The following is a 72,089-nucleotide window of genomic DNA, read 5'->3' on the forward strand; positions in this document are numbered from 1 at the left end:
CCAATCTTATGAAAAAGGAGTCAAGATTCATTTAATGTTTTCCACTGGCTTTAAGTCTTTGTAGTAGTAATTGGGATAGAAGAGTGCAATTGATGCCAAATCATAAAAATCCTAGGAAGCAGGATGAGAGATGATTCTTCTGTTTTTAGGGCTTGTACCTTTGGGTCCACACTCTCTCTCCATTATGGCTCTGGGAGCTTCAGGCACAGAAGCCTCTGCTTTAATTCTGACTGACTTAATCCCTGGCAGCCCTTTCTGGGTGATGGCTTGAAGTCACCCATATCCCTCAACAATTTAGCCCTCTGGGCTCCTGGGTGGCTCAGTGTGTTAAAGCCTCTGCCTTCAGCTCAGGTCATGATCTCAATGTCCTGGGATGGAGCCCCGCATTGGGCTCTCTGCTTAGCAGGGAGCGGGCTTCCCCATCCTCTCTCTCTGCCTGCCTCTCTGTCTACTTGTGATCTCTGTCTGTCAAATAAATAAATAAAATCTTTAAAAACTTTTGGCCCTCAATTTCTGGGGGTTGTTTATATTTATTTTATTTTATTTTCTTAGGTTCTGTGGTCTTTTAAAAGGTTGTGCATTTGGGGGTCCTTGAAAATACCAGCTAGTTGCCTTACTTCTGTGGTGGTAATAGTTCGGAGCTAGTATTAAACACCCTTATTAACCAGTCAGCCTATTTTCCCCCACTGTTTTATAAATATTTTTAAAATATTTTGAATCTTGAGATGTATAAAATTTTGAGTTTCAGTTTCTAATTCTCTATTATCCTCCCACTGGTCTGACCTCACAAATTGTTACTGCAATGTTCTGCCGTGGACATCTCCTGTGGCCAGACTCATAGGCAGACTCCTTCTTCCAGGATCTCTCTAAAGACCTTGTTGGGATTGGGGTCAGCCTCCACTAGCATAATGGTGTCAGGATCATTGGGGCTGGCAAGAGTATGCCTTGGTATGTCAGTGTGCAGCAACACTGACATAGCAAGCAGTGCACTGGGTACTTCTATGGGAGATTTATATTTAGTGAGGGGCTCACTAACTTTCTCTGGTGCTTTAAGTGATCAGACGCCAGGTTCTCTTATGCAGAGCCATTAGATCATGTATCACTGTATGCCAGGGGTGGGACCCAAATATCCCATAAATTCAGGGATAAAGTGTGAGAGCATCATGATATTCAGCAGCAGAGAGTCCACATGCCTTGACTGAATTTGGTTTTCAGAAACCATGACTCCCCAAGTGAGGGTGCCCCAGTCTTACTGGCTAGGACTCAGAGTCCTGGTGCCTCCCAAAAAACAGCAGTCAGGGATAGAGAGTCTCCTTCCCCAACTTCCATGGCAACTTTCCCACACCTTTATGTAGAACCCCAACTTGGACAGGGGTTGACACTCATTTATACAGACCCTTAACTAACACCATGGGACTCTGAAAGTCTTAGTCAGTTCACCTAATAGTTGGCAGCTGGGTCCTTGCATAGAGTTGGAAACACACTGGAAGTCTAACACCCACTGTGGAAATTCAACCTCCTTTGGGTGTTAACAATTAGAAGACATGTCTGCAGAACCTCATACCAGCCCCCAAAGAACAACACTCTAAGGTTCAGGAGGACTCTGGTTGCTTTGTTCAGAGCTTGCACCTTGGGATAGAAAGCTGTGGCAGCACTCTGCATAGAAAGTGTGCAGCAGCGCAAAACAGTGTAACTGAATGGCAGCAGGCAGTGGACCCCTCCCAGACAGAATTACCCACCCGTGAGAGCCAGTCTGTAAACCATTTGTAGCTAAACTGGTATTTCCCATGGTTGACTGCCAGTGTGACTCAATCCATCATGTTCCTGACATAATTTGTGATTTTGTTAAATTAATATTAATTAAGTAAAGCCCCCACATATATGATGGTGAGCTGTAGTTCAACAAAGGACCACAGGGGATAAAATAGAAGTGTATTACTTACAAGTCCCAGAGGAAGTCCACAGCATACACCCTGGGGCCACACTAGAAGACAGGGCAGGATGGAGACAGGGAAAAATGCAGACAGAGGGAGGCAGAACCTGGGGCTCATGTTTTTATTAGGGTTTGTGAGTAAAGAAATTTGGGGTTCCTAGGCTACGGATAAATTTTTCATTTCAAAAATAGTGGGGTCTTGGTAAACTTCATAGAGGTCTCATCTAAGGGGTACACAAAGAGAAGACCTTGAGAGATGGGGAATAATTCTTATCACAAAACCTTTGGAGAAGTTATATCAGGACATTTGTTTGTGACTCTGCAGGCTATTATCCCAGGAGATGCCAATGTCAGTCTGAGGAGAGGCCAGGAGAAGGCAGTATCATTCTGAGGCCTTTGCAGGCATGTGGTCAGACCAAACCAATGCCAAGACAACAAAATCACAGGGTAGATTAGCTTAACTCCTTTTTTTTTTTTAATAAATTTTTTTTAAAGATTTTATTTATTCATTTATTTGACAGAGATCACAAGTAGGCAGAGAGGCAGGCAGAGAGAGAGAGGGGGAAGCAGGCTCCTCGCCGAGCAGAGAGCCCGGGACTCGATCCCAGGACCCTGAGATCATGACCTGAGCCGAAGGCAGCCACTTAAGCCACTGAGCCACCCAGGTGCCCCAGATTAGCTTAATTCTTAATGACCATTGTCATTAGCTCATTTAATCTCATGTGATTAATCCTTGGTCTGATTGATCTTGAGTTAGCAATATTATGAAAATATCCATAAGAATTCTGGAAATTCTTACCCAGTTCAGTGGTTTGGTTTCTCAATTATTAGAAACCTGTACTCCAGAGGACTTGTTAAGAGTCTTCCACCAACTTCATTGAAGAAGGAGCACTTTGGACTGTAGTTGATTGTGAAAGCTTTCAGGAAAGCATCTGAGTGGGAAAAAAAAAAGCCTATGAATGACAAAAAATATTACAATGGCCCTGATTACACGTCAGACAACAGTTCATTAAGTGGCAAACACACATTTAAAAAATAACTATGGGGGGTGGCGCCTGGGTGGCTCAGTGGGTTAAAGCTTCTGCCTTCAGCTCAGCTTCTGCCTTAAGCATCCTGGGCTGTGTGCTCAGCAGGGAGCCTGTTTCCTCCTCTCTCTCTCTCTCTCTCTCTCTCTCTGCCTGCCTCTCTGCCTACTTGTGATATCTGTCTGTGAAATAAATAAAAATAAAATCTTTAAAAAATAATTATGGGGAAGCTAAATGTTGGTGTAGTAGTACCCTGGCCTTGCCTTGTCCCTGAAACACAGCTAGATAAATATCAAATCATTCTGAATACCCAAGAAATCAACCTGAGGACTGATAGAACAGACTGCACAACTAAAAGGAGAGAAGAGGCCAGATCAAAAAGGTTAGGAAGTACAGAGTTGTGGTATGAGGGACAAATAGATCACTGTTGCTGCAGGAAGGAGGGAGCTCTGGTTGTGGGTAAAGGCTAGAGAGAGTGGAGCACACAGGGATATGCACAAGTAGAACACTTCCCTAAAGCTATTTGGGAGGGACTGATTTTCATGAGTTTTTGCAACCAGTGTGGCTCAAAGATTGGAGTTTTAGAGGTTGGCAGGCTTGGTTGGGATAGAGATCTGAGAATGATGCCCTACCCTTGGAGAGAAGGCACACAAGAAATCCTGGCAGACCCATCTGAGGGTCCTTCATGGGATCCCTCATGGCACATGGGGAAAGAATATTTGCTTTTCTTGCAGGGAACCTATGAGAGGTGGCATTCTCAGAGTCATCTCTCTGGGAACAAAAGAGTTGAGGGTGCCATTTCCCTTACCCACTCTTTCAGCGCAGGCACAGAGACATCTGCTGAGGGTGGTTGAATCAGACACTGGCTGTTTAACTTGTCTTTCTCCAAATTCCATCACCTTGTACTCTGGCGCAACTGCCTTTCTTGGTCAAATCTGCAATAGCTCCAGCATGGTGAGAGTCTCTCCCAGAAAACCAGTGCACGTCCTTGTCACACCAGGTCCCTTAAGTTTAGAGTTTTAAAAGTCAGCATGCTTGGCTGGATAGAGGCCAAAGTGCACTATGGTGGTGCTCCAGGCAGGCAAAACAAACAAACAAACAAACAAAAAACAAAACAAAACAAAACAGAAAACCCTGGAGACTGAGTGGAAAGAACAATCTGAAAACTAACCAAGAGGCACAAGGGGAAACTGTTCACTCTTCCAGGAGTGCTTCCCCGAGAGTAGCAAGCTCCTGAAGTCCCCTCTGCATGGACAAAGGATATGGCTGATACCATTTCCCTCCTCCACATTATAGCATTAACCAACACCAGTAAACAGCATAGTGCCAACACTGCCTGCCTAACCTACTTGCACCAAGTTCCACCCCCAGTTTTTCTTGGACAAATGTGCCTCTCTACAGACACACTGGGCTTCATCCCGATAAGACCAGCAGAAATCCCTGCACGCAGCATGTCAACTGACCATAGAGTTCAGCAAGGATTCAGTTCTAATGGAAATAGCATCAGTTTTCATGTAACAAGCAAACCATCCATGTCAATACAACTGGTGGGTATTCGTCCTTTTTTGATGGTTGAGTAATATTCTATGGTATATATAAACCAGGTCTTCTTTATCTACTCATCTGTTGAAGAACATCTCGGCTCCTTCCACAGTTTGGCTATTGCTACATCAAAAACAGTGAGCCCAAAGGGCACTTTCAGCTCCAGTCACCATAAACAGCAAGCCAAGCCAGTAGGGAGACCTCCCTCTGTCTGACCACCCTGAGAAGGACTAGGAGATGTGGGCTGTCTAAGATCCTAGGGAATGTATAGAAAGACTTGTGCCCAGCTCTCAGGGTGGCATGGGCCATGAAGGGATCCTTGGGAGGCACCCAGCATGACCTGGGAGCTTTGGAAGAGGGTAAACACATGAGCCCATGATCACAGGCAGTTGTGGAGTCCCAAGGTGCAGAGACACTCACAGGTCCCCACGTTACTCCTCGAGGAGAGATGCAGAGGGTGGAAGCTGTGGGATTCAGTGGTTTGGCACAGAAAGAGCCCATGCCCATGACTGAGTAACAACTGTCAGGGCATCGTGACTCTCAAAGGGACCCTGGGGCAGCATTCAGTCAAACCTGGGAGCTGTGGAAGAGGGTGCATGACGAGCTACATCAAAAACTAATGATGATTATATGTTGGCTAATTGAACATAACAATAAAAAATAAATTAAAAAATAAGTCAATGCACAAGTATACAATGACATATGCACAAGGATAAGTAAATATCATTCATACCAATGAAATGAAAAATTATCTAAAATTTTTACATAGATAATTAGCTAAATAAAAAATGGATGGGCACCTGGGTGGCTCAGTGGGTTAAGCCTCTGCCTTTGGCTTAGGGTCTTGGGATCGAGCCCTTCTTTGGGCTCTCTGCTCAGCAGGGAAAACCTGCTTCCCTCTCTCTCTCTGCCTGCCTCTCTGCCAACTTGTAATCTCTCTCTCTGTCAAATAAATAAATATTTTAAAAATGGAGCCAAAACAACAACAACAACAACCACAAGGAGACCAGAGCACACCTAGTTAAAAATCACAACTATGGCCAAGGTCCAGAGACTGCCCAGTGAGGTCAAGGAGAGCCTCTGCAGATGACTGACATAAGGGATACAACACCCAAAACAAAGCAGGAGAGTGCACACAACACACACCACAGAAACCCTGAAGCATTGGGTCCTGAACAGAATATGAACTCTTCATGAAGCCATTACTCTCAGGAGCAGGAAACAAAAGTTTTTCTAACACAGAGAAGAAGACAGAGACCTAGACAAAATGCCAATACAGAGGAATTCATCTCTGAAAGGTCATGGTCAGAGATCTAATCAAAACAGATTTAAGTGGAGATGGAGAGGAGAAGGGAGTTGAGGGAAATTGGAAGCAGGGGTGAACCATGAGAGACTATGGACTCTGAAAAACAATCTGAGGGTTTTGAAGGGGCGGGGAGTGGGAGGTTGGGGGAACCAGGTGGTGGGTATTAGAGAGGGCACAGATTGCATGGAGCACTGGGTGTGGTGCAAAAACAATCAATACTCTTATGCTGAAAAGAAATAAAAAATTAAAAAAAAACAGATTTAAGTGAACCCATATGGCAATTGACTTTCTCTTCTTAACAGTTAAAATATATTTAAGTAATATGCCTGACAGAGAATACAAAACAACAATCCCAAGAATACTAACTGGGCTTGAGAAATGCATGGAAGACATCAGGGAGATCCTTACCACAGAGATAAAAGCATTAAGTAACAATTAGGCAATACAATAACTGAGATTCAAAACAGACTGGATGCAATGACTACAAGGATGGAAGACATGGAGGAATGAAAAGTGATATAAAAGAGAGAATAATGGAAAATGATGAAGCTGAACAAAAGAAAGATGGATTATGAGAGTAGATTTAGGAAACTCAGTGACTCAAACATAACATTTGGATCATAGGGCTCCCAGAGGAAAAAGTAAGAGAAAAGAGGGAAGAAGGTTTATTTGATGAAATTAGAGCTGAAAACTTTCCTAATCTGGGGAAGGAAACAGACAACCATATCCAGGAGGCACATAGAAGTCCCTCAAAATCAACAGAAACAGGCCGACACCAAGACATATGGAGCACTGGGCATTATACACAACTCACAAATTGTTGAATGCTACAACAAAAAATTATGATATACTATATGCTGGCTAAGTGGACATAATAATTTAAAAAGAATTTGCAAAATATAGTGATAAAAAAATCCTAAAAGCAGCAAGACAAAAGAAGTCCTTAACTTACAGGGAAGATCCATAAGGTTCACTGCACATTTCTTCACAAAAACATAACAAGCTAGAAGGGAATGGCACGATATATTTAAGATGCTGAATGGGGAAAATTTGCACTCATGACTACTTCATCCAGCAAGGCTGTCATTCAGAATAGAAGGAGAGATAAAGAGCTTCCAGGACAAACAGAAACTAAAGGAGTTCATGACCACTAAATCAGCCCTGGAAGAAATATCAGAGGGGTCTCTTTGGGAAGGAAAGACCGAAAGTGGCAAACTCTAGAAAGGAAGAGAGAAAATCTGCAGAAACAACAACAACAAAAACCAAGTAATAAAATGGCCACACACTCACACACACACACTCTCACACACACACACACACACACACACATAACAAAAGCTAAGTAATAAAATGGCTACACACAAACACACACATATATTTACACTGAGAGTAATTATGTATATGTAATTACTCTGAATGTAAACGGACTAAATGTAATAAAAAGTTATAGGAGGTCAAAATGGAAATAAGCAAACAAACAAATGACAAACAAGACCTATCTATATTCTTCCTAGGAAAGACTAATTTAAGACTTAAAGACACTTGCAGATTGAAAGTGAGACAGTGGAGAAACGATTATCATGAAAATGAACATCAAAAGAAAGCTGGAGTAGTAGAACTTGTATCAAAAATATAGACATTATTTTACTTAGATATTTTATTTATTTATTTGAGAACGAAAGAGAGAGAGAACAGGGGGAGGAGCAAGGGAGAGGGACAAGCAGACCTTATCTAAGTGCAGAGCCCAACGCGGGGCCTGTTGTCATGACCCTGAGATCATGACCTGAGAAAAACCGTGAGTTGGACCTTTCAATGACTGAGCCACCCAGGAAACCCAGAAAAAGACTAGATTTTAAACCAAAGACTGTAACAAGAGATTATAAAGGAAACATATCATAATAAAGGGGGCAATCCAACAAGAAGATTTAGCAATTATAATTATGCCCCAACTAAAAAAAAAAAAAAAACAAAAAAAAACATAAAAGAACTGATTGGTAATAATACAATAATATTAGGGGACTTTAACTCCTCACCTATAGCAATGGACAGATCATTGAAGCAGAAAATCAACAAGAAAACATGGCTCTGAATGCCACACTGGACCAGATGGACTTCATGGATATATTCAGAACATTTCTTCTTAAAGCACCAGAGTACATATTCTTTTCAATGCACATGGAATATTCTCCAGAATAGATCACATACTAGTTCATAGATTAGGACTCAAAAAATATGAAAAGGTTAAGATCATACCGTGCATATTTTCTGACCACAACACCATGAAACTTGAAGTCAAACACAACAATAAATTTGGAAAAGACCACACATACATGAAGATAAAATAAGTTTCTAATAAAGAATGATTGGGTTAAACGAGAAATTAAAAAATAAATTTAAAAAACCACCATGGAAACAAATGAAAATGAAAGCACAATAGTCCAAAACCTTTGGGATGCAGCAAAGGCAGTCTTAAGAAGGAAGAATATTGCAATATATGCTTACATAAAGAAGCAGGAAAAACCTCAAATACACTACCTAACCTTACATCTAAGGAGCTAGAGAAGGGCCAGCAAGTAAAGCCTAAAGCCAGCTGAAGGGAAATAAATAAAAAGATTCAAGCAGAATTAAAAGATATAGAAACTAAGAAAACTTGGGGCGCCTGGGTGGCTTAGTGGGTTAAGCCGCTGCCTTCGGCTCAGGTCATGATCCCAGGGTCCTGGGATCAAGCCCTGCATTCGGCTCTCTGCTCAGCAGGGAGCCTGCTTCCTCCCCTCTCTCTGCCTGCCTCTCTGCCTGCTTGTCATCTCTCTCTGTCAAATAAATAAATAAAAAATCTTTAAAAAAAAGAAAAAAAGAAAACTGTAGAATAGATCAATGAAACCAGGAGATACTTCTTTGAAAATATGAATAAAATTGGTAAACCCCTATCCAGTTTGGTAAAAAAATAAAATAAAATAAAATAAAAATAACCAACACCACAGAAATATGAAGAATTACGAGAATAGTGTGAAAAACCATATGCCAACAAATTGAGCAATCTGGAAGAAATGGATGAATTCCAAGAAACATAGACACTATCAAATCTGGAGTAGGAAAAAATAGAAAGTTTGGACAGACCCACAACTAGCAAAGAAATTGAATCAGAAATCAAAAATCTCCCATCAAACAAAAGTCCAGGGTCAGATGGCTTCCAAGTGAATTTTGCTAGACATTTAAGAAGAATTAATACCTATTCTTCTCAGACAACTCCAAAAAATTAGAAATCGAAGGACAACTTCCAAACTCCTTCCATGAGGCCAACATTACCCTGGTTCCAAAACCAGAAAGTGACCCCACTAAAAAGAACTACAGGACAATATCGCAGGTGAATATGGATGCAAAAATTCTCAACAAGAAACTAATAACTTGAATTTAACAGTACATAAAGGAATTATTCACCATGATCACGTGGGATTCATTCCTGGACCGTAAGGGTGGTTCAATATTTGCAAATGAATCAACATGATTCACCACAGTAATAAAAGAAAGTAGGAGAACCATATTATCCTCTCAGGAGAAGGAGAAAAAGCATTTGACAACATACATATACCATTCTTGATAAAAACCCTCAACAAAGTAGGGATAGAGAGAACATACCTCAACATAATAAAGGCCATATATAAAATACCCCCAGCTAATATAATCTTCAATGGGGGGGCTTTTCTTCTATGGTCAGGAATAAAACAGTAATGTCCATTTTCACCACTGTTATTCAACATAATATTGGAAGTCCTAGCCCTAGAAATCAGACAACAAAAAGAAACAGAAGGCATCCATAGTGGCAAGGAAGAAGTCAAACTTTCACTGTTTGGAGACAACATGATACTCTGTAGAAAACCAAAAGACTCTACCAAACAATCACTAGAACTAATACATGGGAATTCAGCAAATTTGCAGGATATAAAATTAAGGTACAGAAATCTGAAAAAAATGTACAGAAATATGTTCCATTTCTACACACCAGTAATGAAGCGACAGAAGAAGGAAATCAGAGAATTGATCACATTTACAATTATGCAAAAAGCTATATGATACCTAGAAATAAACCTAGCCATAGAGATAAAAGATCTGTTGTCTGAAAACTATGGAGCACTTTTCAAAGAAATTAAAAAAGACATAAAGAAATGGGGAGAAAAAGGAGGGGCACCCAGGTGACTCAGTCATTAAGCAACTTTCTTCAGCTCAGGTCATGATCCCAGGGTCCTGGGATCGAGCCCCGCATCAGGTGACCTGCCCAGTGGGGAGTCTGCTTCTCCCTCTCTCTCTGCTGCCATACTGCCTACTTGTGATCTCTGTCTAATAAATAAAATCTTTTAAAAAAAGAAAGAAATGGAAAAAAAATCTCATGCTCATTGATTGGAAGAACAAACATTGTTAAAATGTCTATGCTAATGGTAAGATTTCATTTCTTTTGATGGCTGCATAGTGTATATATATACACACTACATCTTCTTTATCCATTCATCTGTTGATGGACATCTAGGTTCTTTCCATAGTTTGGCTATTGAGAACATGGCTGCCATAAACATCCAGGTGCATGTGCCCCTTCAGATCACTACGTTTGTATCTTTAGGGTAAATACCCAGTAGTGCAATTGCTGGGTCATAGGGTATCTCTATTTTCAACTTTTTGAGGAACCTCCATGCTGTTTTCCAGTGTGGTTGCATCAGCTTGCATTTCCACCAACAGTGTAGGAGGGTTCCCCTTTCTCTGCATCCTTGCTAGCATCTGTCATGTCCTGACTTGTTAATTTTAGCCATTCTGACTGGTGTGAGGTGGTATCTCATTGTGGTTTTGATTTGTATTTCCCTGATGCCGAGTATTGCCATTTGCAATGATGTGGATGGAACTAGAAGGTATTATGCTTAGCGAAATAAGTCAATCAGAGAAAGTCAACTATCGTATGATCTCCCTGATATGAGGAAGTGGAGATGCAACGTGGGGGGTTTGAAGGGTAGGAAAAGAATAAATGAAACAAGATGGGATGGGGGGGTGGGGAGAGACAAACCATAAGAGACTCTTAATCTCACAGAACAAAAAGATTGCTGGGGGGAGGGGGGGAGGGAGAGGGTGGTGCGGTTATGGACATTGGGAGTGTGTGTGCTGTGGTGAGTGCTGTGAAGTGTATAAACCTGGTGATTCACAGACCTGTACCCCTGGGGTTAAAAATACATTATATGTTTATAAAAATTTTTTAAAAATTTAAAAAATGTCTATGCTACCCAAAACAATCTACACATTTAATGCAATCCCTATCAAAATAACTACCAACGTTTTCCACAGAGCTATAAGAAAATATCCTAAAATTTGTATGGAACCATGAAATAACCAATAGCCAATGCAATCCTGAAAAGGAAAAGCAACACTGGATGCATAAAAATTCTGACTTGAAGCTCTATTAAAAACCTGTAATCATCAAGACATCATGGTACTGACACAAAAAACAGATGTATAGATCAATGTAACAGAATAGAAAACCCAGAAGTGGACCTACAAATCTATAGTACCCTAATCATCAACAAAGAAGGAAAGAATATCCAATGATAAAAAGACAGCCTCTTCAACAGTGTTGGGAAAACTAGACAGCAACATGCAAAAGAATAAAACTGGACTGCTTTCTTACACCATACACAAAAAATAAATTCAAAATGGAAGAAAGACTTATGTGAGAGACAGGAACCCATCAGATTCCTAGAGGATGACACAGGTATAAACCTCTTTGACCTTGGCCAACTCCTTACTAGACACATCTCCTTACGCAAGGGAAACTATGAGCAAAATGAGCATATTGGGACAATATGCAAAGGCAAAATGAGGTATTGGGACTTCAAGATTAAAAGCTTCTGCACAGCAAATGAAACAATCCACAAAATTAAAAGGAAATATATGGAATGGGAAAAGATATTTTCAAATTATATATCTTATAACAGATTAGTATCCAAAATCTATAAAGAACTTATCACACTCAACACCCCAAAAATAAATAATCCAGTTAAATTGGGCAGAAGACATGAACAAAAATTTTTCTAAAGAAGATGTACAGATGGCTCAAAGACACATGAAAAGATGCTCAACATCACTCATCATCGGGGCAATACAAATCAAAACTATGGTAAGATAACTCCTCACACCTGTCAGAAAGGTTAAAGTTAAAAAAGAAAACAAGAGTTATTCATGAGGCTGTGGAGAAAGGGCAATCCCTTTATAATGTTGGTGGGAATGCAAACTGGTGCAGCCACTCTGGAAAACTATATAGAGTTTACTCAAAAAGTTAAAAATAAAACTCCCCTATGACCCAGCAATTGCTGGGTATTTATCCAAAGGATACAAAAATATACATTCAAAGTGGCACATTCACCCCAGTGTTTATAGGCAGCATTATCAACAGTTGCCAAAATATGGAAAGAGCCCAACTGTCCATTGACTGAAGAATGGATAAAGATGTGTGATAGATATATACATATATACATATGTGTGTGTGTGTATATATATATATATATATATATATAAATGGAATTTTACACATAATATTTTATACAATGGACTATTACGCCACCATCAAAGAATGAAGTCTTGCCATTTGTAATGACCTTGATGGAGCTAGAGTGTATTATGCTAAGCCCAATAAGTCAGTCAGAGAAAGACAAATACCACATGATTTCACTCATATGTGGAATTTAAGAAACAAAACAGGTGAACATAAGGGATTAAAAAGAAGAGATAGGGAAGCAAACCATAAGATTCTTAATGATAGAAAACAAACTGAGGGTTGGTGGAGGAAGGTTGGGCCAACGGCCATGAGTATTAAGGAGGGCGCTTGTGATGAGTGCTGGGAGTTATATATAGGTGATGAATCACTAAATTCTACACCTGAAATCAATTTCACCACATATGTTAACTAACTAGAATTTAGGCAAAAACTTGAAAGAGAAAAAAAACTGTCAATGTTTACTGTACTTTGTTATGACCCCTGCATTCCAGACACATTATATAACCAACATAAGTACATCTACATCAAATGAAAATATATTAGATGTGTTCATGAATTTTTTTGTAATCATAAAAAATGAAAAAATACAAACATCCATCAACTGTAGTTTGAATTATTTTAAAATGTGATGTATCTGTACAATGGAATGCTGCTATACAATAATAAAGAGTAACAGAAACTCTCGCTCTCTTTCTCTGCTGTGTGGGGACACAGCAAAACTATTGCTGTCCATAAACGTGCCTCACCAGAAACTGAATCAGCTGCATATTGATCTTGGACTCCCCAGCCTCTGGAACTGTGAGAAAATAAATGCCTGGTGCTTAAGCAACTAGTCTAGCATATTTTATTAGGTCAGAATGAGAAGAATCATACATATTTTGGTCTTGAGAAGGATGCTGCTATAACAACTAAAATTATGGAAGTGGCTTTGTAAATGGGTAGAGGCTGGAAACATTTTGAGATAGATGCTAGAAATAGATGCCAAAGGCAATTCTGGTGAGATCTCAGATGAGGAACATGGTATCGGAAACTGAAAGAAAGGAAATCCTTGTTTTATAAAGCAGTTAATGATTTGACTTAACTGTGTTACAGTGTTTTTTGGAAGATAGGACTTACAAGCAATGAAATTGGATTTTTTTTAGCTGAGAATATTTGCAAGCACAGTTTTGAAACAGTGGCTCAGTTCCTCCTGAATGCTTACTAAAAAAAAAAAATGCAAAATGTGAGAGATTATTTGAAGAGGGAATTATTAGATAGAGACCAGAACTTGAAGATTTGGAAAGTTTTCAACTTATTCAAGTTGCAAAAAGTGAGAAAACTTGCTCTGAAGAGAATGTAAAGAGGGTAGCAGAACAACCTTTTGACAAAGATATAATGAGTGCAACTCATTTACATAATCTGACATCTCAGCAGAAGTCAAGAATAGAGATGGGATTACATAAATAGAGACACTGCCAGCATGAACATAAGGAAAGAGAAAAAGCAGGATGGAATGGAGGAAGGCTGTTCAGCTTCTTGAATTATACAAGGGAGGACCATAGAGCTATTTGCTTGTAAATGTGCTTTATCCTTAAAGCAAAGGGAGGAGTGATCCTTAAGGCAGTTTAGAGATTAGGGATACTGTCTCAGTTTCATCAGGTCCAATGGCTGGCATAGCCCCTGGGCTGGGTCCCCAACTGGCAAAATCCTATGGACAGGACCCTTGCAGAGACCTGAAGGGGTGGGACCTCAGCAGAGCAGGAGAGGTGATGCTGTCACCCCAGTGGCACGTGGGCAATTGTGGAAATGGAGTCAGTCCAAAATCTAAAGGAGTAGACTGTTAGGATGGAAACCAGAGGAAGAGTTACATTTCAAACCCAAAACCAGTTTGCCAGCAAAATTTCTTCTTGCTTGTTGGACATCTGCATCAACCAAAGTGGATTATCCTAGAGCCTTAAGATCTAATGTAATTTATCCAGAGGACACAAAAGTGCTGATTTGAAGGGGCACACACACCCCAAGGCTTACAGCAACACTATCAACAGTAATCAAATTATGGGAAAAGCCTAAATGTCCATTGACTGATGAGATATGTGTGTGTGTGTGTGTGTGTGTGTGTGTGTGTGTGTGTGTGTGTGTGTGAGACTGTTACTCAGCCATCAAAAAGAATGAAATCTTTCCAATGGCAAAGACATAAATAGAACTAGAGTGTATTATGCTAAGCAAAATAAATCAGTCAGAGAAAGACATATGATTTTACTCAAAGGTGTAATTTAAGAAACAAAATATGTGAACATAGGGGAAGGAAAGGAAACAATGCGATAAGATACAAACAGAAAGGGAGGAAGATATAAGAGACTCTATAGCTAAGAGAAAAAACAGGGAGGCTGGAGAGAGATGGGCGGGGAAATGGGCTAAACGGGTCATAGGTATTAAAGAGGGCACTTGCTGAAATGAGCTACACTATATGTTAAATAACTTGAATTTAAATAAAATAAAAAACAATAACATAAAGATCTAATGAATTTTCTTTTCTTTTTTTTTTAAGATTTTATTTATTTATCAGAGAGAGAGAGAGGGAGAGAGCGAGCACAGGCAGACAGAATGGCAGGCAGAGGCAGAGGGAGAAGCAGGCTCCCTGCCGAGCAAGGAGCCCAATGTGGGACTCGATCCCAGGACACTGGGATCATGACCTGAGCTGAAGGCAGCTGCTTAACCAACTGAGCCACCCAGGCATCCCCTAATGAATTTTCATTATTACATTCTGGACATGCTTGGGACCCACAATCTCCTTCTTTCTGATTTCTCCCTTTTCAAATACGAATTTTTTTAAAGATTTTATTTATTTATTTATTTATTTATTTGACAGAGATCGCAAGTAGGCAGAGAGGCAGACAGAGAGAGGAGGGGAAGAAGATTCCCTGCTGATCAGAAAGCCTGATGCCAGGCTCCATGCCAGGACCCGGGGATCATGACCTGAGCCAAAGGTAGAGGCTTTAACCCACTGAGCCACCCAGGTGCCCCTCAAATAGAAATGTTTAATTTATGCCTGTCCTGATTTTGTATTTTGGAGGCACATAACATTTTTGGTTTCATAGGTTCATAGCTAGAGTGGAAACTTACCTCAGTGTCTCACCCATACCTGATTTAGATTGTATTCATATGAGACTGGACTTTGTTGATGCTAGAATGAGGTCTTTGGAGCTGTTGGGATGAGATGAAAATGTTATGTATGCAATAAGAATCTGACTTTGGGGCACTAGGGATAGAATGCTACAGACCGGATTGTTTCTCCCCAAATTTCATATGCTAAAGCCTTAACCTCCAGTGTGATTGCATTTGGTGATAGGACCTATCAGGAGGCAATTAAGATTAAATGAAGACATAGGGTGAGGCCCTGGTCCAATAGGAGGAGACACCAGAGAACTCTTCCTTATTTCTTTCAGTCATGTAAAGACAAAACAAGAAAACAATTATTTGTAAACCAGGACAAGAGCCTTACTAGAAACTCAGTCTGCTAGCACCTTGATCGTGGACTACTCAGTTTTCAGAACTATGGGAAATAAATCTGTTATTTAAGCTATCCAGTGTATAGTATTTTATTATGGCAGTCTAAGCAGGCTAATGCACATAATACACCTAATTGCACATCTCCACCTTGTGTGTGCTGATACACCAACAACACTACAATAATACCACCCCTGCATATGAAAATCTCATACAGCATACATGCTTGTGTTTAAAGTTAAAAAATGAGATATCTGTTATTTCTTGGGTACATGTCAGTTCTCTTCTAAAAACCTTAGTGTTTGGGACATCTGGGTGGCTCAGTCAGTTAAGTGGTTGCCTTCAGCTCAGGTCATGATCCCGGGGTCCTGAGATAGAGTCCTGCGCTGGTCTCCTTGTTTGGCAGGGAGCCTCCTTCTCTCCCCCTCTGCTTGCCACTCTGCCTGCTTCTGCTCTCTCTGTCAAATAAATAAATAAATAAAATCTTTTAAAAAAGGAAAACCTTCGTGTTTTAAATTTCCAGTCTAAATTTCTCTTGAGGTAACATTTTATATATGTTATGAGATAGATATGTTTCTATTTTGTGGTTAAGTTAGTTACCAGATTGACTTAACTTCATTTATTGAAAAACTATCTTCAATATTCTGAAGTGTCACAGTTGTTATGAATCAAATACCCTTGAGTGGGGGTCTTTTACTGAACTCTTTATTCAATTTTTATGATTGCACCAATAGTCACTGTGTTAATTACAGTAGCCTTAAAATTCATTTTGATATCTGGTAAAAGGAATTCTTCCAACTTTGCCTCTCTTCTGCAAGTTTATCTGATTATATTTGGTTATTGGCATTTGCATATGCATTTCAGATTCACCCTTGCAAGTTGTACACACACACACACGAGAAAGAATTTTGATAAGTTTCTAACTAGTCCATAGATCAAATTTCTAAATATTAAACTTCCTAAAATATTGAGTCTCCCACTCTTTTATCATGGAATATCTCTCTGTTTAGGACTTCCTAAATTTCTCTCAAACATAGTTTGATTTCTATGTACATATATTTTGATTTATTCATAGAATATTTCAAATATTCAAATTCTCTTTTAATTTGATGAATTATTAAATTTATTTACTACCATTCAATATAGAAATGTAAAAATACACTTGATTTTTGTATACTGACATGTATCCAATGGCTTTAGTACCTTCATTAATTTGAATAGTTCAATTGCATTTTAAATTTTCTACCATCCTGTTAACAACTCATTTCCAACTAAAATAAATTTTATTTCTGTACTTGCCTCATTATATTAGCTAGGACCTGAGAAAATATATAAATAATATAAATATAAATAAATATAAATGATGGTTGGTGGCATTTTAGACTTATTCTTGGTTTTAAAGGGGAAAATTTGTACACTTAAATACTAAATATGACATTTATCTAAGGTTTTTTAAGAGATTCCCTTTGTCACTCAAAGAAATTACTTTCTATTTTTAGTGTCCTAAGAATTTTATCATAAACATATATTGTTTTAACAGATAAATATGGACTTGGGGGTATCTTATGTTATTTTTCTTCTTTAATGTACTAATGCAGATATTTGAAATAATTGTTTTAAATCATTCTTCAAAACCTCTTTATTACAAGTGTTCTTAAATATTTCTGTGCATTACAGAATAGATATAACATTCATTCACTGATATAATACTGTTTTAAATGCAGCTTGCAGGCAATATTCTTCAAAACATATTTACTGCAAGTGTTCTCAAACAGTTCTCTACATGATGGGGCGCCTGGGCGGCTCAGTGGTTAAGCCTCTGCCTTTGGCTCAGGTCATGATCTTGGGGTTCTGGGATTGAGACCCGCATCAGGCTCTCTGCTCGGCAGGGAGCCTGCTCCCCCACCTTGCCCCCACCAGCTGCCTCTCTGCCTACTTGTGATCTCTGTCTGTCAAATAAATAAAATCTTAAAAAACAAAACAAAACAAACAGACTTGGCTCTAAACGCAGCATGGCAATTGTGTTGTTAGAAGTATCTTAATTACAACAGCTCTTAACACTAACCTACATGCATTTCAGAATGAGTGTAAGTTCTATGCACTAATATCACTGTACTCAACGCAGCTCGCATGCAGCATCTTAGAAAAATCTTTATTACAGTTGTTCTTAAGTTTTCTCCATGCTTTACAGAATGGCTGTGCATTTTTTTCACTGATATAACACTATATTAAATGCAGCTTGCAGTTAGAGTTCTGAGCAACATCTGTGTGTGTATGCCAATCAGCTCTTTTTTTTTTAAACTGAAACACACTTAACATATTGACCATTGTATTAGTTTCCAGTGAATAATATCCTGCTTTGATATTTATGTTGCAAAATGATCACAACAAGTCTATTAAGGTCCATTAACACACACACACACACATACACAATCCATCAGCACACACATTTACAATATTTTTTCTTGTTATGAGAACTTTTAAGATCTAGTCTCTTACCAACTTTCAAATATACAATACAGTATTGCAGCGTTACTAACTATGGTCACCACCTTGTACATTATATCCCCAGGACTTATTTACTTTGTAACTGGAAGCTTGTATCTTTTGACCACCTTCATCCACTTTGCACACTGCCCACCCCCTGCCTCTAGCAACCACCAACCTTCTCTCTATATCTATGAACTTTCGAAAACTGACTTTCAAATATAGATCTCAAATCATGAGAATTAACCTTATATATTATCCTTTTATAGATCACTGGACTTCATTTTTAATTTTCTATTAATTTGAATCAAAGTTTATGAGCAACAGGGGTCTGTAATGTTTCTTCTTACATATTTAGTGGGATTTATTGTGAATATATCCGGCCTAGAGTTTTGTAAGAGGGCTTTTAATTACATGACTTTACTTTTAGAAGCTGTGTTTTCTAGGAAGTTTACTATTTCAACTATATTTTCATATTTAATGACCTAAAGTTGTTCATAGTATCTTTTTATAATCTCCTTAAAGTACATATGAATGGTAAGAATATCATTGTTTTTCGTTCTTGATATTAGTTAGTTGAGTAATCCCCCCTTTTTTCTGTTTTTGTTTTCAGTGAAGCACACCAGAGGTTTATCCACATTACCTTTTTTGTTTTTTTAGATTTTATTTATTTATTTGACAGAAAGAGAACAGAATCAGGGGAGCAGGGGGAGCAGCAGGCAGAGGGAGAGGGAGAAGCAGGCTTCCTGATGAGCAGGGAGCCTGATGTGGGGCTCCATCCCAAGACACTGGGATCATAACCTAAGCCAAAGACAGAGGCTTAACTGAGCCACCCAGGTGTCCCCACGCTAATAATCTCATTAAAGAATCAACTTTTGGTTACTCTTGTTATATGTTTGTTTTATTAATTTCTATTCTAGTTTTTGTTATTTTCTTCATCTATTTTTTTTTTTTTTGGTTAAATTTGTTGTCATTTTATTGCAATTATCCGAAGAGAGTGATTATATCAGAAATAACCAGACTGTCTCATTTTCTAGAATTTCTTCTATGGAGCATTGATTTCCATGAAGCAAAAATAAATTTTTACATAGGCACTTTTGTTAGTAATCAAATCATAGCATGTTCTGATTTACTTTGTGATTTTTTTCCTTGGATTTTGTGTTATTTGGAAATATAGTTATTAATATCTCAATATAGAAATGATTTTCTAGTTATATTTTATTATTTATTTCTGGCTCAAATTTATTTTGGAGTCAGGAAATATATTCTGAATGATTTCAATCCTTTGAAATTATTGAGGCATACTCTAGACCCAATATGTTGTTAATTGTCATAAATGCCTGTTGTGTAATTTTCCCATATTAAATTTGATGGATATAGTGTGTTTATAAACATCTATTTGGTCAGTATATTAACCGCATATCAAAATCTCTAAAACCTTGCATATTTTTCACTTTTCAGCTTATTCAATCAATGACATCCCTGCTCTCTAGTGGCCAGAAATAATGTGCTTTCTTATGTGGTATGTGGTAGACAAATAACATTGTCTGGTCAGTTAGGTACAATTGTTCACAATTCTCTTTAAAACTGCTTATATGTTTTGGAGGAAGAATGAAGCAGGTTAAGAAACATAGAAAATAGCGAGTATTTTTTTTTATTTTTATGTTTTTAAAAATAAAAAAACACTCCTCCAAGGAGCCAAAAGTTAGATGAATCCCCTTCTTTTATCCTTATGGCCATGGTTTGTATGTCTGAGTGTACAACGCACAGTGACTATGTCTTCTTCCAAAAATGGATGGAGGCAATAGGACTCCAACATTACTCTGTGATATTCCCCCATCTTTTTTTGTTGCCTTTTAAAAATTATTTTGGAACTTCTGGAAATGAAGCTTCTCCTCTCCTTATTGATACACTTAAGGGTATAAATTTTAACCTCTAAGCATAGCTTTCAGGGCATCCTAAATATTTTAATGTGCCATAATCTCACTGTTGTTCAAGTGAAGGTATTTTCTATTTTCTTTGTGATTTCTTTCATAATTTGTGGATCATTTAGGTTACGTAATTGTTCTGTCTTGGGTTTGGTCCCTCACCATATTATGGTCCCTTACCATATTAGCTGTTTCCTAAGTACCTCAAGAACTTACTTCATGTATTTGTCCCGTTTCTATCATTTTTGTAGATGGAAAGATTAGCCTTATATAAACTACTTAATCTGGATAGAAACTGAAGTTTAAGTATATTTTAGACCTGTAAAATAGATCAATATAAAAATAGCAAAATTCTGCTAATGTATACACATACCTGAATTCTTGGTGCTTGTGGAAAGCACCCAAAAATTTCTTGAAATTTTCAGTGTTTTATTATGATATAGATAATTCAGTATAATATTATCATTAGAGCAATTTTATGATATTATAATTTATGAGGGGACAAAAATACTGCACAAAGTTACCTAAAACTGAACTTCCAAATTTTTTTTCTTAAATTTCATCTAGCTTTAAAGCTTGACTTTTTTTTTCACCTTATTGAAGTATAATTGACATATAATACACAGCACATAATTAATGTATACAATTTGGTGAGTTTGAATTCTGAACTAAGTTGGCAAAAACTGCCTCTGTCAATTTCAAAATAAGTATGCCTTTCATACTGATAGGCAAGAAATATTCATTCACTACCTCTCCTGTGTTCAGAACCTCCAAGGATCCTATAGCCATATGACCACTGTATCCAGATAGCAGAAAACATATTGATGTGGTTAGATACTTTAATTGCAGAATACTCCAAATGTTTTTAAATTTAAAATCTGTTAGTTAACATATAGTGTTATTAGTTTCCGAAGTAGAGTTCAGTGGTTCATCAGTTGCATGTAACACCCGGTCCTTAATGCCCACCACCCAGTTACCCCATCTACCCCCCACCTTCCCTTCTGCAACCCCCAGTTTGTTTCCTAGAGTTAAGAATCTCTTATGGTTTGTCTCCGTCTCTGATTTCTTTAATTTTTTAAAAACAGAAGATATGGAGATCTCAAAGTCTGTCCCTTATAATAAGTATTGCTCCAATCATTTTATAAGAATTATCTCCTTGAGTACAACAAATCTGTGAGCTAATCACTCATATTATTATGTCTGTTATTATTTCTATCATTTGTCAAATGAGGTAATAAAGGGTAATTAATTTGCCCAAGATGAATCCCTCAGAAAGTTGTGTATTCCAGATTTGAACTCTTGATCCCTGATTCCAGACCCTTGTTTTAATTGCCATCTCCACAGTAGTACTGAACATTGGACCTGAAGCAGTTGTGCTTGCTGAAGGAAATTTCTTTGAGACAATCATGTGTCTTTTAAACACAGATGTATCAAGTACGTGGGGCTGAGCCCAGCAGATCTGAGCTACTTGGAATAGAAGTCTGTGGGGCCTCCTGAATTTTTTTGATCTGTCCCTGCATTCTTTCTATCTACCTCTGGGGCTTTTGTTAGGCTGCTTGGACTGTGCCTCAGCCCTGCAGTGCTATAAGCCACCTCCCCCCATGTCATTCTGTGTCCCAAGTGCTTAGCGGGGCCTGTTCAAGTGGAACCATTGTTTTCATTCATTCCACTTGGACATTCAAATCCTGACCTGCCAGGAGCTCCTGCACTGCCCTGAAGACTGCTGTGTGCACAAGCTGAGCTGGTCTCAGGTCCCAACTGCATGGGTTTCTGAGAAAAGAGTTCTTAGCTGAACCAAATGACTGGAGACATGATGAGATGTGTATCTCAGGGAATGTGTGAAAACAGCAGGGCTTAAAAAAAAAGATTAAAAGAAAAAAAAAGGGCAAAATAGGACAAAACAGGACTATGGCAGAGAAAATTCTCTGAGAATAGATATGGGACTGAGATGGGAAGTATTTGCTTATTCTTTCTACATGCGTGGCCCCATTTTGAGTTATTCGATCTCATATATTTAAAATCATGCAGTACAATTTTAGTTTCTAATAGCACATGTAGAATACTTGCACTATAAAACTAGAAGATATTGTTCACTATGAGATGGTAGGACATAAACGGAATTGGGAGCCACACAGGTGGGGGCCTGAAAACAAATGTTGCCCTATGACAGCTGTATAAGCTTAGACAGGTTAGAAAATCTCTGTTCCTCCTGTGTGAGGGAGGAGATGGAACAGTCAAATATTACTTAGAACTTCACTGTACAATATAGTTGCTATTATCCCTATGCAGGCATTTAAACTAAATTTAAAATTAAATTCGGTCCCTCAGTCAATCTAGCCACATTTCAAGTGCTCAAGAGCTACATGGGGCTTGGGGAACCTGCATGGCTTTGTCAGTTGAGCAGCTAACTTTTGATTTAGCTCAGGTCATGATCTCAGGGTCATGAGATTGAGCCCCGTGGTGAAGCCTGCTTAAGATTCTTTTTCATCCTGTCTTTCTCTGCCCCTCCCCCACTTGTGCTGTGCTCCCTGTCTTTAAAAGAAAGAAAGGAAGAAGAAAGAAAGAAAGAAAGAAAGAAAGAAAGAGAAAAAAGAGTCATGTGGGGCCAATAGTTATCAAACTAGAATACTGAACAGTACATGCATGAAATCATCACAGAACATTCTAATGGACAGTGCTGGTCTATAAAAAGTGGATCAAATATAAATTAAACACAGTGCTGGGAATATATTACCATTTAACAAAATAATAATTCAAGGTTTGTATGTTTGTGAATCTGTAAAAAGCCTGATATATACAATGCCCTCCTTAATACCCACCACCAGGCTTGTATTGCATGGAGCACCCGGTGTGGTGCATAAACAATGAATCTTGGAATACTGAAAAAATAAAATTAAAATTTTTTTTAAAAGCCGATACATAAACCCATTCTTTATGCTCTAAGTTGTTTTCCTGTGAAAATCTTTGGGGCTGCCAAAGAAATATCCACCAACCAATGCATTTATGAGAGGAAAGAGAATGCAAGTTAGACTTTGGAAGAACTGGCATCCCCAGTACGAAACTCAGTAATTATACAAAGAAAAAAATCAAAATCACAAAGACTTTCTACAGTCATGGTGGAAAACAGCAATATTCTCATAATTACCAAATTAGAAAAAACTGTTCCTTCTGAAAATATTGAGTTTAGCTCCTATGCCATGAGCAAAGTATCCCAATTTCTTTAAATCTTCCTAAATAAAACATGATTTTAATTTCTACAACTTTATTTAGTTTGACTTCTGGGGCAGATAAATTTTTATGTTGTTATAAATGTTATGAATTTTAAATGTTTAAGTGTTATTTAACTTAAATGGAAATACAAGTTTGGTATATTGCATTTCTATCCAATGTCCTGCTAAATGTGCTTATTAAACCTAATGGTTTATCAGTAATTATTTTTCTCAACTTTTTGCTGTCTCCTACTAATAATTCTTTCACAATTATAACATCTTTTATTTACTTGCTTGCCTTATGGCACTGGCTAGAACTGACAACAATATAGAACTTTTTGCTTATTTATTTTACATGGAAAGCTTTAAAATCTTTCATTTAGGGAATAATTTTTAATTACAGATTTAATTTATGTAACAGGTCAGTATTTGTTTCTTTTTTCTGCTCCTATTTTTAATAATAGATGTGGCTTTAGAAATAAGACCATTTTGTATAAATTTTCACTTAATGACTAAACCTTGTTTCTGATATCCTCTCATGATTTTTCATGTTTGTTATTAATGTAGAGATACCACTCTTTTAAATTTATGATATTAGTTGAGGCTTCTTCATTTTTTCTTAAAATAAATTTAACCAGCAATTTAGGTCTCAATAATCCATTTAAAGTATTATACTTGATTCATTACCCTTACTTCACAGGTTTTTTTTTTCTTTTTCTTTTATTAGTTGCTTCAATCTGATTTCTGTGCTACTATACAGATTTTTCTTCCATTTTAAAATTTACACCATAAATTCCAAGAAACTCATTCTGGCAAACAAAATCCAGTAATATATAAAATGATAAAACATTATAACATAGAAAGATTTGTTCTAGGGAGGAAGGAATGGTAAATTAAATATTTGAAAACCTGTCAATGCAAGTAATCACATTAAGAAGAGAAAGAGGAAAAATAAGATTATTTCTCAATGCAGAAAACACACAATAAAATTCAGTACACACCCATCATAAGTACTCTTAGCAAATGAGGCATTATTATTTCATTTTTAAACTCATCTACTGAAATACATTTGCACAATGACAAAGAGCTACCAGAGAAAATTAAACAGCACCACTTGTGAGCAGAATGACAGAGAACACATTATGAAAGGCAGGGCTGCCACAATACCAGACAAACCTCCCTGAAAGACTGGGGAACAAAGGGCCACCATGAGTTAAGCGGGCAAGAGAAAATAAAAGCCAGGGTCACACAGAGGGCAGCAGCTTATTAAGCTGTGTCAGGATTCTATGAAGTCTGCAGCTTCTGCACAGTGGGAAGGGAGAACTGAAAATCACTGCAAACTAAGACATCTGAGAGCACGACAGCGGCCTCAGCTCAGAAGCACTGCCTGTAAAGCCTTGCCGGCAATGAGCATTTCCACAGTAAGCTCGTCAGAACGTCCTGAGTAAAGACCGAAAGAAATCACGTCTTGTCAACAAAAAGCTTTCCACGGTGACAGTCACAGGGCTAGAGGGGGAAAAAAAATCACAAACACACAAAGACCCATGTAGACATAAAACGGAGTGAACAGAAAAAAAAAAAAAAATACGAAATTCATGAATGAGCTGATCCAGCATAAACAGTGACGGGCGGGGAAGATTATGGTTTTTAAAATGGACACATATGAAAAAGCAGTAAAGAACAATGTGTCTGAGTGAACGCTGGAAGAGATTGAATTAAAACCTCCGAGAGGTGTGATTGCGTCCTCCAGAGAAGCCCGCGAGGGACGGGCTTGGGGATCGGCCAGCTGGCGTGCGGCGGAGCAGGGGCAGAGGCCTGGGAAGGGGCGGGGCGGCCCCGGCTGCCGAGAACAATGGAGGTTACGGAACCATCGCGCACACTGTACAGACCGTACAGAATGGATAGAGGACTGACGTTGCCCTCACAGGAAGTGTCCGCCGCGCCTGCCCAGAGAGGAAGTAGGAACCCATAGTCACAGGAAGAGAGCCGGGGAGAGGAAAAGAGATGCACACTTCCTAGACAAGAGACCCCGGTGCCGGCTCCGGCTCTCTGGGCCTCAAGCCTAAAGGAAGAGACACCGGAGAAGTTCCGGTACCCTTTGGGGGAGAAGAAGCTGCCATGGAAGAGCCTGCAGCTCCCTCTGAAGCCTCTGAGGCACCTGGGGCATCTGCGGGTGCCGAGGCAGCAGGGGAGGGTGCCTCTGGGCCTTCCCTCCGCACGCGCCCGGTCTTCCGGCAATTTTCAGCTGCAGGTCCGGCCCCCCTCCGCACGTCACGTCTGAGGCCTGCCCAGGCTGCAGGGGGAGGGGCTGGGCTCAGTCTCCTGCGGGGCCGGAGTGGTGGCAGCTGGACGAAGCAAGTCACCTGCAGGTATTATCTGCATGGGCTTTGCAAGGAGGGGGAGAACTGTCGTTACTCTCATGACCTCTCGGGCCGGCAGGTGGCCCGGGAGGGCCCTGGTCCTGCAGACCCAGGCCCTAGCACGGCTGCGCAAGCTGAGACCCTGCCTCAGGAAGTGGCGGAAGCCCCTCCCGCTGCATCCTCTTGCTCCTTGCCTGTGATTGGCTTGGCTGCTGAAGGGGGTTCCTTTGAAGCTGGGAGAGACAATGCAGGCCTTAAAGCTGCTGGAGGAGCAGGTGCGGAAGGCTGGGAGAATGCCATTGAGTTTGTTCCTGGGCAACCCTACCGGGGCCGCATGTTCCCTATTGTTCCCAGCGCTCCTCCACAGAGCTCAGTGACTGAGAGGGAACAGATTGCAGTGGGCAGGGGGCCGCCGCTTTGCCGGGATGCTGCAATGGGGCAGTGCTTTCGTGGGGAGAGCTGCATGTATCTCCATGGAGAGATATGCGATATGTGTGGGCGTCAGGTCTTGCACCCTCTGGATCCTGTGCAGAGGGAAGGCCATATAAAGGCTTGCATTGAAGCACACGAGGAGGATATGGAACTCTCGTTTGCAGTGCAGCGAAGTATGGACAAAGTGTGTGGCATCTGCATGGAGGTTGTCTATGAGAAAGCCAACCCCAGTGATTGCCGCTTTGGCATCCTCTCCAACTGCAACCACACCTACTGTCTTAAGTGTATCCGCAGGTGGAGGACTGACAAACAGTTTGGCAACAGGATCGTCAAGTCCTGTCCACAGTGCAGGGTCACCTCCAACTTTGTCATTCCCAGTGAGTTCTGGGTGGAGGAGGAGGAAGAGAAGCAGAAACTTATTCAGCAGTACAAGGAGGCAATGAGCAACAAGACTTGCAGGTATTTTGCTGAAAGCAGGGGTTTCTGCCCATTTGGAGAGAACTGTTTTTACAAGCACGCAGACCCTGAGGGCCCGGAAGAGGATCCTCAGAGGCAGGGTGCTGGGGAATCCGGTGCTCACTGCAGTCAACTTTTGGAGCCTACTCAGGTGGGAGAGGGTGAGATGCCCTTTAAAAGCGGTAAAAAAGAGCTTGTCATGCTTCGGCTGGCCGATCTGTTGTTTAAGTGTTTTCTTTCACTGGCAGATGATGAGCTTTCTCTCTCAGAGGACCAGTGGGACTTGCTTCATTATGAGCTGGAAAATTTTTTTCAGTTTGAATCTGTGGCATTATGCTGTGGCATGTGGTCTGGTGTGCTAAGGCTCTGCCATCCGCTGTTGCTTGTTTTCTGTTTGTAGTCACATCTGTCATTCACAGAGGCTATAGAAGCCATTTTTATAAAGCATCCATCTCTGTTTTCTTGTCCATCCCCATTTCAAGGTTATGGTGCTTTACTGTGGTGAACTGTAACAAAAAGTCCTTAAAGTTATTGTTTGATGCAATGAATATTACTGTAGTTTATGGTTTATTTTGTCATCTCTGTTTTCAACAGGATTGACTCAGTTCTAGTCTAGTGTTTACAGAATTTCCACACTCATTTTGAAGTCCCTCAAGAATAAATGTGACAGGGTGAAGGGAGAAGTCTTAACTGAACAAGGAGCTTTTTTGCTACTACAGCCTTAAGAAATGGACCCTCGCAGGGCCTTTGTGGTACAACTGCTCATCTTTGTTGTTTACATGTCTGTTCCTTCCCTCATTCCCCTTCAAGTGCACTCTTGAACATGTGGTTACTTTGTGGTTTTGTGTTTTACTTGACCAGAACCAGGTGTGTATGTTTACATGTTTTTATCCTGTGAAGCTTGATGTGAAATTATTTATATTTGGAAGTATATATTTAATAATTATGTATATGGATATAAATGTGTATAAAAGCTCTATCATTGAAAATATATATAAAAGATACACCATCATATAATATAGTATCTGGAAGAGCTGGAAGCTATGGTGAAAAGCTAATAGGATTTGCTGTTGTGTTGAGTGTGAGGTGTGTAAATAATCATTCTGTCCTTTTTGCAGGCTCAGTGGTTAGCATCTAATGAAAACAGATATTCAAGTGGCTGTGGTCAGTTGTGGCAGACACAGATAAAGGATTTACAAATTAAGACATTGGTAATTCCTATGGTGGCATTAGTAGCTCACTGTGCTATGATACATACAGAAATGTGTGTTCTCATGCTGTTTAGCACAGTATCATTATTCCTTATAACAGCACAATCAGTCCTGAACTCAGATAAACAGTTCCTTGTATTCAATATTTTGTATTATCTCTAGAAATTAAAAAAGGGGGCTTTTGACAAAAGTTTTCAATATGTAAGTGACAAGATTGTAAAAGATAGTAGAATAACAAAAGTATTGAAACCAGTTGTAATATAAGAATGGAAAGATTAAAAAAGTGAAATATATAAAGGGACAAAAACTAAATACAGTAGTGATCATAAGAATAGTATAGGAAACCAGTTGTAATATAAGAATGGAAAGATTAAAAAAGTGAAATATATAAAGGGATGAAAACTTAATACAGTAGTGATCATATGAATATTATATGTGCTGCTGAAGTGAGCACGTGATCATAAGAATATTATAACACATTACACTATTAGGTTAAATGGATTTGGCTTAAAAACTAACACTCCAAGATTATCAGACTTGATTAAAATTAAAATTAAATTGTAAGCTGTTTAAAATACACAGCTACAACATAAGAATTCAGAAACATTAAAAGTAATAGGATGAAAAAATTAAGTAGCAGTCCTGTGACTTCTGCAATAGATGAAGTTGATATTAAGGATAAACACATTGCTGGAGATAAAGTTAGTATATAAACATTAAATTATAATTTACCTGGAAGATAGAACTTTTCCAATTTTGTATTCATTTAATAACACAGGATCAGATATACAAATAAACAATTGATAAGAAAAATACAAAATTTAGGTGTATAGTTTTCATGCATTTTTTCATTAACAGAACAAGCAAATGAAGTAAATTGAACAGTACAGTTCTCACAGTTTATGTAATGTAAAATATGTAATGTTCTGTGTGGATTAACTGCAAAAAGTTCTTCTTTTGGCTAAGAGATGAAAATACACCAGGTGCTTGAGTTCCAGGAGATCCAGACTTCCTGAATATTCAGCAAAGACAGGGTACATTTACAGAGTTTGTGCCATGTACTAACACTCTCCAAAGCACAAATTTAATTCTCAGACCAAACTTAAGAAGTACTTGCCATAATTTTTCTCATAATTCTAATGAGGTAAATAAGGTAGAGAGGTTACATTACTTTCCCATATGGCTATGACCCATAGGTTTAAATTAGTGGAACCACAAATGGAACTCAGTGGTATATTTGCAGAACACAGGCACCATGCTTCCTCTTCCCTCACCTACATGCCCAGGATCACCCGGACCAGCTGAATATTGCTAATGGTAACCTGTGTGCAGTCTTTAAGTATGGATGGTTCAGCCACACGGGACAGACAAATTAGCTCCTAAGAGAATTCGGGGGCTATGGGGCTTTGTCTTTTGTCTTACAGACTCAGAATTTCTCAGTCCCTTACTCGTAATATGCCTCACCCTCCCAAATTTTACACTGCCTCTCCCTTCTTATAGGATTCCCGATTTTATTGCTAAGTATTTCAGTGCATTTCACTGGCATCTTTGCCATATTTCTTCCAAATTGATTCCTCCTATCCAAAGAATTCACCAGTCAAGAGGCTGTAAATGCCTCACAGTTACTTTCATGCAGGATGAGTGATTCCAAACAAAATTCAAACATGCTGGTTACCCTTGAGGCCAGGCATGCAGGGGAAAGAGGGCTCAGATGATCAAACAACCAAAGAAAAGGACCAGATGGGTCTCTCTCAAAGACTGTACTGACACCAAAGTCTCATGAGCTTTGAATAGTGGCTAAGCTGCTATTAAGGAGGGGTTTTTAAGCTGAGCTTGAAAAGCTTTGAAAACTTTGTCCTAATCTACACTACCTAATGTTCTGAAATAGCATGTTTTTATCCAAATAGCATCTTGTAACAATCATAATAAATAGAACAAAAATTGGCAGAAGATATAGTGGTTTTGGTGACAATGAATAGAATTAGAATCCTGACTCTGCTTCTTAACAGCCGTGAAGTCTGGAACAAGTTACTTAAATTTTCTATACCTCAGTTTTTTTTTTTTCTAATATGAGAAGTGGGTACAGTACCATATATTTTGCAGGGTTGTTATGATGATCAGATGTAATCTGGACAAGGAACTTGAAACATAGATGGTATTTTTATAGTAGCATGTGTAAAAGTAGTATTTATGCGTGTTTGTGACCTCAGAAGAGCTTGAGCAAGAATTAATACTCCACGGAGTTTTTCTCTTTGGGAATCTTTGGAACTTGTGTTAAAGTAACATTATTGCTTTATGACTTTTTGTAGCATGGGGGCACATTACCTTTATAGTCATAATTTCAAAAGGATTGAGTAATTTTTCAACAAAAGTCATTCAGTTAAAACTAAAAATGTGCTATTCTTGAAATACAGTAAGCAACAACAAAAATATGTATTATTTGTGATTTATGTCTACATGAGGAAAATAAATAAAATAATGTTTAAAAAATGGGATTTTCTGTTCCCTCATCAGCTTATTCAGAAGTCAAATAAAGGGTTGTCACTGTCATCAGGTCTGGGAAAAGTGTTCCAAGGGCCTGCTCATGAAGACAGCAGGGCCACTCCTGTTCCAGTCAGAAACAAAGGAGCCCTTGCCACACAAAAGTTTGCTTTGTGAATGATTCAGAGTGTGTGATGGACCCCCACTAGGATTCTTATGAATGTGCTAACATTTTATCTAGTAAGGAGTGGTTATCTAGTATTAATTCTTCTCTAACACATGGGAATCACTTTGTCTCATATGCCATTGAATCCATTTACTGAATTTCAAGAACTTAAAACATTTCCAGTCCATAGTTGGCATCCATATGCTTTTTTATTTTGCACTTTTGTAAACATCTTGGGGGTGTGTTTTTTCACAGTAGATGCTGAACCTCTCACCCTCAGTGTAAGATAGAGTTTGGGTGGGGATGGTTAAAGAGAGTCTTGGAAAATAACCCAGCACTAAAGCAAAAAAAAAAAAAAATGCATGTAAGGATTTTTGCCATAAAAATATATAGTATATTATATTTTCCAGTGTTGTATGGACACTAACAAAAAAATAACTCTCAGGAGTGCCTGGGTGGTTGAGCATCTGCCTCCTCAGGTCATGATTCCAGGGGCCTGGAATTGAGCCCCACATCAGGTTCCTTGCTTGGCAGAGAACTTCCTTATCCCTCTGCCAACTTCTGTGAGCGCGCGCTCTCTCTCTCTGTCTCTCTGAAAAAAATATAAATAAAAAATTTTAAAAAACATAACTATCAGATCATAATGAAACTGTCAATTACATGAGAAATCAGTCTGGCAATATTCTCTGATGTCAATACAAGAAAATTAGCCACTCCACGTGAAGCTTCTTTTATACATTTCTTTTAAAATAATTAGATGAAAGAATGAATTCAAATTATATAGCAGGACATAAGAAGATAATAAAAAGTTATACTCTAATTTGTAGGATGGTGCTGAATCTCTGCTCAGAATAAAACTAATTTCTAAATACCAATATACATTGTCTAGAAAGACAAATCACAAATAGGTATTCAAATCTGTAAATTTTAAAGAAATTGCAACATAGAGGTAAGAGAAAGAATTAAGAATGACATTAGGAGAGGAAAGGAAAAATGACAAGGGGGAAATCAGAGGAGGAGACAAACCATGAGAGACTATGGACACTGAGAAACAAACAGGGTTTTAGAGGGGAGGGAGATGGGGGGACAGGTTGGCTGGGTGGTAGGCATTAAAGAGGGCACATACTTCATGGAGCACTGGGTATTAAATGTTAAAAATGAATCTTGGAACACTATATCAAAAACTAATGACATACTGTATGGTGACTAACATAACAATAAAAAAAGATAATAAAATATATTCAATAAAATAGAAAAAATTATTAAAGCAAAAATTAGTGGATCAGAAAATAGAAATATAAAAATCAAAACTACCCTGATGATGACCAATGTTAAGTACCTTTTCATATGTCTCTTAGTCATCTGTTTGTCTTGTTAGAAAAATGTCTGTTCATATCTTCTTCCCATTTTTAATTTTTAAATTTTTAAGTTTTTAATGTATTCATTTTTAGGTATTGCATTTTGTAAGTTTTACAAGTTATTCATATATTTTATATACTCATCCTTTAGCATATATGTCATTTGCAGATATCTCCCATTCTGTAGGTTGCCCTTTGGTTTTATTAATTGCTTTCTTCACTGTACAGACACTATTTATTTATTTATTTGACACAGAGAGATAGCACAAGCAGGGGCAGGGCAGGCAGAGGGAGAGAGAGAAGCACACTCCCCAGTAATCAGCGAATCTGATGCAGGACTTGATCCCAGGACCCTGGGATCGTGACCTGAGCTGAACCAACTGAGCCACCCAGGAAAGGCACCCAGTAAAGGCACCCAGAGGCTTTTTATTTTGATGAAGTTCCAATCATTTAATTTTGCTTTTGTTTCCCTTGCCTCAGGAGACATATCTAGTAAGAAGTTGCTACAGGTGGTGTCCTAGAGTTACTGCCTGTGTTCTTATTTAGTATTTTTATGATTTCAGTTCTCCTATCTAGGTATTTAATCCATTTTGAATGTTTTTTTTGATGGTGTAAGAAAATGATCCAGTTTCATTCATTCTTCTGCATGTTGCTGTCTAGTTTTTCTAACACCAGTTGTTTAAGAAACTTTTTTCCGCTGGATACTCTGTCCTGCTTTGTCAAAGATTAATTGACCAAATAGTTGTAGGTTCATTTCTGGGTTTTCCATTCTGTTCTACTGATCTATGTGTCTCTTTTTTGTGTGTGTGCCAGCGCCATACTGTTCTGATCTCTTGTAATATAACTTGAAGTCTGGGATTGTGATACCTCCAGCTTTGCTTTTCGTTTTCAAGATTTCTTTGGCTTTTGGGGGCCCTTTGTGGTCCCACACAAATTTTAGGATAGTTTGTTCTAGCTCTGTGAAAAAAAGGTATTTGTGTTTTCATAAGGATTGCATTACACTTATAGATTGTATTACACAATGTTATATGTCAATTATATCTCAGTTAAAAACATATATGTATATATCTGGAAGACTAAAACAGAAAATAAAATAGAAAGAAAATAGTATATGTATACTTTTTTAAATGCACATAGAAAAGCATGTAACTAAGAAAGTAAATAAAGGAGATGAATGGAGACTAAAGTTTTACATATTAAAGCTGATTTGAGCTTTTTAAAATAATTTATAAAATAAACTGTTATCTAAATTAAGAAAATCTGAGGAAAAATAGAAACAAAAATCACTTATACAGTCACACACATACACAGTCAAACACACACATATACACTTATCCAATAGGAAGAATTCACCACAATCTGAGATTCTTGTAAAAATATATAAGAAAAAACATTACTCAATCAGATGCCAATTAATTGCAATACCTGAGAGAAATGATAATTTTCTAGGCAAATATAATTAAGCATCGACTACAAAATACATTAAAATGTAACCTGTCATTTAACATATAACTCATGAAATATTTCCTAGTATGCAGTTTAACCTAAAAAAAAAAATAGGAATTTCATAAAACCTTCAAAGAACAAATAACTTCAGTGCTATTTAACACAATTCAAAAATTATAAAAAGGAAAAAGTGCCCTTACATGGTTTTATTTTCTGTTTTAGTCTTCCAGATATATACATATATGTTTTTAACTGAGATATAATTGACATATAACATTGTGTAAGTGTAAAGTGTAAATTTAATTATTTGGTGTAACAATATATTGCAAAATGATTGCAACAAGTTTGGTTAACTTTCCTCCCCTCTCATGTGGTGAGAACTTTTAAAATCTACTTTTAGCCACTTTGAAGTATAAGATACACACTATCATTAACTGTAGTAACCATGCTGGGTTTTTTTTCTTTTTTTTTTAATGTTCCATGTATGAATGAGATCATATAGTTTTCTCTGTCTAATTTATTTTACATATCATAATTATCATAATGCCTCAGGGATAATCCACATTGTTTCAAATGGCAGATTTTACTTTTGTTTTATGGCAAAATAATACTCCACTTTATGATACAGTGATTATACCAAGTGTAACCAAGATAATATGCACACACACACACACACACACACACACACACGTGATCAACATTATGAAAAATGAAAAGGGCAAAAGATAAATATTAGTTAAAACAAGAATAAAATATTTCAGCATTTTTTATCCTTTTAATAAGTCAAAGAAAAGTAGTCATGTAATCCTCTCCACTAACCAGGCAAAAATAAATAGATTCCCTCTCTTTACTACCAGTTAACATTATAGTTGATCCTCAGAGAATACAGGGTTAGGGGTGCTGTACCTCCTCTCTGTGAAGTGATAAATCTACGTGATCCACATGTAACGTTTGACTCCCAAAACTCCTTGACTACTAAAAGCCTACTGTTGACCAGAAGCCTTACCAATAATAGAAACAGTTGATTAACACATATCTTGTGTGCTATATGTATTATATACCATATTCTTAGAGTAAAGTAACCTAGAGAATAAAAGATGTTACTAAGGAAATTATAAAGAAGGGAAAATATATTTACAATACTATACTGTGTGTGTGTGTGTTTTTTTAATCATCATATAAATGGACCTGCACCATTCAAACCTGTGTTGTTCACAGATCAGCTGTATTTTGATGATCAATGCAATTGCATATAAAACCAAAAAAAGAAGAGACAAAAACTTCAAATGAAAGTATAAGTTTATTTCTCTGAGCAGATAATACAATATTTTACGTTGAAAATCCAAAACTGTACAGAAAATTTCAAAAGATAAAAATCAGTAAGGTGCTTAAAAATACTGTTTCAGGGGCACCTGGGTGGCTCAGTGGGTTAAGGCCTCTGCCTTCGGCTCAGGTCATGATCCTAGGGTCCCGGAATGGAGTCCCACATCGGACTCTCTGCTCGGCAGGGAGACTGCTTCCCCCTCTCTCTCTGCCTGCCTCTCTGCCTACTTGTGATCTCTGTCTGTCAAATGAATAAATAAAATCTTTTAAAAATAATAAGTTTCATGTATAAAACAATAAACATAAAGAAAGTGTAATAAAAACATATTTTTTAATGGAAACTAATTTTAGGTAGATAGGATTAAACTTAAATCTGAAAAAAAAACTTCAAAATAAAGAAAAGCTGATTAAACACATGAAGTATTCTGAAAGAGTACTTGCAGAAATACAAATGTATGCCATAAAATTTGATAGTGCACAGACATTACCACTGTGTTATTTAATTTAATTTATGGAGTTAACAAAATCCTAATAATGTTCTGTTTTGGAATAAATTTTTGTGTCCCTTCAAATTCATATATTGAAGCCCTAATCTCCAGTGTGATGGTATTTGGAATTGGGGCCTTTCTGAGGTAATTTGATCATGAGGTTAGAACTCTGAAAAGTGACATTAGTGTCCTCATGAGAAGAGATGAGAGAGACAATCTGTCTCCGTCCACAATATGAGAGTATTGCTAGAAGATGGCCATCTTCAAACCAGAAAGAAGGTTCTCACCAAGAACCCAACCAACCATGTTGGACTTTCAGCCTCTAGAACTGTGAGCAATACATGTTTGTTGTTTAAGCCACCCAGTCTGATATTCCACTATAGTAGCCTGAAGTAAGACAGAAGTTGGTACCAAAAAAATGAGGTGATGCTGTAACAAACACCTAAAAATATGGAAGTGGTTTTGGAACTGGTAATAAGTAGAGACTGGAAGAGTTTTGAGGTACATTTTAGAAAAACAATACTCCTGTGAAGAGACTTTTTTTTTTTTTTGGTCATTTTTTAAGTTTTATTTTTTTCAGTGTTCCAAGATACATTGTTTCTGCACCACACCCAGTGCTCCATGCAATACGTGCCCTCCATAATACACACCACCAAGCTCACCCATCCCCCCCAACCCTCTCCCCTCGAAAACCCTCAGTTTGTTTCCAGAGTCCACAGTCTTTCATGGTTCATCTCCCCCTCCAATTTCCCCTCACTTCTCTCCATCTCCCATGTCCTTCATGGTTTTCCTTATGCTCCACAAATAAGTGAAACCATATGATAATTGATTCTCTGTTTGACTTATTTCACTCAGCATAATCTCCTCCAGTCCTGTCCATGTTGATTCAAAAGTTGGGTATTCATCCTTTCTGATGGAGGCATAATACTCCATTGTATATATGGACCATATCTTCTTTATCCATTTGTCTCTCAAAGGGCATCTTGGCTCTTCCACAGCTTGGCAATTGTGGCCATTACTGTGAGGAGACTTTTGATAGGAACTGGTGAAAGTTCAGAAAGGAAAGAGGAGAGCTGTAGGGGGATCTTATATGTTTTGGGATCAGAACTACATATAAAATGTTGGTAGAAATAAGGATGGTAATGGACATTCTGTGAGGTTTCAGATGCAAATAAGGAGTATGTATTTAGTAGAGAAAGTGTGATTTGTGTTATAAAGTAGCAAATAATTTGGCTGAATTGTATTTATGTAAGAGTGTTTTGTAAGAATTTAAAAGTGACAAAGTGGATATTTAACTGAGGAAATTTGTAAGCAAAGTGTTGAAGGAGCAACTAGGCTCCTCCTGTTTACATGTAGCAAAATGTGAGAAGAGAGAAATGAATTGAAAGAGTTGTTAAGCAAAAAGGAACCAAGAAATAAAGATTTGGAAAATTATCAGCCTGTCCATATTACAAAAATAAGGAAGTGTCTTTAGAAGAAAAAATTAAAGGTGTGGCAGACTAACTACCTAGTGACAAGGCTAGTGTAAAAGTGAACCGTGGACTTAATCAGCTGCCCCAACAGGTACACTGACAATATGAGGCTAGGGGAGCAGAGAGATAAGACAGAATGAAGGAAGGATGTCAGAATTTTTGGATTTTACAAGGTAGGACTATAAGAGCTATTTGGCTCAACATGCTCTATTCTTCAAGACAAGGGAAGAATGACCCCAAAGGTCATTCAGAGATCATCAGAGCTGCTTCCTCAGTTTCAAGAGAGGGTGCCATCACCTTGGTTTCAATAGGCCATACAGCCTTTGCCCTAAATTGTGGGGATGGGGCTGCCTAGAACCTTGGGGGCCTGATCCCTACTTGGCCAAGACCTGGGGGTTTGACCCCTACCTAACAGAGCTTTGGGGAGAGGACCACTGGCCCACTGGGTCTGGAAAACACACCATAGAGCCAAAGAAGAATATTCTCAAACCCTAAGAAACAGAGTTTGCCTCATTAGATTTTGGACTTGTTTGGGATCTGTCACCCCCTCCTTCTTTCCTCTTTCTAACTTTTGAAATAAGAATGTTTATCCTATGCCTGCCCATCCATTGTATTTTGAAAGCACATAACTTGTTTCATTTAACAAGTTCACAGTTGGAGAGTAATTGTGCCTCAGAATAAATGGTACCTGAGTTTCATCCATATCAGAATTAGATGATATTTACATGAAATTTTCGACTTTTGACCTTAGAGTTGATTACAGATGAGTTAATATCTTGGGGGCTGTTGGATAGAGTGAATTTAGTTTGCATGTGAGAATTTTGCCTGGAGGCAGAATGCTCCATACTTAAAATTTGTTTTCCCACAAAATTCATATATTGAAGACCTAATCTCCATTGTGATGGTGTTTGCAGGTGGGACCACTGGGAGTTAATTTGGAAGTGAGGATATGAGGATACAGGTAAAAGGTGGCCATCTGCAAACCAGAGAGCGGGTCCTCACAAAGAGCCCTACCATGCTGGTGCAACCAGTCTCAGATGTTCAGCCTCCAAAACAGTTGAAAACAAGTGTTTTTTGTTTAACACGCCCAATCTGTAATATTCTGTTATAGTATCCCAAACAGAGTAAGATAAATAAAAATAGCTCATGTATAGCTGAAGTAAATACATATAGACATAAAACCATTGTGAAAGCTTATATGAAGAAATGCCAGTAGAACTTGAATATTTTAGAACTGAAAAGTAGCCAGTCTTGAACCTTACCAGGTCTTTTTTTTTCCTTAATTAACATATACTGTATTATTTGCCCCAGGGGTACAGGTCTGTGAATCAACAGGCTTAACACATTTCACAGCGCTCACCATAGCACATACCTTCCCCAATATCCATAACCCAAGAACCCTACCAGATCTTAAAACAGTATTGTTTGCCAGCATTATGAAGAGGAAGGTATTATCACTTGAATTGGGAGGAAAATACATATTTTAAAAAAGGTTCTGGGGCACCAGGTTCAGGGTGGTTCAGTTGGATAAGCATCTGATTCTTGGTTTCAGCTAGGTCATGATCTCAAGGGCATGAGATCTAGCCCTGTGTAAGGCTTCACACTCAGTGTGGAGTCTGCTTGAGACTCTCTGTCTCTCCCTCTGCCTTTCTCTCACTCATGCTCTCTCTCTCTCTCTAAAATAAATCAATAAAATATATTTTTTAAAGGTTCAGAAATGATCACAGATACACATGGGAATTGATTTTATGATAAATATTATAAGAAAAATAATTTGGATTATGTAATAAAAACTATTAAGTAAACTTAAGAGTAATCTTGAAAACTAATATATAGGATTCATATATCATATTTTACATCAGTATAAATTCCACTTACATCAAAATATAAGTATAATTGTGAAACCAAAAGCTGCAGAAACAACATAGGATAATGTTTTTTTTTTTTCCTTTTAAAATCTTGGAGTCAAAAATGTCTATGACATGATTGACAGAAGTCTTAAAGAAAATTTTTTCTTTTAGATTTTATTTATTTATTAGAGAGAGAGAGAAAGATCACAAGTAGGCAGAGAGGCAGGCAGAGACCGAGAGGGAAGCCCGGTCTCTGCTGAGCAGAGAGTCCAATGTGGGGCTCCATCCCAGGACTCTGAGATCATGACCTGAGCTAAAGGCAGAGGCTTAACCCACTGAGCCACCCAGGCACCCCTTGACAATAACTGTAAGTGATTGCACCGAGCTTACTATGCTCCAGGTTCTCTCCTAGGATCCATTATATCATGCAATATCTCCAACCATCCTAATAGGTAAGTACTGTTGTTATCCCCTTGTAGCAGCTGAGAAAACTGAAGCTCAGGGAGGTTAAAAGATGTGCCCATTGTCACGAGGTTGGTGACATCTGACTCCCAAGCCCTTTCTTTCAGCCACTGCACTGCCTTATAAATGTGACCAACTTAAAGTGACCCTGACAGGTTTGACATGAACAAGAGCAGAACCAAGTATTAGAGTACAAAAAAAAAAATGGAATTCATAAAACAAGGCAAGATCTTATTTCCATAATTTATAAAGTGATCTAATAAAGTAAAAAGACCAACAACTTAATAAAAAGTTGCAAAACATATTGAGTAGACCTTGAACAGGAAGCAAAATGTAAATAGATTTAAAGACAAGAAAAGTTTTTAAACATCTTTAATCATAATGTGTATTTAAACTGCATGACATTTCAATTTTCTTTCAGTTTGTCAAAGACCCAAACGTTGGAAAGCACACTGTAGTGAGAGCATGGGAAATAGGCATTCACATTTTGCTTCTAAGAGTGTAATTGGTACAATTTCCATAAAGGAAAACTTTATGATATCAATCAAATCATAAATTCACAAATACATACTTCTTGGCCAGCCATTTTATTTATTTAAATGTTATTTACAGGTATATTCTACATGTATTAAATAATTCAAGTACAATGATGTTAATCATTGTTATACAGTAAAAGATTTGAAATGACTATAAAAATCTGACAGTAACTGCTTAAAAGTGGCATAGACACAGAGGCATATTATGAAGTTACCTTTAAAAAGTAAACAAGCAAACAAAAAAGCACGAGGAAGTCTGCATGGGCTAACCTGGAAACATAGTGGTAAGTAGGAATTAAATGTACAGAAGTTTATAAAATTATGTCACTTGCCTATAAAGTCAGTAATAACTACATGCACTGTCTTTGAGTGTATATAAATGTGATATATATATAATATATATAGAAATATATTTGTTTTGCAGTTTTGCTTATGTGTGAATAAAAGTCTCCTGATAAATCATTTGTATGTGAAATAATGTGTTTTAAAAATACATACACATACAAATGTATATATTTAAACAGATATACAGTCAACATTTAAACAATTCCGGGGTTAGGGGCACCAACCCTCACACAGTTCAAAATCCATGTAAGATTTCTGACACTCTAAAAACTTCTGTTGCCTAGAAGCTTTATTGTAATAATCACAATTAACACATACTTTGTATGTTATATGCATTATGTACTGTATTCTTACAATAATAGCTAACTTTTCTTATTTTTTCAGTGTTTCTGTGAGCTTTTTTAAATTGTCACAAATCTCCAAAACATTTTGCAGTATATGCATTGAGAAAAATTAGCATGTAACTGGATCTGTGCAGTTCAAACCCATGTTGTTCAAGGGTTAACTATACATACATACGCATATACATATTTGTGAGTAAAGAATATATATAATTAAGGGATGCCTGGGTGGCTCAGTGGGGTAAGCCTCTGCCTTCTGGCCAGGTCATGATTTCAGGGTCCTGGGATCAAGTCCCACATTGGGCTCCCTGCTCAGCAGGAAGCCTGCTTCTCCCTCTGCCTCTGCCTGCCATTCTGCCTGCCTGTGCTCTCTCTCTGACAAATAAATGAATGAGATTAAAAAAATAATAATATATATAATTAAGTAAATACACACACAGGAGACTATGAGCAATTATCTCCTGCTTTTTGGTTTGTGTTACAGCACTTGCTTTTACAAAAATCTGCATTAGTACTTGATTTCACTAACTGAAAGAATCCAAAGAGAATTTTCACTTATAAAAAAAAAAAGGTGAAAATCAAAAATAGTGTTCAGCATTTGTTTTGCAGAGAGCCGTTACAGAGTCAAAGCACTCCTACCCTTGCTAGGGTGACTGCACCAAACTCCTTTCAAGGGAACGACATTCAGCATGTCAGCATCAAGACATTATAGCTTTGAATTATGTTTGTGAGCATCTGTACTTAATCTCTATTTATTTCATGCATCCATTAACAAGATGTGTCCTATGGTATCAGAAACCCTAAGAGAGTTTACTTTTTGGGTCTGGGAATATTCCATGTATTATTTCCATGCAAAGGAATGGCAATTGCTTTTTCATGCCATTTTGTTTAAGAAATTTTCATAGGAACACTCTACTTTTGGATACTGGGGGAAATTGTATACATATGTGTGTAAAATAAAATAAACACAGGCATGAAAATTAAATGTTAAGGGTGAGTACATTTAGTTCCTTTATGAGTGTGGGTTGTATGAAGAAAAGATGTGAAGATATGATTAATTAGAGTCCAGTGAGAAAAATTGTTCAAATGGTTTCAGCCAAACACGGCACACTGTCATTGTAGGGATCAAGCAGTGACTCACTGGTCATCACCATGGCAACAGAGCTGACTCTCAGGGCTCCTACAGATGTAGACATAGGTTTACTGATGAGATTTCATACTGTCTGCTATTGATATGTCAATATATAATTCAGATACATAGATCTTTATATTGAATATTCTATATACTCCTGATCCTCTCTAAGCAAGATGTTTTTTGGAAAGAATATTATAATAGTAGAACTATAAAATGGTGGAAGAATAAAAAAATAATAAATTTGTAAGAATATAAGGAAGAAGAAAAGTGGACATAGCACAAATAAGAAAAATAGAAAGTAATTGGTAATATGGGTAAATGCAAGTGGTCCAAAAGGAAGATTTTCTAGATTTATTCATATCAGACAAAGTTTATTTTAAGGAAAATATGGTAGCAGAGAAAATTATGATGCACCAGGAAGAGTATTTTAAATTTGTGGTCAAATGCTTATATAGCATCAGAAAATACAAAGACACAATTATATAACATCCAAAATATCCTGCATTCTTTTATGGCCAGCAGTTTAGAGATGCTCAGCCTTTAACTTTGTGGCTGGCCAATCTACAGTGAAGAGATACATGTGTTGTTTTTTTCCATGCAGGCTTTTGTTTGTCTGTTTTTAGGACACCCATTTCTGTCCCACACATACACTTACTCCAGATCAAAACAGTTGGAAGAAGAGTTAATGGGGGAAATCCAGGTATCCACAAGATAGTAGATACTTATTTTTACAGATTTATTTTAGAGACAGAGAGAGTAGGGGATGGGGGCAGAGGGAGAGGGAAAGAGAAACCCAAGCAGACCATACTAAGTGCGTAATGGAAGATGGGCTCAACCTCAAAGTCCTGAGATCATGACCTAAGCAGAAACCAAGAGTTGGTGCTTAACTGACTGTGCCAGTCAGGTGCCCCAGTAGTAGATATTTTCAGTACCATGTGCAGTAACTTATATAAAATGCAAGAATGGACAATTTGAATAATATTTTGAGTAATTATAAGAGTAACATAGTGAACATTATGGAATTAATTGTCATGTTTAGAATCTTACACTCATCAAATGGAAAAAAAAATCACTGTTCCTGGTACAGATAAAAAAGGAATTTAACTTTTGTTTTTCTGATGAAAGTAGATACCTTCCAATAAAATTGCCAGATAGTAGACAATGTACAAATAAGTCTATAAGGATGGTCTCATTCTCAGAATACTGAGTGGTGTACTATTCAGATCAGATAATGAGGCAGGGAGAAGTTAAGCACTTTGCCCATAGATAGGCCCACATCCAGAAATCTGTGGAGCCAGTATTTGAGCCTGGCTTGTCTGATTTCAGAACTCTTGACTGCCTCCTCTCATTCTTCAAGCCCTTTTGCTCTGGAGTGAGTGTATGTGTGGGGCAGGAATGGGTGTCCTAAAAACAGACAAACAAAAAACCTGAATGGAAAAAAAAAAAACAACACATGTATCTTTTCTCTGTAGATGGGCCAGCCACAAAGTTAAGGACTGACTGAGCATCTCTAAACTGGTGGCCATAAAAGACTGTAGGATATTCTGGATGTTATCTTTTCATCTTCTCTGTCTCTGAACAGGGGGTCATCTGTTCCACTGCCTTGATTCTGCCTAGTTAATTAGATTTGTACAACAGCACTCTTTTTGCTATGCTTCTTTGTTTCCTGGGACAGTGGTTCAGCTTCATTAACTGTGGCTTTTCCTATTTCTTCCAACATTGCCTCTTGCAGAATGGTGTTACCTAAATGGTTAACAAAAAATGGTAGTTAGGGTCATCTGGGAAGCGGGCACCAAGAGAAAGTTAAATATGAAAAGATGTTACTTGGGTAAACTTCTATCTGAAAAAAATGACCAGAGGCCTAGGAAGACTGGGGGATAATCAGACAAAGTGTGATTGCAAATGAAGGACAGAGAGAATAAAGGTAGAATGGAAGGATTCTAGACTGCTGTGAAGTCTAGTGGAGGCTCAAAAGGATATCCATAAGTCTTAAGCCACAGTCCATCATCACTGGGGTTCCACATCTCTCAGAAATAGATGTATCCACATTCAGTCATTAGCTTGGAGCAGCCCACGGGATGTATGACTTTGATATAAATGCAACAATGGATTTCAAAGAACAGTAGTTAGGGCCCTTGGTCAATTAAACTCATTATAGTTGGAGTATTTCAGTTGCATTCTCATGACCGGTCAAATGCGCCAGAAGGCTCGTTTCACCTGTGCTGTGATGCATGGTGACAAGCATATGATGAGATTTTAATCATGACCCAGCCATTAATACACCAAGATTCTTAATAGAGTTTATCTTTTAGGTCTTTGATTAGCCAAGCAACTATAGAATGAGAACAATGTCATGTTTCCTGACTCTGTAGTAATAAAAGCAGGCATTCCAAAAAATAAGGGCAGTGTAGTACACTAGGGCAGTTAGAACAGTTCTAAAGAAGAGGCATTTAGACTGGACCTTGACAGTTTGTGGATTTTCTCCTATGCTATGTTCTTCATAACTGCATGTGCCATGTTTTATTTTACATATATGTTATATACACACACATATAAAATGTAAAATTATGTATGTGTATACATGTAGTTGTGTGTGTGTGTGTATATATATATATTTATAATATATGCTATATGTAATGGCACCATATATATTATATTTAATGGTACCATTTATGCAGACTGTCACAGTAAGCAGCAGAAGACACTAAACTGTGTTCAGAGAAAATGAAGTCATTTAGGGGCCAGATACATTGGAAGATGACACTATCTATTTGTCTTACTAACTTGGCCAAGTTACTTAAGTGTCCTATAGCTCAGTTTACTCATCTGAGAACAAATGGGAACAGCACCTCATTTCAAAGTTGTTTATATAAAATCTAGATGATGGAAGTCAAGTGACATCTAGATACAGTTTAAATGAAGAACTTTCGAGTGTATGGTGATCTCTGATACCAGATCATGCTGCTCATACTCAAGGATCTACAATACTCAGAGAGAGACAACATATAATAATCTTCTCATGCGTTGGAGGAAGCATATCTCCCATTTCTCACCTTTCATTAATTCATTGTCCTATATATATAAGCCTGTGCAAGTTTGCCACCTTCCATTGGGGTGAGGTCCAACAGTGTACTTTAGAAGCTGTGCAGCAGGCAGTCTAATAGGGCTTACCTTTAGTGCCACCTGGATTCACATTCTAAATCAAGTCCTTCACCATATCTGACTGTGCCTTCTGGAGTCTCTGTACCAGACATGAGTCTATCTGCCTTTCTATGGGGTTTTAGCCTAAGTACCCACCCCTGGGAGAAGTCTAATATATTCCCCTTGAATCCCAACATTTCTCATCCTGTTTTAGAAACTGAAGTCCTAACTAGCTGCTCCTGCACTTCTTTTTACCCAAATTTCTTTTTTTTAAAATATTTATTTATTTATTTATTTATTTGACAGAGATCACAAGTAGGCAGAGAGGCAGGTTGGAGTGGGGGGGAAGACTACTTGCTGAGCAGAGAGCTTGATGTAAGACTTGATCCCAGGACCCTGAGATTATGACCTGACTGAAGGCAGAGGCCCAACCCACTAAGACACCCAGGTGCCCCTGTACCCAAATTTCTATAATGCTTTGGGTTAGAGATGCCTCCCAGTGAGACTCAGAAGAGCTACTCATACCTTCTTAGAAAAGTGGAAATTGTGGCTTCAGAAGAGGGTAAACTTGATGTCAAAAGCCTTTCCAAATTACAGAAGAATGTGGCTTGCCCCATGATTAGCCCTTTGATGAGGTGACTTGAAGAAATAATAGTGGTGCACCTAGTTCCTTCTCCCCCCAGCCTTAGGACTGTCTGAAATGGAAAGGGAATCCATGTTCTTTACCAGTGTCAGTGCCATCACTTAATGTAGTGTAGTCTGGAGGTCCATGACTTTCCACTCAGCCTCAGGCACCTCTAGTCAAGGAGGGCATTCCCAGCTTAGCCAAACTGACAGAATGTATAGTTGTTCAGCTAGCCTTTAAGGAGGCCATCAAAAGGAGTCCTTTACAGATTCACCTTTTCACAGACTCCTGAGCTATTGCTAATGACCTTGTGGTTTGGTCTGGCTAATAGCTAACAGGCAATCATTCATACAAGGTAAAAGCATCTGAGGTTCCCAGATAAGGAAGGAATTAACAGAATCCCCAGTTCCTATTATGGTCTCTTATATTTCTATTCATCCTAACAGCCCTATGCTAGAAGCCATTTTCAACAGTAGGGCAGACTCCCACATTCTTCCCAGTATGGACCTCTCAGAGTACAGTCCTTCCCTCCAGCTCATAAAATGGACCCATGCAATTTCAGATCATCAATCAATGCAGTCCTGAATACTTAGGCTCAAGTGGAAAAGACTCCCCCTCTCCTTATCAGCAGCCAAAATTGTGATAGACCTGTGCATTGTCTGTTCCCAAATAATGGAGCCTATCCATTGGGAACATCCAGATGGGGACATATTTCCCTGGGAGATGACCCTCCAGCTGGGACACTTTCTGCTGGGGCTTCCAGATATGTAGACACTACCATTAATACTTACATTGGGCTCCTTTTAGTGACCTCCACCCAGGATTCCTATTCAAAACAGGTAATATCTTCCCTTAGTAAATTTATTCTTGTTCCCTTTGGGTTTTTAGACATTAGCAACTCTGACTAGGTCAGCCACTTTCCCTCTCTGGAGACCCAATAGTAGACTCTCCAACTTAATATTCTTTGGGATTTTCATTTAAGTTACTGATCCCAGGCAGCTGGCCTTGTCAAGTGGCTTAATGGCATCCTGAAAGAGACTGTTTTTAAATTACTTTTGGGTATGCAGTCACTGAAATGGATCAAACTCTCTCAGGCCTTCATCTTGCTTAGCTCTCACTCCCAGGGCCTTCACCCTCATATACCAACTATTAGGCATCCCAGCAAATTCCATTTTTGGTCATCTGTGGCAAGCCTCAAGCTATTATTCTCCAAGGTGATGCCTATTTTATTTTATTCTCTGACTCTACTTCCCCCTTCTTCTCTGAAGTTCCAGTCATCTCCCCTTCTGCTTAAGTCTGGTAACCTAACAAGAAATGAGAGTGGATGGTCCAGTATGATCTTCTCATGATTAAGTGCTTCCAGGCCAAAGCCCATCAAGATTTCTCTGGAAAAACTGAAAATGGTTAGGATTTTCCAAAAAGAGCCTCCTTCAGACTGGTAACTCTCCCTAAATATAGTGGCTACAGTGCCAGGTAATGAAACTAAATTCCCTTACAGGTTTGCAGAAAGTGGAAAACCACCACCCCGGGGCCAACCAGTGATGCAGTTTGGGTGTCTAAAGAGGGAAAGAAACTATCCACTTGGTGGAGTCATATTTGTAGACAAAAGTGTGCAAGGAAGCTATAGGTCCCAGACTGACCCCACACTGGATGAAGAAACCCATTCCTTTCTCCCTGAGAGCAACCACAGTCACCTTTAATCAAATACAAATAGCTCAATCAGAATGAATACAACCCAAACTCATCTAATATCAGTGCTCTGTGTGACTATGGCTATTCTTTCTGCTTTATATGGCCTGTCTAGGGTTGCTAGTAAACTGTCAGGCCAAGTCATCACACAGATATAATGCTGGAACAATATGATTCCAGCTCACATTTGTATCACTGGGTTGTAAAGTGGGGAATGTCAGGGAGCCTCACTGGAAAGGCTCACACTGGCATGCCTCTGAGTGTGGGGGCGGAAGGACTGACTTCCTTTTCAGGCAATGGGCTTTCTGGCAGGAATATGTAAATGACACTTGACCCTGCTTTTATGCATCGAATACTGCTACCATCTAACTGGCTGTATGATTTTTCATACAAAAACCCATTCAGTTATAGGGTCTTGTTATTATGATTTGTCCACCACCCTCACTGGTTGATTCAGGAATCCCTAAATAGCATCTGCAGATCTTTCTTAGTCTGGGATATAAATATATCCATGATCTATATATGCCCTGGATGAACTCCTTGGAAAATGAAAGGGGATCCACTGAATTTCTTGTGGAACATGCCCTTGCTGACCCCACAGAGCTCTTTTTTAAAATATTTTATTTATTTATTTGACAGAGATCAAAAGTAGGCAGAGAGATTGGAAGGAAAGCTGACTCCCTGCTGAGCAGAGAGATGGATGAGGGGCTCGATCCCAGGACCCTGAGATCACGACCTGAGCCGAAGGCAGAGACTTTAACCCACTGAGCCACCCAGGTGCCCCTACCGCCACAGAGCTCTTAATTTGTTCCAGTTGCAGCAGGCACCAGATATGCAGCTCATTCTTCTGGGAAGCCTCCAAGTTGTATCATGCCAGTCCACCTCCAGGCCATGACCGATATACCAACTGGGTAGCCACATGGATCTCCCACCTCCTGGGTAGCTACCACTACAGAACACCTTACTCCTGAGTGAGAGGTCTCATCACTGAGAGGACACAAACTCAAATGACAGGGTCCCTGGAATTCATCCTATAGCATAGTGGCCCCTCAGGGGCACATCACCACATTGGAGACCTTATCACTTGCCCAGATGCCCCTGCCTTGTTTACAGTGAACTCAGAGAAGTGACATAGTGGGAACTAAACCTTTCCTGAAATGATGGATTGAATGAACTTCCCTATTGGAATCAGGGAATGTTCTAGTGGAATATTATTTTTGCCAGATTTTTCTGGCACTTGTCTGCTAACCTTATCCTCTAATGAAAGGATATAGTCAGAGTGTTAGACTGTCAGGCTATTAAATAGGTTTTATGCTGACCTCAGGACAGAATTGTATCTTATTTCCCCATGTGTCAGGTTCAAAGTGCATTCAGAACAATGAAGACCATTTGCTCTTACTTGCTCCCCTTGACTTTTTGCTTCTGTTTGCTTAAATGGCAATTCCCAACCAGGCTACTACAAGTCCTCACCAAGATGATCCTCAACACTATCATGATTATCTCCAACATATTGTTTCTCATATACCTTCCACAACATCAGCAAGACTCTTCACAACACCAATGACAATTTTTTCCCAATGATCTGGAAGACTGCCCACACATTGGGAGTCAAAAATTGCTGGGGCACCTGGGAGGCTCAGTGGGGTAAGCCGCTGCCTTCGGCTCAGGTCATGATCTCAGGGTCCTGGGATCGAGTCCCGCATCGGGCTCTCTGCTCAGCAGGGAGCCTGCTTCCCTCTCTCTCTCTCTCTCTGCCTGCCTCTCTGCCTACTTGTGATCTCTGTCAAATAAATAAATAAATAAATAAAATTAAAAATTGCTGAACTTGTCATTTAGCTCTAATTGCCTGCCCCTCCCTTAAATGCTCATTTGGCTATGTTCAGTTTCAGTCTACACCTATTTAAAACCATATTGCAGCCTTGAGTTACCCTTCAATTAAATGGCTCACCCATTTTCTGCCTCAATTGGTCCTCACAGAGTCCTGTTGGAGTAGCTTTCAAGGCCACATTGGTGATTCAGTGCCCAGGCACAAACAGCTCTTGGCCTGCAGGTCCCTTTAACCATACCACTAGAACTCTTAGAGCAGAGAGAGCCAGTGAACAGGCATGAGTTCCCCTAGTTTCTTACCAGAGGATCCAACGAATACTTCATACTGAGCATTTATGCCTTTGGAATTCATTGCAGGGTCACAACACGAGACTGACATCAAGTGCATTTTCTCCATTAGCCATCTGACTGGCTTCCTCAGGACCGTGTACTACACTGAACCACATACTATACCTCCTAGCACTGGAAGTTCATGTCAAGGGTAACAAGCCCCTGCATTTCCTACCCTTGCTGGCTACCAACAACCGAAAAGATCCATTTTCATTTGCTCAGTCCTGAACATTTCAGTTCTACTCAGACTGACTGGGCTGGATACAGTGGCCCTTGTCACCAAAACTTAAGTAATTGCAGCTAACCAAAAACCATTGGCCACTCTAACCTGATGTGTACAGTGACACCATAAAACCCTGTCACTTGTGCCACAGTCCCATGAGTCTTTTGCTTATACAACTACCTGACCATAGATTATCTAGATAAGGAAGGAGAGGTTGACTTGCTTCACTCAGCATCATCTCTAGTCCCATCCATGTTGATACAAAAGTTGGGTATTCATCTTTTATTTCCTTTTATTTCTCTTTTTAAAAAGAATTTTTATTTTTAAAGTAGATATAGTTAGGGAGAGAAAGTAGATATAGTTAGGGATTAAAAAAATTTTAATTCCTTGAGAAGTCAAAAATTTCGGGAGTCAAATGAAACAAAAGGAAGTATAAAATGTGGATAGAAATGTTTCTCTAAGGGTAAAACAGTCTTATGGGGGATTTAAAATCAAGAACACTCTGAGTGAGTGGTTTTCAACATGGGCTGCAAGCCCATCCTCCCCCCAAACCTCCTTACTTTAAATTCACACACTTCTAACTCTGTGTGTCTTTGTGGTATCAGGAAATATTCCCTTGTAAAAAAAAAGGGGGGGGGCTAGGAAATCTGATGCAGTCCGCATGCCTCACCACTGTTTGTTCCTTCTAATTAAGTTATCATCACTTAGACTGTACTGGTGAGAAATGTGGCCAGAGTTCTAAATCATATCTGCTTTGTTAGTGTTACTAAAATGTGAAAAGTTTCAAAGATTTGTATATTGGCATTATATTCCATTATATATATGAACCATATCTTCTTTATCCATTCACCTCTTGAAGGGCATCTTGGCTCTTTCCACAGTTTCTTACTGTGCCCATTGCTGCTATGAACATTGGGGTACAGATGGCCCTTCTTTTCACTATATCTATATCTTTGGGATAAATACCCAGGAGTGCAATTGCAGGGTCATAGGGTAGTTCTATGTCACTTACTTGTGGAGCATAAGGAATAACATGGAGGACATTGGGAGAAGGAGAGGAAAAATGAATTGGGGGAAATCAGATGGGGAGATGAACCATGAGAGACTGTGGACTCTGAGAAACAAACAAGGTTTTGGAGGGGAAGGGGTGGGGATTTAGGTGAGCCTGGTGGTGGGTATTAAGGAGGGCACATATTTCTTGGAGCACGGGTGTGGTGCATAAACAATGCATCTTGGAACACTGAAAAAATAAAATAAATTTTTTAAAAAAAAAGGACGGAAAGATTTTAGCCTTCACTGGGACCACTTGCTGTATATACATCAACTCAGAACAGGTCTAAACCTACTTATACCAGACAGCCTAAGAGGCTAAAATATTCCACAGTATTGCACAAATATTTAAACATATTCCCAGAGCCCCAAAATATTCTCAAATACTGACCTATTTTCATGTCTGGATCCCTCAACTTTGTACAATGGCTACAGACTGGATTGCAGACTATTGCCTATATAATTACTATATTAATTTCAAGTGTGCAATATAGTGATTCACTACTTCTAGGCAACACCTAATGCTCATCACAAGTGTACTGCTTAATCTTTATCACGTATTTAACCAATCCCCCATTTACCTCCATCAGTTTGTTCTCTATAGTTAATAGTCTGTTTCTTGGTTTCTTTCTCTTTATCTTTCTTTTCCTTGTTTGTTTTGTTTCTTAAATTCCACATATGAGTGAAATCATATGGTGTGTGTCTTTCTCTGGCTGACATATTTCACTTAGCATTATACTCTGTAGGTCCTTCCATGTCATTGCAAATGGCAAGATTTCATACTTTTTATGGCTGGGTAATATTCCATTATATACATATATATAATGGAATAATATAATGGGTAATATTCATACACACACATATATGTGTACACACATATATGTGTGTGTATATATATGTATACACATATATACATATATGTGTGTGTGTATATATATGTATTACATATATACATATATATATGTAATCTCAGTTTTTTTAATCCATTAATTAGTCAAACGATACTTGGACTATTTAAATCATTTGGCTATTTTAGATAATGATGCAGTAAACATAGAGGTGCCTATATCCCTTTGAATTAGTGTTTTCATATTCTAATTCTATCCATGTCATTACAAATGGCTGAAAAAAAATATATATATATATTTTTTTCAATCCATTCATCATTCATCAGTCAATGGACACTTGGGCTTCCATTGATTGTTTTTTTTTTCTTTAAGTTTATTTTAAATTCCAGTTACTTAACATACAGTGTTTTATATGTGTGTGTGTGTGTGTGTATATATATATATATATATATATATATATATATATACTGAATTCTGTTAAATATTCAAAACACTTTAATTAATCTCCAGTTGCAGACATGTCCTAGTTGCAGACATTTTAGACTTTATAGTATAGTTTTATTTTATTTTTATTTTTTATTATGTTATGTTAGTTACTATACAGTACTTCATTATTTTTGTTGTATTTTTGATGTAGTGTTCCATGATTCATCGTTTGGATATAAAACCCAATGCTTCATTCAATATGTGTTCTTTTTAATACCCATCACCAGGCTTACTCATCTTCCCACCACCCCACTCCCCTCAGTTTGTTTCCCAGAGTTCACAGTCTCTCATGGGTCATCTCCCCCTCTCATCCCCCCACTCCTTTTTTCCCTTCCTTCTCCTAATGTCCTCCATAACATCCCTTATGTTCCACAAGTAAGTGAAACCATATGGTAATTGACTTTCTCTGCTTGACATAATATCCTTCACTTCCAGCCATGTCAGTGCAAAATTTGAGTATTCGTCCTTTCTGATGGCTGAGTAATATTCTAAGGTATATATGGACCATATCTTCTTTACCCATTCATCTGTAGAAGGACATCTGTGTCCTAGAGGCAGAAAGGACCCCTCCCAAGATTAAGGAGAACAGACCAGCATCCTGGCATGTAATAGTAAAACTCGCATATCTTAAAACCATGGAAGCCATCTTAAGAGCAGGTAAAGGGAAGAGATTCCTTACCTACAGAGGAAGGAACATCAGAATAATGTCAGACCTGTCCACAGAGACCTGGAAATCCAGAAAGGGCTGACAAGACATATTCAGGGCACTAAATGAGAAGAACATGCAACCAAGAATCCTTTATCCAGCAAGGTTATCATTCAGAACAGATGGAGAGATAAAGAGCTTCCAGGACCATCAGAAACTGAAAGAATATGTGACTTCTAAGCTGGCCCTGCAAGAAATAGTAAGGGAAGGTTCTATAAAAGGAGAAAGACCCCAAGATTGATATAGAATGGAAATTTACAGAGACAATCTACAGAAACAAGGACCTCACAGGCAAACTGATGACAATAAAATCATATCTTTCAATAATCACTCTCAGTGTGAACAGCCTAAGCACTCCCATTAAATGGCACAGGGTTGCAGATTGGATAAAATGACAGGACCCATCAATATGCTGTCTACAAGACACTCACTTTGAACCTAAAGATACACCCAGACTGAAAGTGAAGGGATGGTGAACCATCTTTCATGCCAACAGACCTCACAAGAAAACTGGGGTAGCAATTCTTATACCAGACAAATTAGATTTTAAGCTAAAGACTGTAGTTATAGATAAAGAAGGACACTACATCATTCTTAAAGGGTCTATCCAACCAGACGATCTAACAGTTATAAATATCTATGCCCCCAATATCTTATCTATATAAGATAACTGTTAACCAAAATAAAGAGACATATTTATGATAATTAATTAAAAGTAGGAGACTAAACATTCCACTCAGCAATAGACAGATTGTCTATGCAGAAAATCAACAGAGACAAGAGCTTTGAAAGATACACCAAACCAGATAGACCTCATAGTATAGTTTTAGTGAAATAAAGTTCCTTACAGTAACAGAGAATACCAAATGCTGGTGCATAAACAAGGAATCTTGGAGCACTGAAAAAATTAGTAAAATAAAATAAAATAAAATAAAAAATAAAAACAAAGCAAAGAAAAGCAAAGCAGAGCAAAGCCAAGCCAAGCCAAGCCAAGCCGCTAGTTTTCCTAATGGCCACCAGATGGCCCTAAAGAATCAACTCCACTGACATGGAATACAGACAGAATAAAGTCAGTGTAGTTAGAACAAAATGTCTTACAAAACTCTTGTTCTTGTACACTTAAAATAGAAAATAATCTTCAACAAAATAAACAAATTCACAACCTAAGAATCTATGCTATAGGATCTTGCAAAACTGGAATTGTGTAAAGCCTTACTGGGATGAGTAAGTAGTGATCTTAGGATGATAAATAATAACGCATATGTGTAAAAAATATGAAATCTTAGTTATGTGCTTAAGCTAGAAAGTTACATAGACTTCATTGCCCTACTTTTCAATAGAAAGCATAGTTCCTGGACACTCATTTGACAACTCTATAGATAATGAACAGAATAAAAAAAAAGTATAAAACCAGGCTTGCTGAAGACTATCATCGACAGGTGTCTTGAAAATCTTCTTTGGATTGTTCTTTTGCAAATTTGTTAGCAGGTTACTTATTTTCTATTTATTGACTTTTATGTATTCTTTGTATAGTCTGGATACAAATCTTTTATCAGACATATGATGTACTAATATGTTCTTTCAGGCTGGGGTTTGCCTTTTCATTCCTTCAACAGTAACTTCCATGGCACAAAGTTTTTTGTTTTTGATGAAGTTTAATTTATCCATTTTTATTTTCATGGATTATGTTTCTCTATTATATCTAAGAACCTGTGAACAAACTCAGAGTCATTCTACCTTTCTCTTGTTACCTCTAAGCAAATGGATTGCTTTGCGTTTTATATTTAGTTCCAGGATATGTTTTTAGTTACTTTTTGTGTAAGGTGTGAGTTCAGTTTCAAAGATTACTTTTTTGCATATGGACTTTCAAGTTTTTCACCATTATGTGTTTAAAAGACTATTTGTTCTCCATTAAAATACTTTTACGTCTTTGTCAAAAATCAGTTGATTGCACTGGTCATGGTCCATTTCTGGGTTTTCTGTTTTGTCCCATTGATTTCTGTATTCATAATTTCCTAATGTCATACTGTCATTTTCTTAAAGGGAAGGCATTCAGGCTCTAACCATGAAGTATGATGTTAGAAGTACATTTTCCACAGAAATCCTTTATTAGTTTAAGGAAGATCACTTCTATTTCTAGTTCTTCTAGAGTGTTGGTCATGGAAGGATGTTGAATTTTAGGAACCTGTAGAGAGATGGTATGTCTTGTCACTCTTTCTATCACCCAGTTATTACTGCTTGGGGCTTGCTAGCATGGTAGTAAAGTTGGAGGGAAGTGGCATTCTCCAACTTTCTAATGAAGTCGCAGTTGTTGGAATATGTAGTGTGCTTCTGTGTTGGGGGTCTTTGTAAATGTCTCTACCCCTCGACCAGGGATATAGTTTTTTCCCATCTTCTTTTATCTTCCTTTGTTATTATGCTCCCAGGCTACTTTCTTGGAGTTCTCTCCAAAGTTGGCCAAAGCTTTTTTTTTTTTTCTTATTTCATTTTCTTAAGTTATTTTTTATTTATTTTCAGCATAACAGTATTCATTATTTTTTCCCCACACCCAGTGCTCCATGCAATCCATGCCCTCTATAATACCCACCACCTGGTACCCCAACCTTCCACCATCCCACCCCTTCAAACCCCTCAGATTGTTTTTCAGAGTCCATAGCCTCTCATGGTTCACCTCCCCTTCCAATTTCCCCCAACTCCCTTCTACTCTCTAATTCCCCATGTCCTCCATGATATTTGTTATGCTCCACAAATAAGTGAAACCATATGATAATTGACTCTCTCTGCTTGACTGATTTCACTCAGCATCATCTCTTCTAGTCCCGTCCATGTTGCTACAAAAGTTGGGTATTCATCCTTTCTGATGGAGGCAGAATACTCCATAGTGTATATGGACTACATCCTCCTTCTCCATTCGTCCGTTGAAGGGCATCTTGGTTCTTTCCACAGTTTGGTGACTGTGGCCATTGCTGCTATAAACATTGAGCTTCAGGTGGCCCTTCTTTTCACTACATCTGTATCTTTGGGGTAAATACCCAGGAGTGCAATGGCAGGGTCATAGGGAAGTTCTATTTTTAATTTCTTGAGGAATATCCACACTGTTCTCCAAAGAGGCTGCACCAACTTGCATTCCCACCAACAGTGGAAGAGGGTTCCCCTTTCTCCACATCCCCTCCAACACATGTTGTTTCCTGTCTTGCTAATTTTGGCCATTCTAACTGGTATAAGGTGATATCTCAATGTGGTTTTCATTTGAATCTCCCTGAGGGCTAGTGATGATGAACATTTTTTCATGTGTCTGATAGCCATTTGTATGTCTTCATTGGAGAAATGTCTGTTCATATCTTCTGCCCATTTTTTGATATGATTGTCTGTTTTGTGTGTGTTGAGTTTGAGGACTTCTTTATAGATCCTGGATATCAACCTTTTGTCTGTACTGTCATTTGCAAATATCTTCTCCCATTCCGTGGGTTGCCTCTTTGTTTTGTTGACTGTTTCCTTAGCTGTGCAGAGGCTTTTGATTTTGGTGAAGTTACAAAAGTTTATTTTCGCTTTTGTTTCCTTTGCCTTTGGAGACATATCTTGAAAGAAGTTGCTGTGGCTGATATTGAAGAGATTACTGCCTATGTTCTCCTCTAGGATTCTAATGGATTCCTGTCTCTCGCTGAGGTCTTTTATCCATTTTGAGTTTATCTTTGTGTATGGTGTAAGAGAATGGTCGAGTTTCATTCTTCTACATACAGCTGTCCAGTTTTCCTAGCACCGTTTATTGAAGAGACTGTCTTTTTTCCACTGTAAATTTTTCCTTATTTGTCAAATATTATTTGACCATAGAGTTGAGGGTCCATATCTGGGCTCTCTACTCTGTTCCACTTGTCTATGTGTCTGTTTTTATGCCAGTACCATGCTGTCTTGGTGATCACAGCTTTGTAATAAAGCTTGAAATCACGTAACATGATGCCCCCAGTTTTATTTTTCTTTTTCAGCATTTCCTTAGCAATTCGGGGTCTCTTCTGATTCCATACAAAGTTTTGGATTATTTGCTCCGGTTCTTTGAAAAATACCAGTGGAATTTGAATGGAATGACATTAAAAGTATAGATTGCTCTAGGCAGTAGAGACATTTTAACAATGTTTATTCTTCCGATCCAAGAGCATGGATTGGTCTTCCATTTTTTTTGTGTCTTCTTCAGTTTCTTTCATGAGTGTTATTTAGTTCCTTGAGTACAGATCCTTTACCTCTTTGGTTAGGTTTATTCCCAGATATCTTATGGTTCTTGGTGCTATAGTAAATGGAATCGATTCTCTTATTTCCCTTTCTGTATTTTCATTGTTAGTGTATAAGAAAGCCACTGATTTCTGTACATTGACTTTGTATCCTGCCACATTACTGACTTGCTGTATGAGTTCTAGTAGTTTGGGGGTGGAGTCTTTTGGGTTTTCCATATAATGAATCATGTCATCTGAGAAGAGAGAGAGTTTGACTTCTTCGTTGCCAATTTGGATACATTTTATTTCTCTTTGTTGTCTGATTGCTGTTGCTAGGACTTCTAATACTATGTTGAACAAGAGTGGTGAGAGTGGGCATCCTTGTCGTGTTCCTGATCTCAAAGGGAAGGTTGTCAGCTTTTTCCTATTGAAGATGATATTTTCGTGGGTTTTTCATAGACAGATTTTATGAAGTTCAGGAATGTTCCCTCTATCCCTAAACTTTGAAGTGTTTTAATCAGGAACTGATGCTGGGTTTTGTCAAATGCTTTTTCTGCATCAATTGAGAGGACCACGCGGTTCATCTCTCTTCTCTTATTGATTTGTCATATCAAATTGATTTCCGAATTTTGAACCATCCTTGTAGCCCAGGGATGAATCCCACCTGGTCATGGTGGATAATCTTTTTAATATGCTGTTGATCCTATTTGCTAGGACCTTGTTGAGAATCTTAGCATCCATATTCATCAGTGATATTGATCTGAAATTCTCCTTTTTGGTGGGTATTTTGCCTGGTTTAGGGATCAGGGTAATGCTGGCTTCATTAAAAAGAGTCTGAAAGTTTTCCTTCTGCTTCAATTTTTTGAAACAGCTTCAGGAGAATAGGTATTATTTCTTCTTTGAAAGTTTGGTAGAATTCCCCAGGGAATCCGTCAGGTCCTAGGATCTTGTTTTTTGGGAGGTTTTTGATCACTGCTTCAATCTCATTATTGGTCTATTCAGGTTGTCAATTTCTTCCTGGTTCAATTTTGGGAGTTTATGGTTTTCCAGGAATGCATCCATTTCATCTAGGCTGCTAAGCTTATTGGCATATAACTGTTGATAATAACTTCTGATGATTGTTTCTACTTCCTTGGTGTTAATTATGATCTCTCCCTTTTCATTCATGATTTTATTAATTTGGGCTTTCTCTCATTTCTTTTGGATTAGTGTGGCCAATGGTTTATCGATCTTATTTATTCTTTCAAAAAACCAGCTTCTAGTTTCATTCATACGTTCTATTGTATCTCTGGTTTTTACCTCTTTGATCTTAGCTATAATCTTGATGATTTCTCTTCTTATGTGTGAAGTTGGTTTGATTTGTTGTTGATTCTCCAGTTCTTTAAGGTGTAGAGACAGCTGCTGTGTTCTAGATTTTTTTTTTTTTTTTTTTTTTTTTTTTTTTTTTTTGAGGGAGGCTTGGATGGCTATGTATTTCCCCTTTAGGACCGCCTTTGTTGTATTCCATAGGTTTTGGACCAAAGTGTCTTCATTCTCATTGGTTTCCATGAATTGTTTCAGTTCTTCTTTGATCTTCTGGTTGATCCAAGCATTCTTAAGCAAGGTGGTCTTTAGCTTCCAGGTGTTTGAGTTCCTTCCAAACTTTTCCTTGTGATTGAGCTCCAGTTTCAAAGCATTGTGATCTGAGAATATGCAGGGAATAATATCAGTCTTTTGGTATTGGTTGAGTCCTGATTTGTGACCCAGTATGTATATTCTGGAGAAGGTTCCATGTGCTCTTGAAAAAAATGAGTATTCTGTTGTTTTAGGGTGGAATGTTCTGTATATATCTATGAGGTCCATCTGGTCCAATATGTCATTCAATGTTCTTATATCTTTATTGATTTTCTGCTTCGATAATCTGTCTTTTTCTGAGAGAGGCGTGTTAAGATCTCCTCCTATTAGTGTATTCATATCAATATGACTATTTATCTTGATTAACAGTTTTCTTATATAATTGGCTGCTCCCATATTGGGGGCATAGATATTTACAATTGTTAGATAATCTTGGTGGACAGTACCTTTAAGAATGATGTAGCGTCCTTCTGTATCTCTGTTTACAGTCTTTAGTTTAAAGTCTAATTTATCTGATATTAGAATTGCTACCCCAGCTTTCTTTTGAGGTCCTTTGGCATGAAAGATGCTTCTCCATCCCTTCACTTCCAGTCTGGGTGTATCTTTAGGTTCAAAATGGGTCTCTTGTAGACGACATATGGATAGGTCCTGTCATTTTATCCAGTCTGCAACCTGTGCCATTTTATGGGTGCATTTAGGCCATTCACATCGAGAGTGATTATTGATAGATACATTTTTATTCACATCGTGTTACCTTTGAAGTATTTCTTGTAGATTGTCTCTATATTTCTTTACAATGCTATTCTTAGGATTTTTCCTCTTTTATAGAACCCCCGCCCTTAATATTTACTGCAGTGTTGGCTTGGTGGTTACATAGTCTTTTAAGCCTTGCCGGTCTTGGAAACTCTTTATCTCTCCTTCCATTTTGAATGTCAGTCTTGCTGGATAAAGTATTCTTGGCTGCATGTTCTTTTCATTTAATGCCCTGAATATGTCTTGCCAGCCCTTTCTGGCTTGCCAGGTCTCTGTGGACAGGTCTGACGTTATTCTGATGGGCTTTCCTCTGTAGGTAAGGAGCCTCTTTGTCTTAGTGGCTTTCAAGAGATTATACCTACAATTATGATTCCTCAATTTGACTATCCGGTGCCTTGATTTTTTTTTTTTGAAATCTATAATCTTGGGTGGAGACCTTTCAGCTTCTAATACATGAACGGTGGTTCCATTCATGAGATTGGGAAAATTTTCATGAAGAACTCGTTCCACTATATCTTCTAGACTTCTTTCTTTCTCCTCCCCTTCAGGGATTCCAATAATTCTGATGTTGGAAAGTTTCATGGCATCATTTATTTCCCTGATTCTGTTTTCCTGGTTTCTAAGCTGTTTGTTCTAGGCTTCCTTCTGATCCTTTCTCTTTATCTGTTTGTCCTCCAGATCACTAATTCTATCTTCTGTCTCAGTTACCCAAGTTTTGAGAGAATTTAGATTAGATTGGAACTCATTGAGAGCATTGTGAAGCTCATCCCTGGTAGCTTTCAGCTCAGCCCTAACATTGTGAACATCCTGTCTGGTCACTTTCAGTTTGGCCCTAATCAATTCCGTTTGGTCATCCATGGCTTTCTCCAACCTAGCTATTGCCTGGATAATTGTTAGCCTGAATTCTCTTTCTGACACATTGTCTGTGTTGATAGCCATTAGCTTTGTTGCAGAAGGTCCATCCTCTGTGTTTTTTCTTCTCTTGGGCATTCCTCCTCCTAGTCATTTTGGTGAGAGATGACTGAACAGATGTAGCTGGATGTATCCACCGTGGTGCAGTCAAGGTGCTCCCTGGAACACTTCTGAGTAATCAGGATTCCCCACCCAAATGAGAGACAAAAGAAAAGAAAAAGAAAAAAAGAGAAAGAGAGAGAGACAGGAAAGAAAGGGAAGATGAAAGAGAAGTTTCAGCCCAAATGGGCCCCAAGGTAAGATTTATGAAGTAGACAAACAAAAAGACTGATAAAAGTATATGACATGAGAAAAAATATATATATATACAAATAAAGGAAGAATCTCATCAAAAAGAACCTCAAGTGTAAGATTTATATACTATCAGGACAAATACAAAAACACAGAAACATCGGTAGAAGAAAAAAGATAGGAGAGTGGTTATAAATTCTCAGTGTGGGCAAGGAAGGTTGATTTGATTCTTCCTGTATGTATGTTGATATCTTTGTTAAAGGACTCAACTTTCCTAAGATAAAGGGGAACAAAAAATTGGTTTACCTATAGGGGTAGTATTGATTGGGGAAAGGGGATTACTTTGAAGTTTAACTCTATATGAATATTAAAAAATAAAAATAAAAAGGAATAAACTAGATTAAACTAAACTAAAATTAAAAAAAAGAAATTCAAAAAATAGAAATGCAAAAGAAAAACATAGGTGTATGTATTAAAAAGATCAGGTTAGAAGGTTATTATGGAATTTACCATTAGTTAGAAGGTTATGATGGAATTCACCATCACAGCTCACTGTGATGGTAAATAGGTTAAAAAAAATTATCTATATTAAAAAAATGAACCAGAATAGTGGGAATGAGTTAAAAATAAAAGTTTTCCTATAAAGTAGTGGTGGTTGTTCTCTTGTTGTCCTGTTATTTATTTTTTATTTATTTATTTATTTATTTTTCCTTTCTTGGTTTGTTTTCTAGGGGAGGGGCCTACCACGTGGGTTTTCAGTCAATGATGTTCCCTGAGTTAAGTCCTCCGGCCCCCCTCAAGGGAGTGGGCTCTGAGAAAGCTGGTTTTTTCAGGCTTTTGTTCTCTGGTGGTTTTTATGTTTGTTCACTTTTTTTTCCCTCACCTTGACTGCTTTTGATGGCTTTGTAGTTTTAGAGGAAAATAAACTGCATCCTGACCTCCCTCTCAGAGAGAAGCCTCAGTCTGGCTGCAGAGCCCAAATAAGTTCCCCCTTGGCCTCTGGCAGAGCAGGTTCTGAATCACGGTCCCTGGGGATGCAGGATCTTTTGCTTGTACCCAAAACCACAGCAGTGGCAGCTGTCTGGGAGCTCCAGACCGCCAGAGAGGTTCCAAGCAGTGATCTCACACTGAGATTTTCCTGCTGGCCTGCGCTGGGAGTGCCTGGTCTTTCTGGGTCTAAGAGAGCCTGGCTTGCGTGCACCTCTTTCAGGGGAGGCTGTGGGTCACGCACGTGTTTCAGGCTCTCAGAACAGGGCCCAGGTCCGAAAGCACCAGGCTGGGGCTTCATGCACTGCTCTGGGGAGAAAGTTTGGGGCGTCTTAGGCTCAAAGAGTGCCTGCTGGGCCTTTGTACCTCTCTCAGGGGAGGATGAGGGATGGGCACATCTCAGACTCTATAGCAGGGCTCACGCGTTCTGCTGGCTGACCTGGCTCCCAGCCCCTCACAAGAGCTGGACCCCACACGTTCCCAGGTGTGCTGGCGGCTTAGGGACCAAGACCTGGTTTCTCAGCCGCACTCTCTCTGGCTCAGTGCCAGGGGAGGCTATCCTGGGACCAGGTACTTAAGCCCATGTCCCTAGCCACCCAGATTCCCACAATCCCCCCCACCCTCGTGATTCTTTGCTCTTTTGGAGTGCTTTCAACCAGTCTCCAAGTTAATGCTGGTCCCCAGACGCAGGGCACTCTCGCTCTTATTGGGGGTATTACTTTCCAACCGGTTGCCTCAGGTGGCTCCCTCCCCCTTTTGTTTATCTTCCAATATCAGTCTGCTGTTCCCACTCCACTTTACCTGCCCACTGGCGTATTCTGCCCCTGTAGAGATCCAGACGTGTATAATTCTGATATCAGGCTGATTTCATGGGTGATTAGAGTTCTTTGGTAGGTAATCAGCTCACTTTGGGGTACAGGTTGAAAAGGCGCCTCCTTTTACTTCCCCGCCATCTTGTCCCCCCCTTTTTTTCTTATTTCTTAGATGACACTGGAAGACTAGTGTGAGGCCAGAGCGGGTAAACTTTCCTTTCCTGTGTTGCTCTCTGGTAAAGACTTTCCTCCTGCCTATGGCATCTCATGGCTTCTACCCCAATGTTTCACATCCTGTATCTTCCTGGAGTCATTTTCCCTCCAGATTTTAGGGTGGTTGGATTATTCTGCAGCCTCAGTTCTCTGATGGGTTTAAGGAAACACCTTGATTTTCTGTTTTCTGTTTGCCTAAATTTTTTTCACTTTAGGACAAGAATGATGACTTCCAAGCTCTTTACATGTCAGAGCCGTTACAAATAGTTAGTTGGCTTTTTATGAATTTGATAGGGCTGCATAAAAGCAGAATTCAAAAATATGACATTATTAGGAAGGTTTTTGTGTGTTCTTTCAAAACCTTGATTTCAGACAGTGTATTTTACCTTATGGTCCTCTGAAATGATCAGTAATTCTCAACTTTATTATGTGATTCCCTCCCTAAATGCAAGCTGTTTTCCTTTCATTCCTGCAGACTTGTGTTCCCTTTATAATTTATTCTTTGCTCCTCCAGATATCAGGAATTCCTAACCAAAGATTACAGGTTTTAATATGCCAGTGGACTAATAGAAGTTTTATCTCAGGTTCAAATGACCAGTGATAATGGACTATATTTCTAACAAGCTTCATCTTTCTAGGCATCAGCACACAGCATTTTCCTAGGAAAGTCAACTAGGTCTCTGGTTGCTCCTAGCTACCAAGAGCACAGGAATTCATTCCAGCCAGTACCACACACCCTACATGCCTCCCCAACCTAGATATGCCACTAGCACAATCTATCTCTACGTGAACACCATATCAACCTTTCAGGGAATATGATATCCCAGGCCTGAGTTCATTTTGGAATCTAAGCCACATAAATATAACTCCTACAAACTCTGTAAAGGGAGATGGCTCATCTATTTTTCTAGACTTATTTGAGCATATCCAACAATTTCTGTCAAAACCCTAAGGTAGTCATCCCTAAAACTTCTATCAAGTTGGAATAAGGCCTTCTCTCAATGACTTCCAGAAAAAAAAAAAAAAAAAAAACAAACTTCCCTTAGGTGTACCCTTTTTATGAGATCCAAAAACTACTAAGAAGTGAATATCATATTAGAAAGGGGTGATGTTCTGCCTTCCCAAAGGCATGAAAAAAAGCATAAAATGTGATCCTAGGGCCAGATGGCTCCAGCGGCCTTGGCCAGCTGTATGAATCTGGTTGATTTATCTTCACCCATTCACTTCCATGGATAAATTTGCTGAAGGATTCCATTTGCAATCCATAGACAAGCATACTATGTATAAACCCATAATAGGCTAATGGGATAAAGAGGCAAACTAATTTTAACAAATTACTTTGTTCATTTATGGGTATTAGTCTCAAAAAAAAAAAAGGCATCCACTCACACTAACCCATGATGAGACTGCTTTACTTATCCACATCAAAGTCCAGGTCGGTAATTCACAGCATGGATAGAACAGCAAAAGAACAACCTCCAGTGGCAATGTCAAATATATATATATATATATATATATATATATATATATATATATATGAAAACCACTTACAGGAAGCCACAGTTAAATTCAAGCATGTGAACAGTCAGCATGCATCTGATAAAAAGGAAGGCAGTACCTGGCTTCTAACACTGACCCTAACACCTTATCCTTAGTTGTATGGCCTTCAGAAATTTACTACCCCCTTATAAGCTTCACTTTCATTTGTAAAATGGGAGCAAATAGTTGACTCTTCTTCTAGGGTATTTGAGAAAATTTAATATGATAATCTGTGAAACATTTTACCATTATTGCCATGTACTACATATGCAATACTGCTATGTACTACATGTACAATAAGCATTTCCTGAGAAAATGAGTTTGGGAGCCACAACATTGTAGAATACTTGTGAATTGTTTGACATGTGTAGGCTACAGTTATTTTCCTTGACTTTCTACCAACTTCAGATTTTCCGAGCACTGTTCTCTGGCAAAGGGAATCTCCCAATCTGTCTGCCTGTCACTGACAACAGGATGGCTCACAGCTATAGCAGGGTCCCATTCTCACATCTTCAATGGCTAGAATGGGAAATGTGCCTTAAGGTAGGGGTTGAACTCAGTAACTCAGTACCAGAACTCTGAGTGTGCTATTGTAGACCATGACAGAAAGTCTGAGCACACAGCTCTATAGTAGGAAATCCAATAGCTGTTGCTAACCTCCTATATAAGGTATTATCAGTACAGATGAAGTTGTGCAAGATTTCACTGAAGCATGTCTGGTTCACTCCTAGGTTAGGTACTGCACCAAGTGGAGGTACAAAAAAAGTCATTGTATGTGAATGCTTACATCTGTTTTAACCATTACTCCTTTGAGGCCCAAAGACCATATAAAGAAAGAAAAGCTATAAGTTAATAGTGATTCATAAGTGTGAATAGAAGTTTATTATAACTTAAGGTTACTGATCCTCCAAACCATTCACCTGAAATTGAAACTCTACCAAAAATGATATTGTCAAAGAAACATGACTAATGCATGAAATATAGAGTCTATGGCTACTTGGGGAGAACATGTAACTTGTTGCTCAGATCTTACTGTGAAATAGGATCAATTCAGATGCTTGGGGCTATAGGTAAAAGAAAAACTAACTAAAAGTGATTTTAAAAGGCCCACAGGTAGGATTTGTTAATTTAGCCTCTCAACCATATCACCAACCCATGGATGTTTTATATATTTGCAATGCATACTCTTTAGCACGTGAGTGATATTTCCTTAATAATTATATGATACCTAGAATAGTTCCAGGAAGCCCATGCAGATACTATATGTTCCAGTTCTAAGGAGAGTTATTTTTTACTCTCCTTTTAAAAAATCTTCTCTTATTATGGAAGAAAATATTTCTGAAGGCCTCTGGCTGGACTGTATCTCATGTCCATCAATGGAGAGTGATATCTGAATTATTATGAGTTATTTAAACTACTTCTGGGGCTGGGGAAAGAAATAACCTTACATCAGTTCTTGGTCAAATGAACATTCTAACCAAACAAAGTGTCTGCCATCAGGGAAGAGATTGGGTTAAAGGGAGAGGATAGATATGACAAACAATACACACTTGCTTTATAAATCTCTTACTAATGGGATATAGGGAAGAATGGATTTGGAGTCTGACTGGTTACACCCAAATTATATATTTATAAAAAGATATCCTAAAATAAAACTGATCAGAGCAGGCAAATAAAGTATAACATTGGTTTTGCAATACCTGCATGGAACATTTTTAACCCTTGATATAATCTATGTTGATAATCACACTCTGTTTTAATTATAAATTAGGAAATAAGAGGTAGGATAAAGTGGCTACAGAAATGAAAGCATAAGTGACTACAGTAATTGTAATTGGCTATTTTAGATAGATGCATGCAGACACAGGTTAAACTCAATGGAAAAGGTATTAGGTAAATTTCATGGAATTTTTTCAATTTTTCAATTGAATTTCAATTTCAATTTTTTCAATGAAAAAATATCAAGGCGATTTGAATTTTGTTGACATGCTTTGTCTTTATTTTTCATTCTTTTAATTTTTATTTAAGTTCAATTAACCAATATATAGTACATCATTAATTTTTGATATAATCTTCAATGATTCATTAGTTGCATGTAACACCCAGTGCTCATCACAGCATGTGCTCTCCTTGATACCCATCAACCAGTTACCCCATCCCCCCACCCACCTCCCTTTCCACAATGCTCAGTTTGTTTCCCAGAGTCAAGAAGACATGAACTGACATTTCTCCAAAAAAGACATACAAATGGCTAACAAAAACATGAAAAAAATGCTCGGCATCACTAGCCATCAGGAAAATAAATACAAATCAAAACCACAGTGAGATACCACCTGATACCTGTTACAATGGCAAAAATTAACGAAACAGGAAGCAACAATGTTGATGAGGATGTGGAGAAAGGGGAACCTTTTTACACTATTGGTGGGAATGCGAGTTGGTGCAGCCATTCTGGAAAACAATATAAGAGGTTTCTCAAGATGTTAAGCATAGAGCTATCCCACCACCCAGTAACTGAGCTACTGGGTATTTACGCCAAAGCTGCAGACTTAGTGAAAAGAAGGGGCATGAGCACCCCAATGTTCATAGCAGCAATGTCCACAATAGCCAAACTGTGGAAGGAGCCAAGATGCCCTTCAACAGATGAATGGATAAAGAAGATGTGGTACATATACACAATGGAATATTATTCAGCCATCAGAAAGGATAAATACCCACCATTTGCATCAACATGGATGGAACTGGAGGAGAAAGACAATTATCATATGGTTTCACTTATATGTGGAACGTAAGCAATAGCGTGGAAGACCATAGAGGAAGGGAGGGAAATCAAAAGGGGGAGAATTCAGAGAGGGGGATGAACCATGAGAGACTATGGACTCCAGGAAACTATCTGGGGGTTTCAGAGGGGAGGCGTTTTGGGGGAGGGGATAACAGGGTGATGGGTATTGAGGAGGGCATATGCTATATGAGCACTGGGTGTTATACTTAACTAATGAATTGTTGAACACTGCTTTAAGGACTAATTATGTACTATACAGTGGCTAACTAAGCATAATAACAATAAAAGAGTTTCATATGGTTTGTCTCCCTCTCTGGTTTCTTTCCATTCAGTTTTCCCTCCCTTCCCTACTGTCTATATTTTTATATCTGCCACCTGATCTCAACCAATTCAACCCACTCACTCTGTCCCCGGCACATGTAAATTTATTCTGTTACCAGTCTATGAACGCCTCCTCCTTATGACCTTGGAACTAGCTAATTCCTCTGCTGAAAATGTTATTCTCCCAGGCTTTTATGTCGCCTGGTTCCATTCTGTCTTTAAGATATCATCCCAAATACTAACTGCTCACAGATCCCTTCTCTGATCACAGTATCTAAAGAGGGCCTCTGTTATTCTTTATAATTCACTTTGTTGTAATTTCAACACAGTTCTATCACTATTGACACTTCCAAAGATATTTACTATTCATCTCTCTTCACTATAATGTAAGCTCTGTGATAAGAGAAACTTTATCTTTTGCTTCACTATTTTGTTGCAATTGCCTAGAACAGTGTGCTCAAAACAGTAGATGCCTTCCTCCCCAAGACTAAAGAGTCAACCAATGAAGGAGAACAAAGGAATTCTTGAATTTTAGCTAAACTGAATATAAGCTTTGCTTAGTCACCATACCACTGCCTTTTAGTTATGTCTTTAAGTTTACTGCTTATTATAGAAATAAATTAACTGAAATCTTGATGTTTCTCTGGGCCATTTCTGTAGAAACATAGAAGTGGGCAGTACACATTTAGTAGCTAGTGCAGTGGTACTGGCTGAATCCCAGCCTATGGAACTCCCTGCCTTCACGACCACTGCATTTGAGAACTGCTTCATCCTCTCACTGTATCCTTAACAATTTCAACTTTTCTGTGTAAGGATATGGATATCTTTGTTTTTAATTACAGAATTTTCTAAGGGAGTGAAAAATGAATCACACACTGTATGAAATAGAGGAATAGCTAAGAGACCAAGGCCAAACTCTTTGTTTTCTGGCAACAGAAAGCAGAAATGGCAAATTATGTAACATACTAGAACTTGAGATATCTGTTGTAGCTGGAGCCCAGTCAGGACTTGTCCTCAGCCCTGAGGGAGGGGTTGGTGCTGAACCTGGGTGCTCCTACCAAAGAAATAATGACACCCATTTTTGGATCATCTTAAGGGAGAGGCTGATACCTTCCTTTGGAAGCTCCACTAAATGTCATGCTTATGTGCAACAGAATTCCCTCAGTCTTGAAGCAAAACTGTATTAGAAAATAATTCCTTGAAAGGTGTGTGGTTTCACTAGACAATTCTACCAAATATTAAAAAAAATAATTAACACCAATTTACACAATCACTTCCAGAATGTGGAATTGGAAGGAACATTTTATGTAATCAGTAATAGCTGATACCAAAATCAGACAGAGTACCAACCCCCCCAAAAAAGGCAACAAGAAGAAGGGAAAAATAGATAACACACTCTTCATGAATATGGGTTTAAAAAATTTAACAAAACATTAGTATGTAGAATTCATTTTATACACACACACACACACACATAATGAAAAAAGTGAGATTATTTCAGGGATATATGGCTGCTTCAAAATTTTATAAATGAACAGAAAAGAACCTTCTCATCTTGGGAAAGGGCGTCAGATAACACACAAATGACATTTTGGCTCAGGCCATGATCCTGGGGTCCTGGGATCAAGTCCCACATCAGGCTCCTTGCTCAGCAGGGAACTTGCTTCTCCCTCTGCCTCCTTCTCCCCCTGCTGTGTTGTCCCACTTTCCCTCTCTCTCTGTCAAATAAACAAATAAAATCTTTTTTAAAAAGAATGAAATGCTTAAGTATAAATCTAAAAAAACATATCTAGGACTTATATACTGAAAAATACAAAATGCTGATGAAAGCCATCAAAGTTAATCCAACTAAATGGAGAGATATACTGTGCTTATGGATTGGAAGACTCAACGTAGTAAAAAGTTTGATTCTACCCAATTGGATATACAGGCTTAATTAAATTCTCACAAAACTCCCAGCAAGTTTTTTTTTGTTTGTTTGTTTGTTTTTTTAAGATGTGGACAAGGCTGTGGCTCAGTTAGTTAAGCAGCTGCCTTCAGCTCAGGTCATGATCCCACCGTCCTGGGATCGAGTCCCACATCGGGCTCCTTGCTCGGCAGGGGGCCTGCTTCTCCCTCTGTCTCTGCCTGCCATTCTGTCTGCCTGTGCTTGCTCCCCCCCCCTGATAAATAAATAAAATCTTTAAAAAAAAAGATGTGGACAAGGCTATTTTTAAATTCATATGGGAAGTTAAAGATATATAATAGCTATAAATAATTTTGAACAAAAATAATAATGTGAGGAGAATCACTGTACTTTATTTCTAGAGCTTATATAACTACAGTCAAGATGGTGTAGTATCAGTGGAAGGGCAGACACATAAATCAATCAGACAAAATAGAGAACTCAGAAGTAGCCCATACAAGTAGAGCCAGCTGATTTTTGATAAAGGTGCAAAAGCAATTTAATGTAGAAAGGATAGCCTTTCCAACAAATATTACTAGAACAATGAAATGTGCATAAGGAAAAAAGACTAGAACCTCAGTCTAAACATAACACTTTATACAAAATAATCTCACAATGGATCACAGAAGTAAATATAAAATTTAATGTTTTTAAACTTTTATAAGAAAACATAGGAGAAAATCTTTGGGACCTAGGATCTGATGAAGGGTACTTAGGTGGAAAACAAGGAGCTTGATTTATAAAAGAAAAAGAATCAAATGGGGCTTCATCAAAATTTAAATGTTTTTCTGCGTAAAGACCTTGTGCTGCTCTGATAATAGAGAGCTAAACTGCAGACTGGAAGGAAATACTTGTAAACATTGTAAACAACATATCTAATAAAGGACTCAAATCTAGATTATGTAACTAACTCTCAAAACTCAGCAATAATAAAAAAAAGTTCATTTAGAAAATGGGCGAAGGACAGGACGCCTGGGTGGCTCAGTTGGTTTAGCAGCTGCCTTCGGCTCAGGTCATGATCCCAGCGTCCTGGGATCGAGTCCCATATCGGGCTCCTTGCTCCGCAGGGAGCCTGCTTCTCCATCTGACTCTGCCTTCCACTCTGTCTGCCTGTGCTCGCTCTCGCTCGCCCTCTCTGACAAATAAATAAAATCTTTAAAAAAAAAAAATGGGCGAAGGAGATGAAAAAACATTCCATTAAAGAAGACATACAGTTAACAAATAAGTACAGGGAAAGAACTCAACCCCTCTCACCATCATAGAAACTCAAATTAAGAGCACAGTGAGGTATCAGTGCATACCTATTAGGATCTCTAAATTTATTCTAACAGTAACGACACCAACTGTTGGTGAGGATACAGAGAAACTGGATCTTTCATGCATTGCTAGTGAATGTAAAACGGCATAGCCATTCTGGAAAATAGTTTGGTAGTTTCATTCAGAGTGTAAATGCAATTGCCATGCAACCCAGCAATGACCCCCATGATCCTGGATAAATGAAAATTTATGCCCATGCAAAAGACTGTCCATGAATGTTCATAGCAACTTTGGAGTAGCTCAAAACTGGAAACAACCAAAATGCCCTTCATAGATAAATATTTTATCAGCCTTAAAAAGGAATGAACTATTGATGCATGCAACAACTTGGATTTGTATCAGTCACATTATAGTGAGTGAAAAATGCCAGTCTCAAAGGTATGATTAAGTTTATATAAGATTACCAAACTGAAAAAATTATGGAGCTACAAAAGAGAGTAGTGATGGCCAGGGTGTAGGCATGTTTAGGGATGCACATGACCATAAAGCAACAGCATGTGAGAAATCTTTGTGGTTGAAAAATAGATCTGTATGTTCATTACAGTGATGTTTATCGAATCTACATTTATGATAAAATGTCACTGAACTACACATACACATGGTACCAATGTAAATGTACCTGGTATTACACTACAATTCAATAGTATTTAGCTGGTTAAAGTACATTAGCCCTGTATAATATTTGCAACTTCCTGTGAAGCTATTACTTCAAAACAAAATGTTTGTTAAGGATTTCTTGCAGAAGCCACAAAACCAACACTCAAACTCCATAGCTTTGTAGACCCAGCTAGCTCTACTTCAGGGAAATATTAAAAACTACAATAGAGTATGCTCCATGCAGTCTATAAGGTCTAGGAGATACTTCTGTGGTTATTGCTGATTAACCAGGCAACACTGATCCCTCTTTTGGCCATGGTTCTTAAGCTGAACGCACTTTGAACAAGTGACAGTGTAGAAAACCAGTATTACTGGCAGATGGATTGGCGACTTTCAGAGCAAAGGCATTGGCACTAAGGGCATTTCACTAAGACCACTAGAGTGATTTCTGCAGTGCCTGAAGCAAAATAGAAGGAAGCTGGTAATGAAGGAAGCTCCCCATGGATTTTGTCTCTTAAACACAAACGGGCAAGTAAAACTTGAAGAATCTAAAAGGATTAAGGGTCTGGACCAAAGGGCTCATAGTGTTATAAGCCTCTTCATGGCATTCACAAAAGAACCTTCTGGAAGATTTTGGAATAAATAAATTTCTCGCACTCAGGAAAATGAGACTTGAGTTTGAAAGGTGGATCCACTTTAGGTTTCATTTCCTAGACAGCCTATTCAGAGAAGGCAGGCCTGTTACCCTCACCATGTATCTCCTGTGTCCATATGAATTTCTGGGTTGGGGACCAAGGTAAGCAGGAAGGGTCTATGATCTAAATGTCAGGGTCTTCTGCCTTAGGACCCGGTCTTGCTGACCCAGGTGGGTTTTCAATACAGAATTCAAGGAGTTCCTCAAAACATCCAGCAGAGGGACCCCTGAACTAGTTTGCAAATGCTGATTTCTCCTAGTCCACCTCTTCCCTGCCGCTCTTTGACTCTTAGGATGAAGAGTGTGAGCGAAGGAGAGCTGCATCTAATTCCCAGGAAAACTGAGAGCCATCAAATGCTTTAAACCAATTAAAACATTATGATCGGGGCAGCCAGTGTATTGAATGGTGTGAGGGGCATTACTCAAGTTAGAGATCGTGCCAAAAGTAGCTTCAAAGTTCAGGCAAGCAACAATGTCCACCAGGATGGAGAGAAGGGAAAACACTGACCATATAAAATGGCAAAACTGCCAATGCAGGATGTCTGACTGTATGAGAGAGATGCCCAGATGTTAGGTTCTGACAATAGACACGGGGATGTCAGAACAGATTCTATATCCTTTCAAGTAGTATGTCAGTAAATGATAAGGTGACAAGAGTTGTGGGTGTCCAGGGGAGGTCACGGAGGCCCTAGGGAGTGCTCCATCCATCATAGCCACAATGATTAATTCTTGTTTGCTGACATCGTTGCTTTATGAATAGTTTAACAAGCAACTGACCTTTGTTTTTATGGCTATTGGGAGGCATGGCTTAGAGTAAAATTATTCCAAAATTCAGATCATTTTCAAGTAAATACCTGAAGATATCATCTTGTTTA

The 72,089-nt window shown here is 38.4% G+C and overlaps 1 protein-coding gene across 1 annotated transcript; it reads left to right on the forward strand.

Moving 5' to 3' along the window:
• Positions 1 to 25,434: 25,434 nt before the first annotated feature.
• MKRN3 (makorin ring finger protein 3) lies at positions 25,435 to 30,418 on the forward strand. Its single transcript, XM_045070703.1, has one exon. The coding sequence runs from the start codon at positions 25,564 to 25,566 to the stop codon at positions 27,091 to 27,093; it is 1,530 nt and encodes a 509-aa protein (XP_044926638.1). The 5' UTR covers positions 25,435 to 25,563; the 3' UTR covers positions 27,094 to 30,418.
• The last annotated feature ends 41,671 nt before the right edge of the window (positions 30,419 to 72,089 follow it).

The sequence above is a fragment of the Mustela putorius genome, unplaced genomic scaffold (genome assembly GCF_011764305.1).
Source record: "Mustela putorius furo isolate JIRA1106 unplaced genomic scaffold, ASM1176430v1.1 tig00003972_pilon_pilon_pilon, whole genome shotgun sequence".
Classification (NCBI taxonomy): domain Eukaryota; kingdom Metazoa; phylum Chordata; class Mammalia; order Carnivora; family Mustelidae; genus Mustela; species Mustela putorius.

Coding starts and splice junctions, on each gene's coding strand:
- MKRN3 (XM_045070703.1), top strand. CDS start 25,564: ATGGAAGAGCCTGCAGCTCCCTCTGAAGCCTCTGAGGCACCTGGGGCA.